Raw genomic sequence first — 72,089 nt, forward strand, 5'->3', positions numbered from 1 at the left:
ACCTTCAAGATTGCAGAAAATTATTTAGTCTTTAAATATTATTTCAAAATGTCCAAATACACGTTCTGTAATATTAGTGCAAAAAGAATACTATTGTTTAAAATGTAATACAATATAAGAAAAAAATTGAAGAAATATAACAAACTTTACCATAGAAGAAACAATTATAAATTCTTGCATATACTTTCTGCATAAAAATTTTAAAGTCTTCTAGACATAAAATTTCTGTTTATCATTCTATAATTTGTGTACAGTAAAAGGCAATGTTCTCAGCTGAACCAATACATATTAAAATATAAATGAATAGTTTTTATGTAAAGTTGTATATAAAATTTCTTAATCATTTCCTAAATGAACAAATTGATCACTTTTTCTGATAATTTGTTCTACATGAAATTGTAGGATTTTAAACTATAGAACCAAGATCAGGTTCTTGTAGTTTAATTATAAAAATAACCCCAGGTTAATAGTTCTAGAAATCCTGAGTGTTGATTTCATGAAAACTGTGGTAATTATTCCATTTGTGGTAAAATTACTGTTCTTTGGTTGGCTTCATGATAACTGCTGCAGGTACAATATAGTAATGATGATGAAAAGAAAATAAAAGTAATGACAATAATATACATTCAGTTACTGTAGCAGTGGTAGCTATAATTTTAGTTTTGGGGAAAGTCAAGGTGGATTATAGTTGTCAGTTTATTTGCAGTGGTGAATTAACTACTGGTTAATTTGATATAGAAGAGATCACTGCAATGATCGGGGTTAGTTCTGTTAAGGAAAAATGATAAGGGTAGACTTTGTGATTGCAGGTGGAAATGAATAGGTGAAGACTGTAAGTTATTGAAGGAGAGGGGTGAGCACTGTTAGGTAGAAGTCACATGGGCCAGGGATTTAGCTCAGTGATTCCGCCACCTGCCTTGCAAGCACAAGGTCCCGAGTTCGATCCCCAGTACCAAAAAAAGAGAAGTCACAGTATTTGTAGGGCAGATGGAAGTAGTATTTGTTATAGATTTAGTTGAAGTGAACATAGTTGAGGGTACCATTGAAAAGATGGTGCAAATGGTGATTGTTTCAGCTGTCAGCTAAGCTCACTGAAGTTACAACAGTGTTAGAGTCTGTTAAAGAGGTGGTAGCTGTGGTTCAACTTCAAGTGATAAAATAGCTGTTATGGCTGTAAACTAAATTGAGGGATAGAGATTGCAGAGTCAATTGGAATGATGGCTGTAGTGATTTAATTGTACACTGAGAGCCAACTGCAACAGCTGTGGATCCTGTGGCAGAGGTAGCAGCTGTGGCTTCACTCAAAGTTGTGGCTGTTGCGGTAAGAGGTTATGTTGTTGAAGCTGTAGTTCCACTGGATGTTGCAGTAGTTGTAGATCCTGTGGCAGCTGTGGTGACTGTGCTTTCACCTGATGTTGTAGCTGATGTGGTTGCAGGTGGAGCTAAAGTGATGGTTGAGGCCATTGCTGTTGTAGTTCCAGTGGAGACTGCAGTGCTTGTAGATCCTGTTGAAGTGGTTGCTGTTGCAGGTTGAGTTGAAGTGGTGGTCAGTGTAGACTGAGAATTAGTAGAGGCTGTTGCAGGCCCTCCGTTGTTTGTGGGTGGCTGGATAACAATGGTGGAATTATTTCCTTTATTGTTTACCAGGGATAGTATAAGGACTCCAATTGCTGTTGTTATCATACTTGCCAAAAGACAAGCCAGGAAAACCTTCCACAGAGAGCACAGAGACTTTTCTTTTATCTAGAAGTGTAAATAAAAATATGCATAATAAAGTAAAAGATTGTGATTTTTATCTCATTTGTATTAATTATAACTTATTGCATTAATATTGTTTGAATCATTAGGTGTCTATGAATTTTAGGCTTAAAAAATTCTAAGTTTTCATCCAAATGGAAATAATTTCATGCTTTCCCTAGCATTAGAAAAAAGACAAAATTCCCAATATCTGTACATTATTTTCTTTCATTTTTTTCCTTTTTCATAGACTTTATATTTTAGAGCAATTTTAAATTCACTATAAGACAGAGTGGAAGATAGATATCCTACATACACCCTGCTCCCACATACACACAACTTAAATATTATCGTCCCCACTGCAATAGTGCATTTGCTATAATTAATAACATGTAGTTATCACCCAGAATCTCTACTTTATATTAGAGCTCACGTGGTGCAATATATTTTATAGGTTTGGGAAAATATACATTTGTAATGTACAATAAAATATATTCACCATCATGGTATTATACAGAGTAGTTTCACGGCCTTAAAATTTTTCTCTGTTCCAGTCAATCCTTCCACCCTCATCCCTACACCCTATGTGTTGTTATGTAAGCAGAAAAATATGGGTAAATTATAAATTCTCTTTCACACGCTTGATCCTTCACAAGATATTGTCATTACCCTAAACTGCTTCACTTCCAATATTGATACCAGTCACTCAGGTCCATATGTTCATATTAATTTGCTCATCACTAACCAAGTCAAAGGCCATTTATTTTGGTTTTAAAAAACAAAGGAAAAAGGATTTATTCACAGCTATCTCTGAGGAGATGGAGGGACCTGCTTGCCTCAAATGCATCTCACCATGTACAGGTGGGTAAGGTTCTTTTAGAGTAGGGAACATAGGGGAGGGAGACAGAGAGATACTGAAGATCCCCACACTTGCTTTATTTCTGACAGCCATCATCAGCATTGTCCCCTATTTTGTATAAATAGGAAACTGGACTCCAGCCATATGGGGCCTGTATCTGCATATTCTGTAACCGCTTTGGGGCTAAGGAGTGAAGCAGGTGTTGGTCATGTGCTCATCAGCAGGAGAAAGTTTAGAGGAGTTGTTTATCTCCAAAAGAAAAAAGCCTAAATTTCAAAGATCTATTTTGCACTGCCAGTTACAGCTCTCCACTGGCTTTAGTCCAGCCCTCAAGTTTGAGGGCCTAGTGATGCCCAATCATCTGACTGGCTGTCTCATGTTGGATTGATCCATAGATTCCATCAAGGAGAACTGGGACACAAGCAAAGGGTGACCAGATGCTTGAGCCTGAAAAAGTATCACTAAAAATGGTGAAGTCAAATACAAAATGAAGCCAAAGTCAGGAGATATCTAATCATTAGCCCTGCTAGAAGGACTTTTTGATTTTAGGCAATCATGCATCAAAACCTTTCATAACCTCTGCAGCTCTACTTATTTTTGTAGGGTTGACACATAGGTGACTCTGATGCTCACAACTTCCCTGCTCAAACTAATGCATTTTGCCACCACGTCCAACAGTCAGGGACTTAAAACCCATTTCTGCTATGAACCTAACACTGTTAACAAATGTCTAGTAAAATACTGCCTCTTAAACCCTCTTCCACTCAGATTAGAAGCAGGCTTCACTTTACTATTGCTATATAATATCTTTAGAAGCTAAACAATTTAAACAATTTAACAGAAGTACACCTATCCAGTGCTATATTAATGTATGCCACATTATCTCAATGTTCAACCAACTCTGATTCCTAAGAGATCATAAGACACCACAAACTCAAAAATCTTAATTACATTTCCTTTATGTTCTTCAATCTTTCTTATAACTTTTGTGAAACTAAAAATTCTCTTTTGAATGATAAACACCTAAAATGTAATCCTGATTGACTAACATGGCAATATAATACACACAATAACATAAACATAACCTTTGTGTTATCTTTTAAACGTTTGTTTAAGTCCTGTAGTCTAAAAAGCATTTGGGTTTAGGCTTTCTTAATTACTAAGCATTCTTATTTTTAAATTAATCTGGTACCATCTAAGCAACACAAATATAGGTACACACATAGACATAACATATAATACATATATGCACACCAACATAGACAAAACACAGATTTAGATTCATCATTTACCAGCTTTTTAAAAGTTATATTATTGGCATAATATACCTTTATAACCCTAAACAATATTTAAACCTAAATTAGATGTTTGAAGGTAAGATTCCTGGTTCTAGCAATGTGAGGAATAAGCAACTCAAAGGAGATTACTTGCCCATTAATATGAGTTTAAATTTCCTGAGGCTCTGTGTGTGTGTGTGTGTGTGTGTGTGTGTGTGTGTGTGTGTGTGTGTACTACATCATGGGTCTTAGTCAATTCAAAAAGTTGTTGATCTGGATTTTAAATCATTTCCCATGCTAAAATTTAGACATAGCTAGTCAGAAATTTATACATGTTATTATGGCTCCCTTGCTCAAGGACTCTGTTGCTTAAAAAAAGAAAAGAAAAAGTTTAGGAACAATACTCCCCACCTAGAAAACACAGAGGAAAGCCACTGAGGTCAAATCCCTCCATTTTTTTGAGTTGAGGAATGAAGGTAGCAGGAAACAAAAATTAATTTCCAGTAAACAGACATTTATGACAAATAGTTGAAACACAACCAATTAAAAATAAACGAAGGACTGTTAGCCAAGATGATCCTGAAGAAGTATCCCTAAAAATTGTGAAGTCAAATACAAAAGAAAGCCAAAGCTGAGAGATATCTAATCACTGCACTTGTAGAAGGGCTTTTTGTTTTTAGACAATCATGCATCACAATCCTCTTTCCTAATCTCTACAGCTCTGCTTATTTTGGTAGCATTGACTCTTTGATGCTCACAACTCTCCCTCCTTGTCAAATGTGTTTTGTCCCTCTGGATATCCAGGGACTTAAAACCCCTTCTTGCTATAAACCATAACATTTTTTTTTGGTACCGGGGAATAAACAGTAACTTTTAACCAATGTCTAGCAAAATACTGCCTCTTAAGTCTCCTTCCAATAATACTGTACTAGAAGCAGCCTTCACACTGACTACTGCTACATTACATAAAGAATTTAAACTAAAATAGGAGACAGCCCAGACAATGCTCTATTGAAATGTATGTACATCATTGTTACCAGCCACCTAGTTTCATATGCTCAGGTTAATTTCCTTGGCACTAACTAAATCAAAGGAGTTTTTTTTTTAATTTGGTCAAAAGGAAGAGGATTTATTCAATGCTAGCTCAGAGGAGATGGAGGGGTCTATTTGACTCCCCATCTCACCATGCACAGGTGGGTAGGGGTCTTTTGTAGTAAGGAACAGGGGGATGAGGGGAGCACAGAGCGCCAGTGCAGATCTCCACAGTTGCTTTATCACTTCCAGCCCTCTTAAGCTCATTGTCCCCTTTCTCCTGGAAAGGAAACAACTCAGGAGCTCCAGGTTGTAACATCTGCATATTCTGTCCATTCATCTGGGCTGAGGAGAGGTGGGGTAGCCATTTATGCCCTATGCCTCAGGAATTTTGGAGAAGCGCTTGTCTCAAAACAAGAAAAAAACTCTAACTTTCAGAATTCCACTTTTCAATGCCAGTTACATTATCTCAATGTTCAAACAATTTTGATTCTCAAAAGACCTTAAGATCCTAACAAAGTAACAAATTTTAATTACATTTCCTTTATGCTCTTCAGTCTTTCTTATAACCTTCATGAAACTGAAGATTCTCTTCTGAAAGTCAAACACCTAAAGTATAATTCTGATTGACTAACATGGGAATACGCATTTTAGTAGTTCTAAGCACACCTTCATGTTATCTTTTAAACATTCACTTAAGTCATGTGAACAAAAAGGCATTTGGGTTTATGCTTTCTTAATTATTGGATGCTCTTATTTTTAAAATAATCTCCTACCACTTAAACAATATACAAACACAAGTACACACAGACACAACATATAGTACACACATATACACCAGTACACACAAAACAAAGACTTAGATTTATCATTTACCAGCTTTCAAAAGGTTATACTACTGGTGTAATACTCCTTTTTACAATCCTAAACAATAATTAATCCTAAATTGGATATTTGAAGGTAAGATTCCTGGTGGTAGAAATGTGAGAAATAGGGCCAGGGATTTAGCTCAGTGGCCCCGCTCCTGCCTCACAAGCACAAGGTCCTGAGTTCAAACCCTGGTTAAAAAAAAAAAAAAGGTGAGAAATAAACATCTCAAAAGAGATTGCTGACCCAATTAATCTGAACTGAAATTTCCTAAAGCTTTTTTTTGTGTGTGTACTTCACAATAGGTCTTAGTCAATTCAAAAAGTTCTTACTCCAGGTTTTAAGACATTTCCCCTTGTGCTAGACTTTAGACATAGCTGGCAGAAGTTTACACATCTTGTTCTGGCTCCATTGCTCAAGGCCTCTGTTGTGTAAAAAAGAAACAAGTTTAGGAACAATACCCCATTGAGAAAAACACAGGCCAGCCACTGTGGTCAAAATCTCCTTTTTTTCTAGTTGAGGAATGAAGGTGGCAGGAGACAAAAATTAATTTCCAGCAAACAGAAGTGTTGACTAGTAGTCCGAAACAACATGTTTAGAATAAACCAAGGACTGTTAGCCAAAATAAGAGGAAATTTAAACCCCAATAAGAAACTCACCATCGGCAGCCCAGCAGCAGCATCGTCTGTGGGCCCAGAGGGCTCCTGCACATACTTGTCACTGATCCAGAAAAGGGCAAGGACAGCAGCTATGGCTATTATGCTGGCCAAAGTTACTCCAGAGAATCTTGTTAAGGACAGTTGCATGAAACCAGAGTGCACTTTCAGTGATACAGGCCATGTTGTATCAAAATAAAATCACATTTTCCTAAGTCACAGGTCACTAAAACATCTTCAGGAAGTTATGATGTAGCATGTGCACTTTCCATTCCTGAGCAAATCACAACAGAGCTCTCCAATGTCTCTAGCTCCTTAAAGTCTCTTGATCCAAAGTTTCCTACCAAACAGTTCAAGAACTTTGAACTCATCACTGGCTCACAAAGAAAGCCTCAGAGTGCCTATGAGCTCCAGGTAGCTCACAAAAGCCCCAAACACAAGGAAAGGAAGGACTCTGTCTTGGAAGCATGGATTTGAACCTCTAATTGTCCTGCCCCAAAATGGGGAGCTCCCTAACCAAAGTGAGTGCTCCATGGAGTCTTAAATGAGGAGAGTCTTACTGCCTTGGATTTATATGTTGGAGAAGACACAGCCTGAGCAGTCCCTTACCATAGAATCCTGGCTGCAACCTGTCCAGTTACTATGCAGCTTCTAGATGGTACTGAAATTCTGCTGTCCATTCTAGAATACAAGTACTTGTGACAAGAGAAAAATAAAAGCAAAGCAAACCAATACAAATAAGTACTCCAAACCTACAAAAGAGAATTTTTTCTACCTCTGAATCTCTTCTTACACTTGCCAGTGTCCCAAAATGAACTACAATAGGTTAAACAACCACAAAAAAAGTGAAGGTGTTTATCTCACCCCAAATGGCACCGCAAAGCCTCTGAGCAGTAAGTGCTGCAAAATGACCTGTAATAATTCCCAAGGCGGTGAAGGTGCTTGCCTCACCCAAAAGTCCTAAGAAAATGTCCAAACGGTAGAGTGCACTTTCCAGCAGGAAACTGGCCAGAGCCTGTCAGCTCCCCCCAAAAAACCTTTTTCCTCTCACAACAAAAGCGTTTACAGGTAGCTTCTCCAATAAAGAGGAAAGGAAGGAGAATTCCTGGGAGGAACAGTGTCCCTGGCAGCTGCTGGAATATCCCTGGAGTCTGGGTCCTGTGTTCAGTTAAACGTGAGCAGTCAGTCCCGTTTCCCAAGGGCCCACTGGGGTTCATGCCTCCCAGGAGCCAGGACTTAATTCCTGGCTGGCTATGGCAAAACTGTTCCACGCCACTCAGGATCATATGTTCAGGTGAGTTTGCACACTGCTGGCCAAATCAAAGGAGGCCATTTATTCTGATTTTTTTTTAAAGAAAGGATTTATTGAAAGGTAGGTCTTAGAGAAGGAGGGATCCATTTGCCTCAAATTACTATCTCACGTTGTACAGGGAGAGAAGGGTCTTTTAGCATAGGGAACAGAAGGGAGAGGGAACACACAGAGACAATGAACATCTGCACACTTTATTGCTTCCAACCATCTTTAGTTCATTCACCCCTTTTTGTGAAAAGGAACCTGGGCTCCAGCCTCCTGGGGCCACTAACTACATATTGTCTCTGCTTTGTGGCTCAGGTCAGGAGAGCATGTTGGTTATGTGCTCAGCTGGAGGAAGTTTGGAGAAGCTATTTATCTCTAAAAGAAAAAAATCTAACTTTTAAAGTTGCCTTTAGCTCTGCCAGTTACAATATCACTTCCTCAAGAATTCTCTTTTCTAACCACCATATCCTCTTCTTCCAGATGTTTTTCTGTGATTGCATAATGATATTTCCTTCATTTGATCAAAATCTTATGCTCAGCAGTATGTACCTCACTCTCATCCATTCTTATCCATCTTTGTTCCATTACTTCACTTATACTCTTTTTGATACTCAGAATCTCTTGTCCTTCCCTCTTCTCATCTAGCTGAGTAATAAATGATGATATGTTTTTTCTGGACCTCCTCTGGAGCACCATCACAGGTGGGGAAAGCTAACTTCCTAGGCATACTAGAATCTGTAGAAATGTATGATCACTATTCTTGAGTGAATTTTCTGCAATGCTTCACCATCCTTTTCTATGTCTTGTATTAAGATACTTCATCAATTTTTAAATACTTTCCTAACTGTGCTCTCCCTCTTCAAACCTATAAGCTTCACCTACCTATCCTCATGCTCAAAATATTTCTCCTTATTCCTGTAAAATGACTTTACTTCCTACTTCACTAGGCAACTTGAGTCTATGGAATGAAAACCTCCTGCAAACTTGCAATCCTAACCAGTCCTGGACTCCACTTCTCCATGTCTTCTGATTGACAGGAGAGGAGCTGTCCCTCCTCTGTGCAACAGATGCTCCAACCTTACCTTTCGATGCCTTCCCCCCTACCCTTCCCAGCATCTTTTCCCTTTGCTGTCCCTTCTTTCCTTCTTTGGTGGAATATTTCCCTTTCCTCATTTAATCACATTCAAATCTCTGCCACTTTACACACCCCACACACACACACACACACACACACCTATGATTTAAAATCCCTCTCTACTTTTCAACACAACATTTTTTAGAAGTTCCCCAAATGCAATGACTCCATTTGTACACTCATCCACCCAGTCCACTCTGCCTTCCATTCCAATCATACATCTGATAAATTCAATGAAATATTATTGAATACACTCATTAAATCTAATTCACATATGTAAGCCCTCTTCTTAAGCCCTTGGCAACATTTGTTGCTAGAGATTATTCCTTCTGCTCTCTTTTGAGCCACATCTTTATTTTGCTTCTGTGATAATCTATTCTCATTGATTTTCTCCTAATTTCCCAAAATTTTTTGTTTCTTTTGAAGGCTCATTATCAACTTTCAGCCTTTATTGTTGACATTTCCAGACCTTTGTCTCTTTTCATTCTTGGTTTAAGGTCAGCAATTCTTTTCTGTAAATATTTTTAGCTTTGAGAGTCATTTGGCTCTGTCACAATTACTCCAATCCACCACTAGTGTGCAGCAGTTACTATCTAGGCAGTGAGTGAAGAAGTGGGCATGTGTCTCACTAATATCCAGTGTGTTCTGCATCGAGATCAGCATTATTGTGTTACCTATTTGATTCTTCTAGCAACCTATTTTAGTTACTGCATTCATAATTTTATTTGCTTTGCAGAAATACTGCTTTGAATTACCAAAAGATTAAGGATGAGAAGGATCAGGATCAGGAAGAATAGGAGGAGAAGGGAGAGGGGAAAGAGAAAGAGAAGTAGGATGAGGAGAAATAATGGAGGAAAAGAACATGACTATATTTTGATACACAACTTTATTTCCAAAAACAGGTAGTGGGCTAGATATGGCCACTCTCTGTGTTATGAGGCTGTTTCTTCATTCCAATGATTTTAATTATCATCCATAACTAAATGACTCTCAAAATTTCCCCCAGTCCACCCTCCCCTTAATGTTCAAATGCTCACAGACAGCACATCTTAGATGTCTAAGACACCCGAAACTCTCTGTTTACAAAGTCATGATCTTCCTAGTGAAACTTAACCAGTTTTTACATCTCACTTAATGGCACCCTAACCATTCATCCAGTACCCTAAGCTAGAACAAAAAGATCATCTTTGAAATCTCCCAATTCATTAACAAGTCCTATTAACTCTATTTGCTATGTATCTCCCAATATTATTGATATTTTCTCCACCTCTGCTGATATCACCCTAGTTCAAGATGCTTTTATTCCTGCCTTGTGCTTGGAGTGGCCTCTGACCACTCTGGTCTCGCATGCAGTGCACCGTGCTTACTTCTACAATAGGACTTTGGCACAGTTTGGTCCACCAAAAATGCCTTTTCCATCCTCTACTCACCTCCCACAATGTGATTAAAGCCAAGTCAGCTCAATGACTAGCAGCATTTTCTTTACCTTAACTGATGGCATGAAGAGGTTTAAGAAAAGGAAGGGGCAAAAGGATTATGCGTATCTGGCAGGAGTCTATCATATTTCTTTAAACAAAACTTCAAAATAGAATCTTAGTGAAATAAATTACACATAGTCAGACAATAGGAAACCCAGGTTCTCTTCCTGTTTTGGCCCATTCTGCCAAAACATATGTGACTTCTGGCAATTCTCTTAGCTCTCCTTAGCCATATTTCTCCTGAGTTTTCAATATTCAGTCATTATCGTTGCTAGCTGCATATCAGATTCACCTGAACATCTTTTTTTAAAACTATCATTGCATGGAGTTTATCCTGAGTTTCTGATTTAATTGCTTAAGGTGGTGCTCAGTCACAGTGCACATGAAACAGTTCCCAGGTAATTCTAATATGTAGTAAGGGTTAAGAAGCAGCAGAGTAGATGCTATCTACTATTACCACCTCTCTCAATTATGTGAACAATATGTCTTTACTTAACTTCTGCAAACAATAAAAAAGTATAACTCCACCTTATTGAACTCATTCATTCACGTTGCCCTAGAAACAATATAAATAATTGATATTTTTATCCAAAATTAAGAAACAAGGCTCAACACCTTTCCTCTGAACTTCTGTAGCAAGATTAAATAGAGAAGGGTAGGAATTTTGGAGTCTGGGGAACTCAACCAAACTGCCAAGCCAAATCCATAATTTATAGTCAAGGTCAAGTTTCTACATAATTGGGGAAGACATAGAGATGCAGTTATGAGGTAGATAATTCAGCCAACCAGATGTGACATCAGGAACCAAGAAGAGCTGAGTCTAACTTTCAAAGCTGGTGGAGAAGCTCAAGAGAAAAGTGAAGTTTCTAATTCAAGATCACACACACACTAGAGGTCTGAAGTCAGAGAGATAAATAAAATGTCACACACAGGTTCAGAAACTGCAACAGTATTAGAAAGTACAGTTATCACTAATGCAATGGGATTCATGAAGCTTCACATGTGACAAGCTTCCCTATGAGGGTCTAAATAGCAAATTAAATCCTATGTAGCCAACAGTTTGTTTCCCTGCTCAGTCTCCTACCATGCATTTGCACCTTACATTAATTTCTTTGATTCTCATATGTATTCCCTATGTACTGTGACTATTTGGATTCCAGACTAGGACATTACCACTTTGAAAGTAGAGAATACCAAATATTCTTCCATAAATTGCCTTACAATGACTTGTAATTGCACTGAGAATTCAACAAATGCCTAACATGAATATAAATGAGCAATGAACCACATTTCCTAGGAAAGAACAGACCAAGTGCACCCCTATATACAGCACATCTCCACCTGGGAAAAAGCTACTGTAATACCAGACATTACCTGCATGTTGGATAATTCTGCCTGTGGGCATCTTGACTGTGCAAGGATTCCTGGGTTCACCCAGACCCCAGATAAGTTGGAGGAGATATCACTGGTTATGTCATTTGGAGGCGGACACCAGTGTGTGGAACTGTGAGCCTCTTGGTCATGTGAACATATGCTTGGCTATAGAGATAAAGCATTGGTGAATGAGAAGTCATGATGTTGAATTTCTAAAATCAAACACTTCTGTGAAAAGTAACAGCATGACTTTGAAAACAAATAAATGGTTTTTTTATCCATTGAGAGCAAATATCTGAACAGATTTTTAAATAATATATTTTACTAATTTTTGCAAATTGCCAGTGTTCCAGCTGAGGAATGTATAGCATACTGTCTTCATCAGATCACATGAACATATTAAGTATCTTCATGTTGCAAACCGCTGTAGGTATTGTCTACCTACAGAGATATATGTATCACATAGGAGAGCTAAAGAAGCCCTGGCAGCTTATGAAGTACAACTTATTCAGGTCATTTTGAAAAAGAGAAGTTTGAAGCGAAGAGTTAAAGTGATTGGTCATCATGACACAATAGCAAGCACTGAAATCCAGATCTTCCAGTGTTAAAGCCACTGTATTTTTTTTTTTTTTTTTTTTTTTTTGTACTGGGGATCAAACTCGGGCCCTTGCGCTTTTGAGGCAGGTGCTGGAACCACTGAGCTAAATCCCTGGCAAACCACTGTATTTTTTAATATACTACATTATAGATGTATATTATGCTAATACAATACATTAGTGTGCATTAGTAAGTATAGTCTACCCAATGGACTCATAATAGGGACAGATCATGTGTCCAATTTATGATGTGTCTTTGTTGGGTATACAGCAATGCAAAAATATTTCATAACAACAAAATCTCTATCCACAAGGAACTTACTCACTAACAGGAAAGAAAGAGAATTTGTGTATAACTAACAAATAAATCCAATGATTTTTAAATATTGTTGAAAGGAAGTAATAAGTAAGGATTGAAAATGAATTATTTTAGTGGGAAAGACTTTGAGAAAGAGATGTGTTAAAAGAGGAGAAAGAATGGGATACATTAAAAGGAGAAAAGAGTAGATCCATGGTTATCGGGCAAAAGTTTTGTTACATTCCAAATACAGTGTAGAATTATATGGGGCCTTTTATTTCATAAGTTAATGATGTTTACTTTTTTACTTTGAATCAAAGCCATTTTGCCACTCCTTACTCCTCTTAAAAGATTACCCACTTGTGGATTTACAGGGATTTTTAATGAGTAAACAACTGCAAAACACTTAACACATCTGGCTCATAGTATCCACTCAATAAGTGTTAACTATTATTATTATTATTAGCATTAGTATTTAAGATCATTCCTATTTGTCTTTGATCATGTGGATTTAATAACTCATTACTGAGTAGCTCTAGAAACAACAAAAAAGTGAGTTAAACTGCTTAAAACTAAAGAGTCAAACTAGCAACAAAAAAAAAAACCTATCAAACTTCAATTGTACAAAAAATACACGCACACAAAAACCAAAACCTAGAATTGTATGTATCCATTTGGGGTGATCATTAAAAATACAAAAATTATAACTGTCATTAAATATAAATAAAATAGAATATTCTTGGCAGAAAACAATTAACAAAGTTAAATTTTTCTCTAAGTATAATATCAAAGAAATAAAGATTACAGCTCTATATTTTAGTGAGAACAATTAAACAAAATCCCACCTGTTATTCGCCAGGTACATTTGAGGACAGTTGGACTTTATATTACCCCTCTTGCTTATTTTCGCAAGTACTGATTCTGTTGTGTTGGTTATATTTAGTTTGCCTGTTGTTGATGAACTCAAACATTCTAATACTCTTTATAACTCACCAGGGTTGTTTTCCAGAATTTTCTGCCCTCTTTGGAATACCAGTCCTTTCAAAGAAGACAGATAACGGGTGAGTCTACGCTCATGGTGGAGAACCTGTGATCCGGGTCCAGACGGAGTACAATGCAGCCCAAGTGGTCATTTTATTGTCAGGTTGCTCTCATTAAACAGAGGTAGCTTCTCTAGACAAAACTGCACTAAGTGGAGAGCTGTGGATAATGTTCAGTCAGATAATCAGCCTTAGCTCATGGTGGCTGGAGGCCACTGAAGTGCATTAACTGCATTTACCACAGAAAATCTGTAGGTATATTTTTTCCTTCCCTTTATAAGGATTAAGTTAAGATCTCATGTATCCTTAACAGAAAAACAAAAACATCAAAATTCATTTTCTATACTTTCTAATTTTCAAATTATTTTTAAATTCCATTATTGAATTTGGTTTTAAGAGAAAAATATTTTTATAAGTATGCCTAAATATCCATAATAAAGTAAAATATGCAGTCATCTACACAGGTAAACTATATAAACAACTTGAGATGATACATGAAAAACATCTTCAAGTTGATTGTTATCTCGAAAAACTATGAAGATAATGAATATCTGTCTAAGGGGGATTTTTTCCCCATCTATTTAGGCATCACGAAGATCAAAATATAAAGTGTCCGATTCAGAAGTGAAAAAGAGAACAGCCTCAGAAGGGTCGTTTGTTTAATGACCCAAAAGGACAAACACGTTTTTTTTCTTTTGGTCAACCAGGTGTCCTTCTTGGGATTCTTTTATCCAACCGTCATCCGCTGAGAAACAGGACTTTCTTCTCCAGTGTACTTGGTAAGTCATTAATGCAGACTGATTGCCACAGCTCCACATGGCAAGGGCAAAAAGTTTTCTTCACACACTTTTCATCTATTCTTCTGGCATTCTTTCTATTTTATCTTTCAGGACATGTGCTTCCTTTGTTCTGACACCAAAAATTACTTAGTAAGGTATACTCAGGTACATACAAGCACTTTTGAAGTCTATACAGTGAAAGCTTTGTTCTTGATGTACAACTGTTTTTTAAAGTAATAGGTAAAATTGAAGGTTTTTTATTTTAGACATGGTGACAGAATCTAGGATTACCATCTGGTTTTCTAGCACATTTAAAAATTGTATGTAAAATGCAGGTGTCACATTTTAAAAATATATCTTAATAACTAAGCCAATGATATTATTGGAACTTTATATTCACATAATAGTGAATATGGGAAATTAAATGTATTTATTTGCTTATCATATAGTCATAGAACCATTCCTACCACTTCTGTAAATATTTAAAATAATCTAAAATATATCAAAAATTGGGGCAGAAAATCTAATACAGGGCCACTTTTCCTTTTAGAAAGGAATGCAAAACTCTGACCTTGGCCACATACTGGTAAAGAGATTAGATGGCTTTTAAATGCTAAAAATTAGACTATAATTAGGCAAAATCAAAGTGGAGCAGCAATACTCACTAGCTGATTTCCAGAGCATTCAACATTCACTGTGTAGTTTCCATGCTTTCTGTCCATTCTTCCTCTATCAATATCACAAGCTTAACTCCAGGAATATTTTTCAGTCTGCCCATTGCCCTTTATAACTGCAACCATGAGAAATAATTAAATCAACTTGTGCAAAATCACTGTGATGCATCTGTGCAGTGTGGATTAAATTAAATAATATGTAATTATTTATTAAAACAGGATCCACCTCAGAGGAGGAAATGAGACATTAATTACGGAAAGACTCAAGATCAGTACTTCTTCTGTGAGTTGTTGTGACTACCATCAAAACCCTCCAGACAGAAACTGAAAATCTTGCATAATTCTAACTTTTCTGCTTGCTGACCATGTCTTGCTGACCCAAGAAAAAAATTCTGAGGTAGAAGTTTGCCATTGCTTTCCGTCATGCTTGAGTAGCATGAATGCCTTCCAACTCCTTGTTGGCACCCTCTCTTAGGAGCCTGTGGTCCTAAGGTCACTTCATCTTTTCAGTTCCACTGTAGGTGACTGAGAATCTACTTGGTCCATTTCTTCAATAATTCACATGCTCAAAAAAGAATTAGAATTTTAAAAATGATTAGAATCAATTTTCTGAGACATAATGCCAAAGAACTAATGGGATACTGAAACATGTTGGGAAGAGATTTTTTTTTGGTCAATAAATCTACTTTATCTTAAATTTAAAAAAAATTAACTCTTCTATTGGTTTATTCATTCATCAAGTGAGAATATTAAGCTTCTAAAATACCGAGTTTCAAAAATTTCAATAACTAACGAAACAAACCACACCCTTAACCTTTTTATATGACACATTTGGATTCTAACTCTTTTTCAAAACTGTAAACTGTTGAAATGTCTTTTGTGAATCTAGGTTTTTTATTGAATCAACAGAAGAAATACAGCCTCAAGCCTTAGAACATAAAGAACATGTGAAACTGGCCAAGGATTGAGATGCTAGGAAGGGATTTATTCTAAAGGACAATTAAAAACATGCTAACTTGTTACTATGGGTGAACCTGGAAGACATTAACACTAAGTGAAAAAAACCAGCCACAGAAAGACAAACACTGCAGGATTCCACTTACATGAAGTGGCTAGCGTAGTCAAATTCTGAGATACAAAAAGTAGAAGAGTGGTTCCCAAGAGCTGGGAAAAGTGGGAAAGGAAGAGTTCTTTAATGTGTATAGAGGATGAAGAAGTACTGATGCTGGATGGGAATGGTAGCTGTACAACATTATGAATGTACTTCACACCACTGAACTGTACACTTAAAATGGTTAAGATGGTAACTTTATGAGTATTTTGCTACCATAAAAAATTGAAAAGCAAAAACAAAGCCACAATGATCTACTAATGTTGAAACAAAGCCAAGGGTGCCATTGTATGGCCGTAGGATGCAAGGGATCAATGGTATCAGTAATATAAAACATAACTTTTGAATAAAGTGATTTATTTAAAAACCAACATGATATAATTATGAAAAATTATAAATACTGATTTCTTTAAAATATTTCTATAATTCTATTCTACAGAGACATTTATTTTCAAGTGGCACTGGAGCAATACAGCCACGATGTAAACTTTCCCCCCTTTTCATGGCATCTACTTATTTTACCAATGCCATAAAGAGTGGAACGTTACTTTTTCTGCTTGATTCTTTTGCCCACAACCTCCAATTGACCAAGAAATTATGAGTTACAAAATTTGAGAGATTTAATCTTTCAATTTTTAAAAATAATCACAAAAATAAAACAACATATTATGGCTAAACTTACCATGTAAAAAATAGATTTTTCTTTATCTTGTAAAGAAAATGTCTTTAACATATAAAGTAATAATTCTGTAGCTGCCTCAATCTGACCAACAGATAAACAGAACACATCTGTGTTGTTACACTGAGCAAGAGTTTGGGTACTTCTCATGTCATGTCAGAATCTCCTATAAAAGATCTCTGCTCTGAGCAGGATTTCTAGTCAAAAAGAAACCTGAAAATCTTGACTACACATGGTTGAGAGAATTCTTGCATATCAGGCCATTTTGGGGGGGAGTGCAGTGAAAGGTGGGGAGTCTGTTTCTCAGTCGTCTAATAGGGAGATGAATTCCACTGTTGTCTCAAAGCCTAGTTCCAAACTTTTTGTCTTTATTTATATTACTCAAAATTTTCTTTCCTGGCATTTCAATATACCTTGATTATTATTCTTTGGCTTATTGATAATCCAAAAGCTGACGTAACAGTTGCAGCCCTGTAACCTTAGACATGTTAGGGGAAAGGATTGTTGAACTTTGTTTTTGGTAATATTATTAACATTACTACCAAATATTCAGGCACAAAGACAGAATATCAAAGCCTAAGTAAGATACTGACATGAGATCCAGTTAATTCAAAAGCATGAACAATTCTTGTCAAAAAAAAATAGATGCTGAAAAATATACTTCTGGGCCAGAGATTTAGCTCAGTGGTTCCACCGCCTGCTTTGCAAGCTCAAGGTCCTGAGTTTGATCCCCGGTACAAAAAAAAAATATATATATATATATACACACACACACACACACACATACATATATATATACACACATACATATATATATACACATGCATATAAATATATATATTTCCAAAGTGCCCTATCAAAATTATTCAAATAGTTACAAGCAATCTTAAGTCAAATTAAAAATAAAACTGAAACATTCTACATATATAATGGTGTGTGTATATATATATATATATATATTACTATATGTATATGGTTAGCATATCATTACTGGGTACTCTTTATTATAGTTTTACAAGATGAGCCAATACCTATTGCAAGTATTCCTCCACTAAATCAAAAGCAATGAAAAGGTATTTATGCAATAAAATAAGATTATAATAATTAGCCTTTCTCAAAATAGAAACCTTAGGTGGAAAAGCACATTGATGTTTTAATGCATCCCACTGAATTTCTTAATTCCAAATTTAAAGTCTACTTATAAATTTTAAATACAGTTATATTGACAGAGCATAGACTTTCATTTAACTATTCCCAACTACTTACGGAGCACCTCACACATCCCAGGCATATCTACAACCTGGATATCAAACTAGGAGAGACCGAGGCAGACAAGGCCCCTGAGTACACTCTACCTTTATTTAATGAACGCTTGGATTTTTATTTTAATTTTTGTATTTATTGAAGATGTTGTAAATTTGTTTAATCATAGAAAACATTCATTTTGTTTAATTTAAGGCAAGTTTTTTGGTTATTTTGTTTTTGTTTTTGTTTTGCATATTGGGGAAATTGGAGGACGGACCTAATGGCAAACATGTATCAACTTCAATGAAATAAAGGGCTCCTACATAATTCGTCTCTAAACTGGGTCACTGAATCTATGACTTTTTTCTAGGGGATAAGGTTCAATTGTAGGGTGATCATTGCTGTGTGAATGTTCTTTCCCCTACTAAGCTAAATTTTTTCTTGTTCATTAGACTAAATTACCCCATGGTCTTGTTTCTGGCGATATCCAAAATAAACTATTTTTTCTTACAACACAGGTTATAATCCCAGATGCACAATTCCAAAATCCAAAAGGCTTTAAAAACAGAAATGTTTAAATGTTGGAACAATTATATTTGACATAAAAGTTAACCTAGATATTTAATGCTATTTTAATCTTTATTAAATTTAATGTGATTATTCATATGTTCAACTGTAAAAATATAAATGTTTAGTGAGGCCATTGCCACATGAACTGAGTAATATACAGGATATATACCACAATACCTTTGAAAGTTTTTTAAAAATCTGAATTATGAAACATATCATACCCAACATTTTCATATGAAAGATTATAGGTTTACATAACTGTTACAACTTTTTAAAGATAAGTATGTCTCTTTTTATTCTCACTGTTCTCAACAGCTATTTCGTGAAAGATTTCAGCTGATTCTTACAACTGGGATTTTAAAAATGTGAATGAGAAAAAGAATGAAATAAAATATAGGTTCATCAATTTAAGAAATGTACCCTCTGGTGGGGAACATTAACACTGGGGGAGGCCTTGCCTGTCTGGGGGCATCAAAACATACTTTTCCTTTCCATGCCTTTTACTAAATTTTGCTATGGATAGAAAACTACTCTAAAAATAAAATCTATTTTAAAAATAACATAAAACTGGTTTTTTCACTTCTTATTTTTTTATTAGTACGTGTTTGCATTACATAATGATTACATTCCTCATGAGGAGTAGGTACATGGACAGAGCACATCTCGATTCTTTTTTGATGGCCTTTCCCATCCGCCCTCTCTTCTCCCTCCTTCTCTAGATTCCTTTCCCATTTGAAAAAGGTCTCTTTCCCTACTTTGCATTATCTTTTATTTTGCTCTTTAGTTATATTTTGGCTGATATAAATAAATATCATGTGATATCTAAGCTTGTTTGTCTGATTTATTTTACTTAATATTGTGGCTTAATTGTAACAAATGGTGCTGACATTGGGCGACCTCTGACACAGACTATTAAAATAATACTATTGACATCATAAGATGTTCATGCCTCTTCCAGTAGGTATACCACACTGCCCATAGCTAATCCTTGTAATATCTACAGGCATTCAGTATTGTTATTCCCTCTCTTCTGATGAGACATGCAGGGTTTCAGTGACCTCTTACAAACTTTAATATGATATAGTGAGTGGCCCTCAGCTTCCCCATTCATTTATTGTTTACAGCCACTTATTAATTGTCTAATGTGCACCACACTGTGGCCTAAGAAGAGTGGAGAGAAAAAGTCAAGGACAACTCAGAGTTTGAGTTTATTATAAAGACCATAAAACTTTCAAAACTTGATAAACTCTCATCAAGATTCATCGGGGAAGTACGGATGTTTACTAGAAGCGAGAATGGTACTGTTGTCTGAAATGAGATCTGCTCACAAGAACCAAGCTGGCTGGAATTCAGGCTGTAGCTAACAGTAAGGACCACGCAACTCGCAAGGCAGAGATGCATCTCGTCCTCCACACTGAGCCTGCCATTTCTGTCCAAGCATCTGGCACATGTCAGGATGCTCACAGAGAATGGGGGCCAGCAGTCAGCCATGCACAACAGATCTTTCTCAGGACGCCAGAATCTTAGATCTGTGAGCCAAAGTTCAACTATGAAAGAAACTGTATTTTGCAGGGATGGGAACAAAAAGAATATGACAGAGCTCCAGATCTCATTTTTACAAAGTTTAGCAAATATACTGGTTAGTTATTAGGATAGGAATCCAGAATGTAAATGCAAGAAAATCTTAGATCTACAGGTATTGTATTAGGGAGAAGTTGGGGCTTACAAGGTCTGCAACCATAACTGGATCATCAGATCCAGGGCCCAGATTGGGGTCAATTCTAAAATTAAGATTGGAGTGGGACCCATGAGCTTCGTGGTAAAAGATCACAGCCCTGTCCAGGACTGGAGTACCCTGGCTCAGGGTACAATGAACAATCAGATCCAGTCCTCCCAGAGTTGAAAGTTAGGACTTTATTTCTTCAACTCACTCATGGTAGAGGATGGAGTGGTAACAGGTGAGAGCTATATGGAACTGAAGCTGGAGCTGGAGCGGCCCATAGAATTCCTGACTGACGCAGGTTTGGACCTCACAAAATTATGTTAGATGAGGCAAGACAAAAAGAGATTGCTATGGATTCAGCTTTGAGTTTGCTGGTAAGGTAGGGTAATGAAGTATAATGAGAATAAACCTACTGCAATGGTGATCAAGATATTAGGAAAGCAAAAGAAATGATCTTTGAGGGATAAAGCTAGCCATGATTTGGACAAGTCAAGTTCAGATCCAGATCTTGGAGATTCTCAGTGCACATGGATGACTGGAGAGGAGGAAGAGGAAATTGTGGACAAGAGCAGCTGAGGAAAACAGGGAGTGGTAGAGAGAAGATTGGCATGGGAGACATAGGAAGAGCAACTTGAATGGAGAATAAGGATACAAGAAAAATGAGGAGATTAATTAGATTATGTACACAAGGTTGGAAGATAAGTATCAAGAGGCAAACTTCAAATTTGAGAAATGATCAAAAAAGTCCTAGAAAATAAACAAAAATTATAACTGGAATAACTAATTTTGTAACGACTACTATCAATATAAAAGATTTGACTATTTCTAAATCAGTTCCAATTATAATACTATGATTCATATTGTTGACTGCTTTTTGTATACCCTCCTCTATATTCTATGTGGAAATGTGCATAATGATCTCACCACCACCCCTAAGGAATACCACACATGACAGGTTTCCAAGCCTCCACATTTGCACCTTAGATTCTTACCCATCAGTAGCCAGAAAGTTGCTTCCAAACTGTTGACCTATTTATAGACTCTCCTGTCAAAACCCCTAAATGTCAAGATTCCCATTCCCAGTAGGATAAAAATCTCAAACTTTTTTCATGACCTACAAATCTGGATTTTCTGGCATCTGCCAACATCTTAATCCACATCCTCTACCACATAGGACACTCCATTCACACTGTTTAAGAACGTGTGTTTTTAAAAGTTCAAATATACAAGTAGCTGTCTATCCTTAAAAGAATAACCTGGAAAATAGTCAAATTCCCATTACCCAGTTTAAGAGAGAATTGTTTTTAAGTACAATTACACCCAACTCATTTCCTCTTTCTGAACATATACCCTTCCGCCCTTCTTGCCTCTCTTGCTAGGTATAATCATTCTCCTAATAGGATGTTCTATTACCCATGTTCTCACCTTTTAAAATTTGTATGTGTCCTATTACACTGTATTTTTCTCAATATAGAAGGGTTTTGTACAGAGTACATGTACAAAACAACTACATGGAAACTTGTGACTATTTCATTTTCTTCATTTTATATTTCATTGATTGATTACATCACAATAATAATCTGTCCTGTTAATAAAAATTCAATTTTGTTCCATTGCTATTATTATAAACTATGCTACTATGAATATTTTGATATATGCATTCTTTCAAACAATAATTAACATATTTCTAGATGTATAATTAATAGTAAAATTCCTGCATCATTAGGAACGTGTTTTTCAACTTTATAATACATTTCTAAAACTGTTTCCAAGGTTGTATGACTATTCACACCAATAAAATGGAATCCTTTATTATAAGCCAGCTGATGCAGAGTGGACTCAGGCCTCCAAAACTCTGGACAAAGGAAAGGCAGTTTGCAGGGTGCACTTAGGGCTCTTCTATTTGGGGAGGGCTCAGGGAGAGGGGGAGCACAAGCCGAGTTTCACAGGGGCAGAACTTGGCTAAACTAGTGGGGGTTGGGGAAGTTTCACACAGTTTAGTTAAAACAAAGTATCACACAGGTGTGGGGTCTTCTGTTTACAAGGTAGTAAAGGTAACATAGTTGTAAATTGCTCTACCAAAAGGTCACAAAGATAACATATAGTTGCAGACTCACACAGGATGCAGTGTCTGTTTTGCATTAACTGAGGGGACTCCCAAGGGGGAAGGGGAAGGCTTCCACCCAGAATCACTCCACTTTACACAAATGGAGTCAGGTTGGCCATCACAGTATGACTACTGCCCCCGTTCACAACATGAATCGCTTCATAAAAGGCAGCTCAAGTCATAAAGTCATTCAGTGTCCCACAGTTGGGCACATAATCTCTATCAAGGCCCCCTAACAGTCCTGACACCATACACAACTCACTGACACAAGGCTGATTTAAAGAAGTCAGATATAAAAGTTTGCATACCATAGGGCTTCATTTATTTGAAGTTAACAACTAGGCAGTAGGAGTTAGTATTTATCTGAATGGGATACTGACTTAGGAAAGGCACAAAGCCGCCTATCAGGTCTTCATCTGATTGATGTTTAATAAAAATACAAAGTCACTGGGTCTGAGATTTAGCTCAGTGGTTCTGTCGCCTGCCTCGAAAGCTCAAGGTCCTGAGCTCAATCCCCGGTACCAAAAAAAACCAAAAAAACAAAGTCATGACAAACAAGTTTAATCACGTGCTTAAGTTAGATTTGTGCACTTCATTGGATATGTTATATATATTCAGTTTTTTAAACAATAAAATAATAATTCAATTTTGTTAGAGGTAATCATATGATTTTTCGTTATACAAGAAAATATCCTTTTAAAATTTTGAGATGCATACTGAAGTATTTAAAGGTTAAATGAGAATATTTGGAATTTGCTTTAAAAGTCTCAAGCAATAGGGTGGTTTTAAAAATGATTTAAAAAGTGTTGACAGTTATTAAAGCTGCATAAGTGCTTATATGAATTGCAAATTTTGATGAAAATGTTAAAAAATATATAGATCACTTTCAAAAATATTATTTTGTTGAAAATGTAAGACATACGAAAATGTGAATAATGAAAGCTTAAGTGTAAAAATGAATGAGGTGGAAAATGAAAGACATATTAGATCTAAGAAGAAATACATCAAAACAGAGATAAATAGAGTATGGTAGAGAAGGTGGAATTGGTTTGAGTCTTGGAGCATGAATAGAATTCTAAGAAAGGAAGGGGAAGGAAATCAGCATTTTTGAGAAAAGTACATGTGCCAGTACATGTGCTCTCATAAGAGAGACTTAAAGCTTGTCTTTGTTTTTGTTTTATTTTTACATTTTAAATTTTTATTTTATGAGCACATGTTCGGAATTTATGCAGTTTAAAATCATCTTGGGGAGTGGTTCCAGGTACTTGTTACAGCTTGTTTTTTTCTAGTCCTCTTAACTTCCTTCCGCCTCTCCTCTCCTACTCTGGTTCTCCTATCACCTTTTGCATACTTGTTGATATTATTTGTCTTGGCACATATTATGGCATATAATGTTTACATTGATAGGAGTCAGTAGGTTCCTGTACATGGCACATCTTTATTCCTCTCATTTCCCCTTTCCCTCCCTCTTGTTCTCTTCACCCACTTCCCTGTTAGATAATATCTGTCCTCTTGTCCTTTTCTGTCCATCCTTATTGTGTTCTTTATTTGTACTTTGCCTTGCTCAAATGAGAGATACTATTTGGTATTTAAACTTGTGTATCTGATTTATTTCACTCAACATTATATTTTCCAGATGCATCCATTTTCCTATAAATGCCTCTAATTTGTCATTTTTTATAGCTGAGTAGTATTCCATTGTATATGGATACCACATTCTGTTTATCCAGTCATCTTTTGATGGATATACAGGCTGTTTCCAGGATTTAGCTATTACGAATTGTGCTGTTACAAACATTGTTATGAATGTATTGCTGTAGTATGATGACTTAAGCTCTTTAGGGAAGATACTTAGCTGGAGGATATCTGGGTTGCATGGAATTTCTAATTTCAATTCTTTGAAAAAGCTCCATACTGATTTCCAAAATGGTTGTACTAGTTGCATGCCTACCAACAATCCCAGAGGGTTCCTTTTTGCCACAGGCATACCAGTATTTCTTATTGTTTGATTTCCTAATGATTCCCATTGTTTTCAGAGTAAGATGAAATATTAGTGCTGTTTTAATTTGCATTTTTCTAATGGCTGGAGATGTTAAACATTTTTCATATATTTGTTGATCATTTGTATACCTTCCTCTGTGAAGTGTCTGTTCATTTCTCTAGCCCATTTCTTGACTGGGTCTGTAATTTTAGGTGGTTTAATAAACAATTGATGATTGATCTCTAGGCTGATTATTTTATTGATTGAATGTTCCAGAGAGTCTATAATATTTCTTCAACTGTTTTTCAAACAAGTATCTTTTGAACATTGACTACATGTAAGTTTGAGAGAAAATTACTTGTTATTATAAAAGGCAAAATTAAATTCATTTCCAATGTATTTTTCTTCCTCACTAGTAACAAAGATTAAAACTTAGAAAATATATTTCTTTTGTGACAGAAAAAGAAAAGTACAGTCAATACATGTAAAGATATTATTAACATCACCGACTGGGTCATTTAAATCACATTTGTATTAGTAGGAATAAAACAACAATTTATACCAATAAAAATAAATTAAGGAATGTCAGTAAAACTTTAATATTTATTTACATATTAGTAAATTTACTGACACATTTTTAAAAACAGTAGTTTTATGGACCCAAATGGAATAAGTATTAAAAATTAGTCCTGGGCCAGGGACTTAGCTCAGTGGTTCTGCCACCTGCCTCGCAAGCACAAGGTCCTGAGTTTGATCCCCGGTACCAAAAAGAAAAATTAGTCCTCATAGGGCCAGGGATTTAGCTCAGTGACACCATGCCTGCCTAGCAAGCGCAAGGTCCTGAGTTTGATCCCCAATACAAAAAAACAAAAAAATTAGTCCTTATCTTGGTAGCTATTCGATGTATCTTTTAAACTTTCACTTGAAAGTGATTTTTTTCTTTTCCAAAGATTATATACCCCACAGCAATCCATTTTTTCATAGATTGGATTAAGTTTGAATTTAGCTGTTTTCATGATTTTCTGCCTGTTTTAAAAGTTGATTTTTCTTTTTATGATTTAAAACTATGTTATACTTTGTACCAACTTCACCAAATCCACCAATAAGATGTAACCTTTCAAAATAGTTTTCTTACTTTATTGATTGGACTCATGACTCTTAACCTTGACTATGCATTGGAACCACTGAGGAAGTGTTTATAAATATACATTATTCCTAGTCTACTATTGTTGGTTCTGATACAATAAACCTGGATGAAACCCAAACAATATAAAATAATTTAAACCTCTAATATTCCATAATTCCAAACAAAAAATGTGTGATAAAATTAATTATTATAGCAATTTTTCTGTATTGTTATTCTTCTGCATGTCCTCCCATATCATTCAAGATTGGCACTTAGTAAATGTCTGAAGTCTAGTTCTAAGTCTGTATATCTGTAAAGTATCTATAAGCACATAGTTAGTTCTTCGAGTTAATTGTGATTGCCAAACAGCAAAATTATCTGAAGAAAAATTATGAAAATAAAGTAATTTTACACATAAAGACAAGAAAATATGGTACCTAAATTTTTCTGTGTATGTTTATTTAAAATACATAGTATGTGGATTCAATGTTTTTGTTAAAGAATGAAACATTCTGAACAGCAAGACTGCATCCTCATGGATGGATGGGCCATATAATTTCAGCAAACCAAAATGATGTTGGTAACAAATATCAACAAATATTGATAAGAATTTGCCAGTGAGGTTTCATCAAATTACTTGGAAGATAGTCCTTAAATTTTAATTATTTTGCTAGGAAAGTAGGTGGCCTAAAATTTTAGAGAAATCATCAAACTTTTACAAATTATCAGTCCTAATGAAAAAAAATTGACATAGAAGACAATGAGGAAGATTTGAGTTGTCATCACTGTAGCACTGATACATTGGTGATGGAGTATATTAATGTTGGTAGAGTTTTTGTTGTCAATGAAACCTTTCTATGTAGCCAAAGAATCCCCAGTGATAGCATTTGCAGATTCAAGTTCAGAACAGAAGCAGCTGTGAGAGTGGTTAAAGTGGGCTACAGTGGGGTAACAGTCTGTCAGCTCACTGTCAGTGTCATTGTTGTGGTCATAGTAGTAAGTTTTGTTGTAGCTGTAGTCACTCTAGGTTCAGAGGTGATCATTCTGGGCTTGACATCACTTGAAGGTATGCAGATAATGACGGCCGGAGTTATATCACGCTTTATATACAAGGCAAACTATGGGTGCTCTATTTATTGTTGTAATCATATAGGCTAAGAGGCAAGCTAGAAATACTTTCTACAGAGGGCAGGTGCTTAAGAAATTGTGCAAGAGATGTAAAGGAAAATATTCATGTACTTATGAATTCAAACATTTCAAACAATAAAAATTGTTTATCTTTTCCTACGTTACTAAAAGTGCAATTTATCAGAAAAAATATATAGACATCATGACTTAAATAATTATCTAATAATATATATTAGGCTCAATATCTATGCTTCCATCTGAGAAAAAGGTTGGTCATATGTTTTGCCTAATATTAAAAGGAAATCCCCACTAACTTCTCGGATGTTTTTATGTCTGGACCTCCAAATTAAAAGTTAAAGAAAAGAATTGATAGAAATTTGTTAAACATTTACATCCACTGGAAGTGAAATCATGCCATGGGAAGGGCACTGCCTATACGTGGGATAACCATAGAAGATTGATCAAAATCTCTTCCTTTCTAATCCAGACAGTACCTGAAAGTCCCATTAATAGGTTCCTTCAGAGCCTAACAACAACATTCATTTTAGCAAGGTTGGGTATCAATCCTGACACACTCTCTTGTTAATATTTTAACTCAGTTAACTATCTAACAGCATGAAATTTGCTTTGAGATTTCCCATGCTGTAGTCTAGTTCCTGTGTGCTGTTTTCATTTGGAGGATTATTTCCTCTGAATATATGTTTTCTTACATATAAGATGCTGACTTACAGGATTAATCCGAAGATTAGTGTAAATAAGATAGCTTTGCAATTTATGATGTATTGCCCAAGTATAAGGGTGAAATTACTTGATGGATACTGAAATTAGACTGACTACTGGGTGAGTTTTAATTAAAGTCCCTGACTCTGGAAATTCTCATCTGTACATTATGGAATGATTGCAGAACTTACCTCACCAGATTTTTGTGAGATTTAAAGAGAAAATGTGTGGACAGTGGTTAGAACAGAACCTACCACGTAGTAAGTTCTAGATAAAGAGATGATGATGGTATAAATAATGGCTATTAACATTATTGGGTAAGCAGCAAGAAATAGAAAAAGAGTGTGGCCTTGAAGTCAGACAAATCTGAGTCTAAATCCCAAGCCTTTGAGATGTAAAGCAAGTTTCCTAACTCCTCTGATTCTTGAGTTTCCTCACCTTTAAGTTAAAATATTTTAGCCCTTAGGGAAATTAAAAAGAGACAGAAATTTTATTTCATTTTTGCCTTCATCTAAGAAGTAACACATAATAATCAGGAGCTTTGGATTCCAAAGATTCAAGGTTGCATATTTTGACTTAAAAACAGACTAATAGCTGGCAGTTTTCTTAACATGTGAAGCCTTGATTCATTCATTAGAAAAACATATACCACATCAAAGGATTAAGTAAGAATAACGTGCATCAGGTACTTGGTGCAATGCTCGACTCACAGTTTTCCAAACTGGCTATTGACACTGATCACAAAGGCCAGGGAAACGTGGGCACCGAGTGCCGCAGCTTCTGTGTCTTGACAAGAGGAAGTGTGTAGCGAGAGCAAATTGATGGCTGCCACCAGAACTCAAAATAAGCATAATTTTCACTTGGAAATACCAGCAATGGGATGAAGCGCAGGCAGATTGGAAACTTACAACAAAACTGTACTCTCTGGCTGAGTCTACCACTAACTAACCATGTGAATTCTTGGAAAAATATGGACCTGCCAGAAGCATATTTTCTCTTTTTGTTAAATACTGTAAGATCAGAGGGAAACTACAATCTCCTGCTCCACAGTAAATAAGATTTACAGACAAGAAGAACCACTTTAACTCTGCCAGACGAAGATCATTCTCCATTTCTCAGACCTGAAAAGTAAGAGTCTCTTATGTTTGATCAAGAGCTGAGCTCAGATCCCTCTTAGTGAGCCTCTAACCAAGGGTGGATGAGAAGGTGAGGTAAATGCTGGAGCCCACACTGATAGTAGCCAATCACTATCAGTAATCAGCCAAAATAATATCTCTCCCTGCGCAGTGAGGTCAAAACCTCACTGAGAAAGTTTTCTTGGATTTGTCAAAATATTCAGATGAAAGTAAAACTTTATATAAACATAAGTATATATATATATATATATATATGTATATGTGTGTATATGTATATCATATACCACATTGTTTATGGAATTTGAAACATTTCTAAATTCATCACTAACTAAAGAAAAGATTCACGTGATCACTAATGATTTGCAACCTCTTGTTTTAATCTGTGTATTCTGACATCATAAAATCCCATGAGGAAACGGAGGACTCAGAACATAGGGGCATCAGCTGAATTAGAACCAAAAAAGAGGGAAAAATCTCTCTTGCTTCGAGATAGAGATGTCATTCTTAACAACAAATATTCATATCTTAACAAATATTCATTGAGCAATATGACTCTTTTGTGTGGTCTATTGTTTGAGTGGAGAAAAATATTTCTCCACTTTTAAATTATTCTTTAAATTCCTTATTTCAAATAAATTTCCACATTTGTTTTTGCTGTCAAAGCAACTATAAGAACTAAATAAACAAGAGCTTAGATCTGTAAAACACAGTTACCAAAATGATGCCCATATATGAATCAGGATTTCTTGATTTATCAGACCTGTACTGCACATTTAAGATTAGTTTCTGATTTTCAAATAATTAGAATTGAGTACTGAAAGTTCTAAGATTAATCTCAAAAATCTAGGGATTATATACCAAAATCTAGACCTCAAAAAAATACTTTTGAAGGTGCTAAAACCAGCATTGCGTGGTTATAACTGCATACTGTTCTCAACTGTTCACAGGAAAATATTAACATTTTAGTTCAATAAACTTTAGCTATGCCTTTTAGTATCACAGAGCTACTGAACTGAAAAGCTACCCCACAGAACAAATAAATAGAGGCAAGGAGACTCTACATTAAAATAGCGCAAGAAGGTTTTTAATGAAGAATGACATTGGAATATTTTAAATTTTTCAAACAAATTCATCTAGGTAATCAAAAATCAAAACTAACACTGTGCAAATGAAGCAATCAAAGCAAAATAGTTTTGCTCTTTTTGGAAAATGCTTATGTCAGTATCATTTTTTGTCTAGATATCCATCAAACTTGTCAGATCAAAATCACCTGCTGACAAACTAAAATTAAAAGATTGACATTGCAAGCATTGGTGGTCAAATGGAACTCTCATGTTTTACTGGGGGAATGGAAAATGATACAACTGTTTGGCAGTTTTTGCTAACAACACATATACACCTACCCTAGCTGGGGATTTAGCTCAGTGGTTCTGCCACCTGCCTTGAAAGTGCAAGGTCTCGAGTTGGATCCCCGGTACCAAAAAAAGAAAAAGTAACACTTACCATGTGACCTAGCATATATGTACATGTCAGATTACTTTATTTTATGAATGTTGGGCCTCTATGAAATAAAAAAGAAGGAAAACTGTAAACAGTTGAGAATCTCAGAAACAAAAGTAAGGACTAACTATGTGCTGTGGATTCCTGTGTATCTCCTGTCCTTGTCTAACATCCTTCCCATATCACTTAGTTCATGAAAGATCATGGAGAAAGGTAGATAGATAACACATATATAACAAAAACAGGGCCTTTCATATACAAAGAAAAGCAAAGACTGAAGTCTCAACATTGGAAAAGATACCACCTGAAAATTGCTCTTAATAAAGGCTTTTGCTTTCATCCCAAACTCAAGGAAGCTGGATAAAGTTGTGTCCAGGTTGAGGTCTTTGGACAGAAACTTAGATGATTCTTATCAAGATTTGAGACAATCTCAAATGAAAATGTTTGTGATACATGAGATAGACCCTCTAAAAATTCTTTAAAAAGAAATGTTTTAATAATTTTTCATAAACTTGAAATGGTTAACTTTTAAAAATTTATTAAAAATCATGCTCTATACATTACGCTAATTTCTAAGTGTTCATTGGTAAACAAACCAAAGATATCCCTATCCTGCCAGAACACTGTATTTCATGTTTCAAAAATTTTCCAAATACATTTATTCACTGCCTTTAAAGAATTTTATGGGAATAAATGGCAGCAAAATGACAGTCTGAAACTCTAAAAGAGTAAATGGTTCCCACACGAGGGACATTTGACAATAAATATTTTTAATTGCCACAACTGTGGGGAGAAGATGGCTCTGGTATCTGGTGAAGAATGCTGTTAAACATGCCCCAACAACAAAACTCAAACCGTTAATTGTGCCCAGGTTGATGAATCCTGCTCTTGAATATAATGAGTATAAAAAATATGTGGAAATAGAAGAAGGTGGGAAAAAGATTTCATCCAAAGAACAGTGAAAATATGATGCCAGCTCAGCAATAAATAAAGCTAATGTGTAAATAAAGCTAATTTTTCCTGAATGAAAAGAGACTATAAGGGATTCAACTGATAGGAAAGTTTCAGTAGTAATGAGTAGAAACATTGAATTTAACCAATTCAACTCAAAATCCACATATTATTCTTCACCAACAAAACTTACGGATTTTAAAGAGAACAGAAATCCAACTGAATTGTCTTTCAAATCTGGCTACAGTGCAAGTTATCCTGAATAACCATTTCCTTTACTCTCATTGCAAAAGAACCCCCCCCATGGACACCCAAAAATCAAGATTGCATTTGCTACCTCTTTTGATTTTAAGTATGACTATATAGCTAAGATCTCGATCATGTTCTATTAGCTTAAATTATGTTGGCAAAGCAAAGTTAATTACTACAAATGAGGACCTATCCCCTTTCTTTTCTAGCTTCTTGACTGCTGGAATTTTAGGTAGTAACCTAACAATAATGGAGCAATAGCAGACAAGATGAGGAGACTGGACTAATTCCACATAGCAACACTCAAGAGTAGCCTAAAATACTATCTTACTGAAATACACATATTAATTTGGCAGTGAGAGACCATAACTGCAGAGTAAATACAATTCCATCATCACGTAATCCCACCTATGTGTAATTCATTAACCTGGAAAATAGTACATCATTTTATCACTTGCATACAAATTGTCACTTATCTTGTTCAGAATCCATTTATAAGGCACTAAAGAAAATATAAAAGTGAATATTTTAAAATCATGGCAATTACATAAAACTATGCATTGTGATATGCACCATTTTCTTATACATTTCTTATTTCATACATCAATTCCAGAATATGTTTTTTTAAAGTATATGGGTTTATCTTACTGTTCATCACATTCTCCTATGAAAATCCTTTAATATTTGCAGACCTTTTAGCCAAAATATTAGTTGAATATTTTTCCTGCTTGATAGAATGATTGAGAGTGATTTGATATTTGTTCTTCATGTGGTAAGTTTTGTTAGCAGTGCACTACTTTAGAGTCATTTATTAAAGGTGAGTGAGCACTACCACTATCTCAAATGCTTGGTCAACACTTTATTTATGCTTGGTCAACATTTTATTTATGTCACATACTTCTGTAGAAAAAATTTGACCGTGATCATCAAGGTGATAATTAAAACATCTATTTGTCCATTTTTTTTCTCTACTTCTAGACTGAGAACCAGTAGGACAGCTCACAATCTCTGATTTACGGCATTTTCCTAAACAAAGGGATTATTATATTCATGATACTTTCTTGTGTAGTCAGTATAGAAATTAATCAGTTATCCTATTGCAAAATCTTAGTGCAGCTGCTCTTTGAATTTCCTATACAGTGCTAGCATACCAGAACATTGTTGTGAAAATGATGTTGTGAAAAAACTTTTTGAAAATACTACTGGAATCATCATCAGTGCATTCTGGCCTTGAATAAAATATAATTACCTTAAGTCACATACTAAGACTCTATTTTATAATAATATACATGATTATCATAAAATAAATTTACTTTAATATTATTTTTCATAGCACTGGTCCTAGAGTCTACAAGACAGAATTCTTTCACCAATATAGAACCAATGAAAAATTATTTAAGGAACATTGTTATTGCAATTATTAGCATTAATCAAAACATAAATAACCAACTGAAAAGAATAATATTAAATGGAATCTAACTGTGTAAATAGGGAAGGGTGGAGGGGGTGAAGGGTGCACAGGTAATGGGAGAAAAAATAAGAACTAAGATACATCATGTTCTGGTACAAACACCCAATGATAAATGTAAATGTATTTTATACCTAAAATGTACCAATAAATATATATTTTTTTAAAGAGAAAAGAATAATGTTCAGTTGAAGTTCACATTTCAAATTATTTGACATTTTCAATCCACATTGCCTTAAAAATGGGAAATATGTTTTTTATTTAGAGAATTTTAGTTTTTATTTGCACAAAAGATCCTCATTTCACTCAACAGGGATTTATTGAGCAAATACTTTCTGCCACTCATTGTCAGGGCCAGTAGGTAAGACCCTTGATATAAAAAAGCTTACAAACAAAGGCTAGTTTTATATAAATTGAGTGAGTATATATTTTACTATTCAAGCCAAAACACTTTTTGTCCATTAAGTTTATTGGTACATCTTAGGTATAAAATACAGTTACATTCATCACTGGGATCTTGTACTTTTATATGATGTATCTTGGTTCTGGTTTTTTTTCCCCTTACCCTGCCCTCCCTTCACCCCCTCCACCCTTCCCTATTTGCAAAACCTTTGTTTCCATTTTTTTTCTTTTCTCATATTTTTTCTTTTCCCTTCTTTCCTTTCCCCTATCCCTCCCACTTCCCCTACTCCTTTAGATCTCTTCTTCCTATTATACAATATCAATTATACATTTTTTATATTACAATATCAAAATTTAGAGGACATTACCACAGGTTTTACAGAGTTTAAAAGGACATAGAAAGAATATTACAAAAATCTTTCTTGAAATAAATTTGACAACTTCTAAGAAGTATTTTGGAAGACAAATTAATGAAACTGACTCTGGAGGAAATATAAAATTTGAATAGCACATATTAAAGAAAGTATATTCCTAGCTTAAAAACCTACCCATATGACAACAACAGGCTCATATACATATTAACTGACAAATTATATCAAACATTTAAAGCATTTGAAGGAAGGAACAATTCTCCCCTCATTTTAGGAAATCAACATTGTGCTAATATTAATACTGGATAAAGATAATAGAAGAAAAAAGTATGAACATAGATAAAAATTTGTTTAACAAAACAAACTATTAGAAGTCAGATCTGGCAGTAGGTAGAAAGTGGTTTTATTATAGGGATATTATTATAGGGATTGCAGTGTTGGTTCAGCATTGGAAGATCCACCCCTATAAGTAACATTTTAACAGAGGAAAGGAAAAAGCCATATGATCCTGTCAGTAGTTGCAGGAAAAGTATTGGACTAAGTTCTACAGCTGTTCATGGCAAAAGCTATCAGGAGACTAGCAGTAGAACAGAACCTTCTCAACAGATAAGCCATGTACTCCATACTTCCAGCAAAAACACCTTATATGAATGGAGAAGATACAATGCTTTCTCCCTAAGATGGGGAACAAGGGCAGATATGCCTATTCTTCATCTGTCTGTTAAACTTTGAAACATAGGCCCAAACCAAAATAGCCTGGCAATAAAAAGAAACAATTAGCATAGGATTGGAAAGGTAGAAGTAGAATCTTTATAGGTAGATGAAATGATCACGAACATAGAAAATACTAAGAAATCTCTAGGAGCCTCTAGAACTTCGATTTGAATTTAGCAGGATTAGAAAACACAAGGTATATATAAAAATTCAGGTCTGTGTATACTTGCTATAAATGAAGAATTGGATATTGAAATTTAAAAAGTATGTAGGAGTACAAAGGACCTAGAAAAAGAACAAAAACCAAACAGTGTTGGAAGACATTTGTTACCTAATTTTAAGACTTCCTCTAAAGCTAAACTAATCAAGGCAATGTTGGCATAAGGAAAGACATAGAGATTAATGGAATAAAATAGAAAATCTAAAAATAGAACCACACATATATGGTCCACTGAGTTTTGAAAGATTATTTAACATTAACATTTTATAGAATGTAAACTAAATTCAAGAGCAGAGGAAAAGATAGTATTTTCAGCAAATGGTACTAGAACACCTGGTATCCGTATGTAAAAAATTAATCTCAATTCTTCATTTACATACATAAAAATAACTTGCAAGGGTCTATGAACCTAAATATGAAAAACTAAAAACTATAAGACTTTAAGAAGAAATTATAAGGGAAAAATATTCATGAATTTAAGATAGGCAAGAATTTCCTAGGATACACAAAACATGATATATAAAAGAAAGAAATTGATAAATGAGATTTCATCAAAATTTACAACTTTAAATGACATCGTTAAGAAAATGAAAAGTAGTCCTTAAACAGACCATATTTATAATACATATAACCTAAGATCAGAATATACATAGAACACTTACAGCTCATTAATGGACAACCCAATTAAAAAGTAAACCTAAGAAGATGATAAATAGCCAGTACAGATACGTATTGAGTTATCATAATCATGACTTTTTCTTTTGGTTGGATTCTCCCCTTTTGCATTTAATTTCTTGTTGTGCCCAACGGATTAATTCTGCTGGGCTTCCTGGGGTTGTGATCCTCATTGCCTTTTCCTAGGATATTGTCTAAATTTTTTGGAGTGCTGGTTTGGTATTCATGAAGTTCCTAAGGTGCTCTTTGTCATGAAAGCATCTGCTTTCACCACCAATATTGAAAGATTGTTTTGCAGGGTACATCAATCTGGGTTGGAGGCTGTTTTCCTTTAGTGCTTGAAATACATCTCTCCAAGCTCTCCTAGCCTTGAAGGTTTGCATTGAGAAGTCTGCTGTGATTCTGATGGGCTTTCCTTTGTATGTGATTTATTTCTTTTCTCTCACTGCTTGTAGAACTTTGTTCTTCTGTTGGGCTTCTGGAATCTTAACAATTATATGCCTATGTGTATTTTTTTTTGATCAAGGCTATTTGGAGTCCTGTATGCCTCCCTTATCTGAATGTCAAGTTCTTTTCCCCTCCTTGGGAAGTTTTCTGCCATTAATTCTGTGAACAGTTTTTTTATGTCATCTGCACTCTCTCCTCTTTCTTTATTGACTCAGTCTTAAATTATTCTTCTTTTCATCGTTTAGTAGCTTCTGGATTGATTTCTTGTGGTCCCTTACTATTTTAAAGCAATTTTTCTTTTCCTGGTCACTAATTGCAATCTTATCTTCTATGTCTGAAATTCTGTCCTCTCATTGGCTCATTCTGCTGCATAAGCTTTCAGTGGAGCTTTAAATCTCCTGGAAATCTGTTTGCATCTGTTTTATGGATTCCATTTGTTTCCTATGTTGGGATTCCATCATGTTTCTCAGATCCTCTATTTTTTTATCTGTGTCTTCTCTAGATTTATTAATCATGTCTTTCACTATGGGCGCAATCTCTGCTGTTATCTGAGAAATTATTTCTGATTTTATTTTTTCCAGATCCTCTATTGTTGCCAGTTGAAGGAGTCCAGGTAGTTGAGTATCAGAATGTTCCATCTCCTTTCCCTTTGGGGTTGCTTTAGGTGATCTGGAAGTCTGGTTTTGAGACTTGTTTACATGTCTTCTCATTTTGATGGGGGTGGTACATGGCTCACCTGCTGTGTGCTGGGGGAGGGGCTGGTACTTCAGCCTGGAAGCCTCCTCCTGGGTACTGGGAGCAGCACACTTCCTGTGGTCTTGGGCAGGGGGTGGTAATTCAGTCTGGAAGCCTCCTTCTGGGCACTGGGAGCAGCTCCCAAAATACTTTTGAGAGTGAAGGAACTCACCATTAATAATGATTCTCTCACATTTAGTGGTATCACCCTAGGAAAACTTGGCTATTAGTAAGTAATATAATAGGATTTAGATTTCAACTTTCAAAAATTATTTAAATCATAACATTTGATACATTAAGAATAATGTTCTTGGGCCAGGGATTTAGCTCAGTGGTTCCACCACCTGCCTTGCAGGCCCAAGTTCCATCCCCAGTACCAAAAAAAAAGAATAACATTCTTAGGGCAGGGGAATAGGGAAAAAAATGAGAACCAAGATATATCATGTAATCCTACAAATACTCAATGACAAATGTCATCATATTGTACACTTAAAATGTACCAATAAACTTAATTTTTAAAAAGAATGATATTCTTTTGTTATTTATAAATTTTAAAGACATATTTAACATATTTAATTCCATCTTCAATTGAAGAAAAGTCAACTGAGTCACTCAATGTCTTTTGATCAGTTTTGGTGACTAGGTTTATGTTTTTGTAGAGTTTTGTCATTCTATTTTTCAATGACACTCATCATAAAAAAAAAATGCCCTTATATTACATCCTTATATTCCTCCTTGTAACATTATCTTCTTTCCCCTATTTCTTTTTTTAGAGACAAATAACTTTTTGTCTAAATAATAGTTTTCAAGCATTTAAGCACAAGTACTATGGTTCTTATTTTTATCATTTTAATAATAATAAAGGCCCAAACCAGTCATTTAACTCTTAAATTTGATAATCAAACTTTTAAAAAGTGTGAGTCTTGGAAATGGCCTATATGTGCATCAACACATAAATGGATAAAGAAATACGGTACTTATATACAATGGAGTACTAATCTTCCACAAAGAAAGATAAACGACATTTGTTGGAAGATGGATGCACCTTGAGACCATAATATTAGCTGAAGTAAATTAGACACACAAGCTTAAATATTACAAGGTTTCTCTTATATGAGAAACCCAAAATCTAAATAAAAAGCAAAATAAAAGATAGATGATAACAAATAGCAAGATAGATCTTCTGCTTGAGCGGCTCCCAGCACCCAGAAGGGAGCTCCCCCGCCACCATCCCACGTTCCTAGGGCAGAGAAGGTGAGCTGGTCCCAGCACCTGGAAGGGAGCTCCCCTGCCACCATCCCATGTTCCTAGGGCAGAGAAGGTGAGCCGTGCAGGTGCCAGAAGCACACACCCCCCCTCAGTGAAATGAGAAGACACAAAAACAAGCCTCATAAACAGGACTTCTGGATCACCTAAAGCAACCCCAAAGGGAAACGAGATGTAACAATCTGATACTCAACCACCTGGACTCTCTGAACTGGCAACAAAAGAGGATCTGGGAAAAATGAAATCAGAAATACTCACTCAGATAACAGCAAAGATTGTGCTCATAGTGCAAGACATTATTAATAAATCTAGAGAGGACACAGATAATAAAATAGAGGATCTGAGGAACATGATGGAATCCCAACATAGGAAACAAATGGAACCCATAAAACAGATGCAAACAGATTTCCAAGAGATTTAAAACTCCATCGAAAGTCTGCCCAGCAGAATGAACCAATGTGAGGATAGAATTTCACATGTAGAAGATAAGATTGCAATTAGTGAGGAGGAAAAGAAAAATTGCTTTAAAATTGTAAGGGAACACGAGAAATCAATCCAGCAGCTGCTAGACGATGCAAAGAAGAATAACATAAGACTGATCAGAGTCAATGTAGAAAGAGGAGAGAGTGCAGATGACATAAAAAAAACTGTTCACAGAAGTGATGGCAGAAAACTTCCCAAGGAGGGGAAAAGAACTTGACATTCAGATAAGGGAGGCATACAGGACTCCAGCTAGCCTTGATCAAAAAAAAAATCTACACATAGGCATATAATATAGTTACGATTCCAGAAACTCAACAGAAGAACAAAATTCTACAAGCAGTGAGAGAAAAGAAACAAATCACATATAAAGGAAAGCCCATCAGAATCACAGCAGACTTCTCAATGCAAACCTCCAAGGCTAGAAGAGCTTGGAGAGATGTATTTCAAGCACTAAAGGAAAACAGCCTCCAACCCAGATTGATGTACCCTGCAAAACTATCTTTCAAAATTGATGGAGAAATAAGATACTTTCATGATAAAGAGCACCTCAGGAACTTCTTGAATACCAAACCAGCACTCCAAAAAATTTTAGACAATATCCTAGGAAAAGACAATGAGGATCACAACCATAGGAAACCCAGCAGAATGAATCCATTGGGCATGACAAATTAAACACAAAAGGGGAGAATCCAACAAAAAGAAAAAGTCATGACAAGGCTTTTAAAACTTTTAACTTCATCTCCCTAATGTATAGTTCAATCTTATTATTGTACTGATTAGTATTTTTCTGATTCTAGAGTTGCACAACGTTGCTTGTGCTATACTGGCTATTTATCATCTTCTTATGTCTACTTTTTAATTGGGTTGTCTATTAATGAGCTGTAAGAGTTCTAAATATATTCTGGTCATAGGTTATATGCATTGTAAATATGGTCTGTTTAAGGACTACTTTTCATTTTAATGATATCATTTAAAGTTCTAAATTTTGATGGAATCTCATTTATCAATTTTTTTCTTTTATACATCATGTTTTTTGTATCCTAGGTAGCTCTTGCCTACCCTGAATTCATAAGCATTTTCCCTTATAATTTCTTCTTAAAGTTTTATAGCTTTAGGCTTTCATATTTAGGTTCATAGATCCCTTCAAGTTATTTTCTTGTATGGAAATAAAGGGTTGAGGTTAATTTTTTATATATGGATACCAGGTGTTCTAGTACCATTTGCTGAAAACACTGTCTCTTCCTCGGCTCTTGAATTGAGTTTATATTCTATAAAAAGCTAATATTAAATAATCTTTCAAAACTCAGTGGACCATATATGTGTGGTTCTATTTCTAGATTCCCTGTTGTATTCAAATGATCTATGTCTTTCCTTACACCAACACTGCCTTGATTACTGTAACTTTAGAAGGAATCTTAAAATTAGGTACTAAATGTCTTCCAACACTGTTTGCTTTTTTTTAAACTCTTCTAGGTCCTTCGTACTCCTACATAACTTTTAAATTTCAATATCCAATTCTTCATTTATAGCAAGTATACACAGACCTGAATTTTTATATATACCTTGTGTTTTCTAATCCTGCTAAATTCCAATACAAGTTCTAGGAGCTCCTAGAGATTTCTTAGTATTTTCTCTGTAGATAATCATTTCATCTACATATAAAGATTTTGCTTCTACCTTGCCAATCCTATCTTAATTGTGTCATTTTATAGCCAGACTATTTTGGTTGGTCCTAGGTTTCAAAGTTTAATGGAACGATAAAGAGTAAGCATATCTGCCCTTGTTCCCCACCTGAAGGAGAAAGCATTGTATCTTCTCCATTCATATAAGGCATTCTCACTGGAAGTATGGAGTACATGTCTTTAATCTGTTGAGAAGGTTTTCTATTCTACTTCTAGTCTCACGATAGCTTTTACCATGTACAGCTGTAGAACTTTGTCCAATGCTTTTTCTCCAACTAGTGACAGGATCATATGGCTTTTTCCTTTCCTCTGTTAAAATGATGACTTTTGGGGGTGGATCTTCCAATGCTGAACCAACACTGCCATCCCTATAAAAAGCTACTTTCTACATCCTGCCAGATCTGACTTCTCATAGCTTGTTTTGTTAAACAAATTTCTATGTTCATACTTTTTTCTTCTATTATCTTTATCCAGTGTTAGGATTAGCACAATGTTGAGTTCCTAAAATGAGGGGAGAAGTGTTCCTTCTTTTTTCTGCTTTGTTTGATATAATTTAACAGTTAAAATGTATATGAGCCTGCTGTTGTCATATAGGTAGGTTTTCAAGCTAGGAATATACTTTCTTTAACAGATGCTATTCAAATTTTATATTTCCTCCAGAGTTAGTTTCATTAGTCTTTCAGGTTACTTCTTAGAAGTTGTCAAATTTATTTCAAAAAAGATTTTTGTAATATGCTTTTTATATCCTTTTAAATTCTGTAAAATCTGTGGTACTGTCTCCTAGATCTTGATATTGTAATATAAAAAATGTATAATTGATATTAGGTAATAGGAAGAAAAGGTCTAAAGGAGCAGAGGAGGTGGGAGGGTTAGGGGAAAGGAAAAAGGGAAAAGAAAAAGTATGAGAAAAGGAAAAAAATGGAAACAAAGTCTTTGCAAATATGGAAGGGTGGAGGGGGTGAAGGGAGGGCAAGGGAAGGGGAAAAAAATAAGAACCAAGATACTCATGTAGTGGTACAAGATCCCAATGATGAATATAACTGTATTTTATACCTAAAATGCACCAATAAACTTAATGGGAAAAAAAAGATAGATCTTCTGCAAAAGGGAAGGGAGTCAAGATATGCAAGGAGGGGGAAGGACGAGAGAGAAAGGGAAGGAAAAAGAATTGAGATGTATTATTTATATTTACCAACTCTCCAAAGAAATGTAATCATTATGTACTTCAAACATGTACTAATGAAAAATAAAAACTTATGTGTGAGTCATAGGAAAAAGGATCACTCTACTCATCATCAAATACCACTGGATAATCCTTAATGGGTGGTATACCCTGGTAAGTTCTTGACTCAGATGCAGTTCGTCATTAACATTACTGACATTTACTACAGAAAGATGTTTACACTTTTATCATGTGATCATCATCTCTCATTCTCATTGCACATACATGTACAAAGGGTTGTCACTTCCAATTACTTGGTGGGATGTCAAAATTTTCAGAAACACTTTTTGAATTCCAAGATATTCTTGGAGTGCCAATTCCATTGACTGTTGCATCAGTATATGCTAAAAAGGAAAATGATGGATGAGAAGGAAGGGAGAGACAGATATCTGGTGAATAAAATCCACTAGTATGATGGAGACCAAACAGTAATGAATGGCAGCAAGAGTCTAGTGACATACTATAAGATTTCTCATAGTGGCATGATGAGTATAACTCCTATCTCATGGCTAGGTCTAGAACTGAGACAGAAAAAGTGGGCCTCTATGTTAGGTACAGGTTGAGTGGATGGCATGTGGAAGAGTTGAAAAAAAAGGCTCAAACAGGGAGAGTGGAGTGGGATTGAGAATAAATTGAATTCATGTTCTCAAAAAAGTTAAGAAAAGGGCCGGGGATTTAGCTCAGTGATTCCAGTGCCTGCCTTGCAAGCGCAAGGTCCCAAGTTTGATCCCCGGTACAAAAAAGAAAAAGAAAAGTTAAGAAAGCAAGGAATGGTTTTAAGCTAGCCTTAGCACGTAGGAGGCAAGTTTTGATCTAGAGTTTAAAGTTCATGATAGACAAGGGCAGAAGTAGAGAAAAAGAAGAACATTGAAGACAAAACACCAAAGGAAGATCAGTAGAGATAGGTCTATGCGTACAGCAGGCTATTTTGTGACCAGAGACATGATAATAGGAAAATAGAAATTAAATGACAGTATGAAAGCTTTGCTGTTTTATTAAGAACTGCAAAGTTAAGCAACATTTTGAGCAGGAAAATGAAGTGAAAATTATATTTAGATAATTAAAATAAAATGCTTACACAGATACATGTCATGAACATTTTGCAGAGCAAAAGAAGCCATGTTAAAAGCACAAGAACTATGTGACTCACTAATGTGAAAATAAAGGCAGGCAAAACTAACCCATGGAGACAGAACTCATGATAATGGCTACCCCTGTTGACACAGGAGTCTAGAAGAAGAATGAGGCAAATTTCTGCGATGATGGAAATATTTTCTATCTTAATCTAAGTGGTGGTTAAATGTGGAAAAATTGATTGAGTCACTTGAACTCTGTGTATTGTCTTTAAGTTATATTTCAATAGAAAGAATAGACATTAAAAGAAAAATTATTATGGAGGTTTGTCTTTTTATGTGTGTTTTGTTTGTTATTTCAAGCTTTTAAAAAATTTGCTTGCTTTTGTTTTTTGCAGTACTGGGAATAAAACCCAGAGCCTTCTCACAGAGATACATCCCCAGGTCATTTTTATTTTTTTATTTTCAGACAAGTCTCACTAACTTGCTCAGGCTGAGCTTGAACTTGAAGTCTTGCTGCTTTAGCCACCCAAGCAACTAAGATTGCAGGTATGCACCACCATGTCCAACTTGTATTTTGCATTTTTTATCCTTTTAAAATAATACTTAACTGGGCCAGGGATTTAGCTCAATGGTGCCTCCACCTGCCTTGCAAGTGCAATGTCCTGAGTTCTATCCCTGGTACCAAAAAAGAACCCCAAACAAAACAAAACCAAAAAAAACCATAACTCATTAACATATACCATTTTCAACATAAAGTTAAAAGTAATAAGTTTTTCTCCTAATTAATTTGCATCTGAAAATTTTACTGTGATAATAATACAGTGGTACCTCAGTTCATGAACTAAATTATTTCCATGATTCTGGTCTCAAACCTAATTGGAAAAGAGTCAAATCAAATTTCCCTGTAAGATCAATATCGAACCTAACCATTGAACTTGATTTGGTTCTCATCCAATTTGATTTCTGACCAAAATCATGGAAACAAGTAAGTTTGTGAAGTGAGGTACTATTATAATTTTCTAATATGTTATTTGACCTATAAATAATTTGGAAGCTGTTTTTTATTCTCAAATGTTTCAGCTCTTCTAATTATCTTTTTAAAATGTTTTCTAACTTGTTCATTCTTAGAGAAAATAATCTAAATAATACAAATTTTGTATTATTAAAATCTCAAATTTTGTGACATTAATTCACGTACATGGTCAGTTTTTGCATATGTATGTTCCCTGTAAACTTGAGAATATGTATTGACTTATACAGAACAAGGAAATTACAAATTTTTTACCCATCAAGGACTTCTAATCTTCTGAGTTGTAATTCAATAAAGTTTTGTTTTTGTAGTAGTGATAGTAACAATAGGAAACTATTATAGACTTTAAGAACTAGAAATGTGGCAGTGCTCAATAAATACCTAAAGGAGAAGAGAGTAGAAAAAATTGAGAAACAAGACAGATAAAGGGTACTTTCCTTGAATATACCATTTGTAGAAAAAGAGATGTTAATAAACGCTATTAAAATTTCAGAGGGAAGTGTGTAGCTTGGTATAAGAAGCTTATAATGCCTCAAAGTTAAAGGTGCTTTGAGGAATGATACAGAAGAAAATCAAGAAGATGCTATTGGAAACTGGAGGAAGTATGATCCTTGTTCCACAGTGGCATATCCTTAGCTGAACTGTGTCCTTCAAAGTTCAGTTATGGAAAAAGCAGACTGGTAAGCAATGAACCTGGACATAGAGCTGGAGAGATTTTCAAGCAAAATGCAGCAGGTAGAAACTAGTTTGTTCTTGCTCTTTAAAGTAAAACTGCAAGTAAAATAGCAAAGCAGAGAAATAAATTTGGGGAAGAGCTGTTAAGCCTAAAGAAATGAGGACTTAAAGTTTTGAGAAACTCTCAGCCTATCCAGACTACAAAAGATGAGCAGATTTACTGTCAGGAAAGCATAGTCTAGAGAGGAAGTCAAACACGTGATTGGGTCACCTTTTCCTAGTGCCATGGAAGAATTAAAAAGTCACAGTCACAATCACACATAAAGCTCCTTACAGAGATTATGTCATTCGAGGACTCCTTCAGCCATCTCAGGGAAAGCTAGGAATAGAGGTAGGATTTTTCTAGAGGTGTCTATGCAGGAACCTCTTGATTAATGGAGTGGCATGCACAGGGGACTCATAAGATTCTTTAGAATTTTATCCAGCAGAAATTATTATTAGAATACTTTAATTTAGATTACACATAAATTTCCCTCTCTTTCAAAGTCATTTCAGTGAATCACACAAATACATGTGCACACACAAGCTTACTTTCAAAAATAGTAATGAGATTTTCTCAATTTGACATCTAGTAGATGCTTAATAAAAATCTGTCTTATGACTATCTAAATAGACAAACATTAATGGATTTGTATATTAGTTTACTATTGCTGCTGAAACTATTCAAAACTTAAGGCCTTAAAATAACACAAATTTATTATGTTGAACATAAAATAGTGGTAATAAATATGATTATTTCTGGGAAGAGTACATTTCCTTGCCTTGTTCAGATTCTTGAGGATTTCTGCATTTTGTGGCCCATGAATACTTTACTTCAACCTCTGCTTTTGTAATCACATCTCTTTCTCTTATTATGACTTTTGTGCCTAGTTCTTACAATTGATTATTTTTGTGATTACATTTCATCCAGTTTTATTATCCAGGAAAATCATCCCATTTAAAAATCTTTAAACCATATACACAAAGTCCCCTTTGCTATATAAAGTGGCATAGAAGATTAGAATGTGTACAATCTGGGGGGATTATTGAAGTTAACGCACCATTGTACCAAGTTTTATTTCATCCATTAACAGGAATTTAAGTAATAAGTGTCCAAATTCATAATTTGATTTCTTTTCCTGCAGTTACTTTATACTCTTTGGTACCTTCGCCAGTATTTAATGTTTCCATTTGAAATATCAAAAACACATTTATAGTAATGTTAGTAGCAGTAAATATGCTAAAAAACAAAACAATCTGAGAAGAAAATAACCATATTTTTATATTACATACATAAGAAACAAACCATTATAATTAAGTCTTCTTTATAAGCTTGTTTAACTTACTTCTTAAATAAGTCTTTTCAGATAGCAAACTAGATTCACTTCTTATGAAAATTACATAATTTGAAACTTTAGAAAACCTGAAAAATACTTGAGATTACAATTTTAGTTTTAGTCTTTGTTACCTGGATAGTAATTGTCATTTCAATTAACTAGGGGTAATAGCAGGTATGAGGCAGTGCATACATGATGTTGACGGGGCTGTATTGTGAGAATTAAGTTTAGCTGATAAGAAGAGGCAGCAAGTGAGAGGACTGTAAACTGTCAAAGTTGGGAAAACAGCATGTTTGCTACAACCATTGAGTGACATAGGCTCAGACAGGCGGCCGTGGTTGTGGCTGTGGGAGCAGCAGGAGAACTCAGCTGAAGTGCTGGTCCACATTCGTTTGAAAGGGCCAGAATCATGGGTGTTTGTAGACTTATTTGAAGTGATACTAGTTCTGAATGCTATTGTTTCTTTTGATAGCAGCTTCTGAACAAATAACAAGTGATTATACATGCATCTGAAGCTTTGGTCCTCGTTTTGTGCCTTTCCAGAGAGCGGTAGCTGTAGATGTAATGTGAGTGGGAATAGCTGCCTTGGTTTTCGGCTCAGAAGAATTGGGGGTTAAGGTGCAGTTCGGTGACAGCTGGTGCTGTGGTTGAGGGCTCAGCAGAAGACGGAGTTGGAGTTGTTTTGCTTGTAGTTTCTCCGGAAGTGGTTCTGCTATCTCTAACCGGAATATGCCTACTACAAATTATTGTGCTTTTAGTTTCAGTGGATAAGGTGGCCCTGATGCCATTTGTGGTCATTTCAAATGAATGAGGTGGGTGTAGTTATAACAGTTCAGTAGAAAGTGTTTTCAGAGTCAGTGGGAGTGTTTGTTTCTGTTGTAGTCATAAGTTCAGTAGCCATAGTTAAATGGATTCCAGCATCTACCCATTATGGTAGAGAAAAAGTTATGATGTGGGTTCCGAAGTTACGTTCCACAGAGGTGGTTATTGTTGAAGGTCTGCAGTAATGCTAGGTGTAACTTTTGTCAGAGTTTTAGATACTGGGTGGTATTGTGCTCAATTGAAGTGTATGTTTGGTTGGAGAGGTGTCACTATGCATTGTCATAGAAGGTTCATTTGAAAGGCTGGTCGAATATTTTTGTTGTTTGTTTTGGTTGTGGTTTTTTTTCTCATTATGGTAGTAATTTCAGTTTAAGTGGAGATTGCTGTGGTGATGGTTGTAGATTAAGATATTGTGTTGTTGACTCCAGGCCTCGCAGGGTGGGCTGGCTTCAGGCTCCCCTCACTTTTCCCATCTGCCCCACCCCCACCCCATGACGCCTTCCAGAACGGCGTCCTCCCCTCCCGCATTTGTGATGCTTGGGAAACCTGGAGACTGCGCGTCCCTGGAACCCATTTGTTCTTCGACGCTGGAGAAGCAGATTGATCGGGGGATAGTCCCTGCTCAAATAATTCCTAGAAAATTGACTAACTAGTATTAAGAGTGGAATAGATTGGAACTCAGCGAAGACCCAGATGTTCCTGTTGAGAGCAGCCGCTAATGATTACGTTTAAAAACGATTTCTGTGCTTGTCATTTGAAAGATCAGGAGATCAAGCCCATTTTAGGAGGACTTGGAGCTGGTCCTCCCCTCGAGGAAGCAGTGGCTTATTTCAGGCAGCCATCTCACCTTTGATCTGAGAATTTATTCAGCATGTCTAATCGAGGAGAAGACTGCTATTTTTTTTTCTACTCTACCTGTACCAAAGGTAACATGTGTCCTTTCCGTCACTGTAAAGCCGCGCTGGGAAATGAAACCGTTTGCCCATTATGGGAAGAAGGACGCTGTTTTCAGCCCCTGTGCAGGTATCGGCACATGAGGATTGATAAAAAAAGCAGTGAAATTTCGCACTACTGGGAAAATCAGCCAAGGGGGAATCAAAAACTAAGCTGTGCTTTCCACCGCGACAGAGGTCCCTCTGTCGGTGACCTGTTCCTGCCTCCAAGCAAAACCATGGTGCCCTCTGCGCTCCCGTCACCGGAAGAAGGAATAGTAGACCAGCTAGCAGCTCAACTGAGCAAACTCTCTGTCCAGTCTGGCCCCTCCCCTCCGCTGCGGAGTGTTCCGGGTGTGAAAGGAGGAAGTTACCAACATTTTCCTTGCCCCAAACATCCACAGGTTACAATCAATGCCGCAGATAATGATGATGATGATGATAACGATAATGATAATGATGATGACGATGAAGATGATTATGATGAAGAAGATAATGGTGACCAGTCTTCTAAGGAGGGTAATGAAATCAAAACATCTTCTCTACCATCAACTCCTGAAGTCCAGACTGCATTACAGGTGGCTTCTCCACAGAAACCAACGGTCAGTTCACAACAAGAAGTTTCTTCAGGAGTTTCCAGGCTTCTACGCCAACCTCAGCTCACTCCAGGTCCTGAAAAAGAGTGTGTCCAGACTGTGGTGAGGACGGTAGTTTTGTCAAGCAAAGGAGAACCTTCGGTTAAACTGAGTCTTTCTGACAGATTGGGGAAACGAAAATTTTCAGCTGATGGTGACCGTGATCCCCCGTTAAAGCGGAGCCTGGCAGAGCGGCTGGGAAAGAAAATCGAAGTTCCAGAAACAAAGATTAACAAAGCACCAAAGAAAGCTCAGATTTCCAAGTCTCTGAAGGAGCGATTAGGCATACCAACTAGGCCAAGCAATGATGAAGCAACAAAGAGAGGGAGTAAAGTTGGTAAGATCCATGTGAAAACATTAGAAGAAATTCTTCTTGAAAGAGCCAGTCAAAAACGTGGAGAGTTGCAAACTAAACTCAAGAGAGCCTGTCCTTCAAAAGCTGACGATTCTACATCAAAAATCAGACGCTCCTCCACCATGCAAATCAAAACCTTCACGGAAATCCCGGCTGAAAAAACCAATCAGCAGCGGGAAACACAGAGACAAAAAAGTGAAAAGGACCTTACTTCCATCAAAATAAAGACGGATAGGGCCAGGGATTTAGCTCAGTGGTTCCGCCACCTGCCCTGCAACGCCAAGGTCCCGAGTCCAATCCCTGGTCCCCCCAAAATAGAAAATAAAATAAAGACTGATAATGACATTAAAAAACCAGTCATTTTGGCACCTGTCACTGTTAGCAAAGGACAATCGGAGGGGTCTGCAGGTATGAGAAAATCTCTGCAGGAGGTGCACATTAAGACACTGGAAGAAATCAAGCTGGAAAAGGCACTGAGAATGAAGCAGAACACTGAGAGGAGCACCAGCTCCCAGCCCCAACCCGAGGCCACCCCAGGAAAAAGGGTGCTGCTCCAGGTCCTCAAAAGACCAGGTATGAAAGAAGAGAAGCTTCAGGAAGGAAGTGCGATTGCTTCTCAGAGCAGAGTTACTCCAACAAAGGCTAATGAGAGTTCAGATGAGACCATAGGAGTTGATACCTCACTTCCAGTCCAGAGATGTGAGACTGTGAGAGAAAATCATATGCAGAAACAGCGGGAGAGGGAAGCCTCCCAGAAGGAAAAATCAGCCTTAAAACCCCTTCAGGGAGATGCGGCCTCTCGCAAAACCCATGTGGTGGAGAAACCTGCAGTCACCACTGTGGCAGGTGTCACAGGACTCCTTACCAGTCAGTTTCCAACCAAGTCATGCCAGAAGATGAAGGTCGAAACCTCAGAGACCGGAAACTCAGTATTGAATGTGAATGTGAATTGTGCAGCACAGTCTTCGGCAAAAAAGACGAAAGCTAAACCCGCAGTAAATATGAAGCCATCTGGGGTTAAAGCTGTTTCATCTCCCCAGTTGGCCCAAAAGCGCAAGGCCGTGGAGATGGATCCTGATACTGGATCTGTGAAGCTGCTGAGCTCCACCAGTGCCCTGCAGGCAAGCCCGGCCAAAAAAGCAGCTGTGGCTGTTGGTCCGCTCCTCTCTGAGGACACCAAATCAGGCACTGTGCCTGAGACAGAAAAACCTAGAGACAGTTTTGTGCTGCCTCCAAGCCAGTCTTCTCCAGACCTGTCATCCTTAGAAGGCCCTTCCTCGTCCCAAATGGCTACAGAAACTTGCCAAGCCAGCTCTGCCTCGACACGAGAACCTCCACTCCCCGCAGAGGATGATTTTGAGAAAATAATATGGGAGATTTTAGGAGACAACTTAGAAGCTCAGATAGATCCAGATGCCGAAAAAAGTGAAGATGAACTTCTGCGTGAACTCTCAGAACTGATTGATAGCTAAAGATAGCAGTAAATAGCAGTAAGAACACTTAAAAAAAAACCTCACCATACTAAATGTATAATAGGTCATGTGAAATAGGAAGAAAAAGGGCAAAGGGGAAGGAAGTGTGAGGGCTAGGGGAAAGGATAGAAGGGAATGGGATTACTATGAAAAAATGGAAAAATAGGAACAAAATCTTGGTAAATAGGGAAGGGTGGAGGGCGTGAAGGGAGGGCTAGGAATGGGGAAAAAATAAGAACCAAGATGCATTATGTAAAGGTGCACTTCCCAATGAGAAATGTAATTGTGTTGACCTATAATATATCAATAAAACACTTCCATTAAAAAAACACCTCACCATAAAAAGACTTAATTTCACCTATTATAACATGTACCTGAGAGAATTATTTCTTTATTCTTGAATTTGCTCCAGATCAGAAGTATACTTCTGAATTATCTCCATGGATTCCTTGAGGTTAGATTTTTCAAGTCCCTTGCTAACCATTTTGTCCATTTGATGCCATAGTTAAGCATATTTGAGGGAAAAAAAAGTTCTATAATGTCCTTCTCTCCAGAAAGAAAGAGACTGAGAGGGAGATCTGAGATGAAAGGATGAAAGAAATTTACTGATTCCTTGAGATGTTTAAATGAACAAAGACAGTTAAATAGACTAAAATTCATGCTACCACTAAACAAAAAACTCCACATAGTATATGTTAAGTCATATGTCTTTTTAATGTTATTTGGAGATTTCAACTAAGCTTTAAAAATGGCTCAAGAAACCTGAAATATGAAGATAATTCCTTGGGCCTAATTTGGATGCTTCAGCTCCTCTGAAAAGCAGTAACTATTATTATTGTACTCTTTAAAAAGGTTTCTCAAGTTGCCTCAGAGGTCCCCAGAACCTAATATTCTACTTCTGGGATTCCGTGGATTAGAGGAAGTCTTCTCTTCTCCAGTATTTACCTCCTACTGCCACTGAGTTATCATCAGGAGAAAAAATGGTCAAGTTATAAAATTTCTAACTCTCCCAGCAAGTTCCTCTTGCTCGGTATTTATTTGGTGCCCTTTAACCACCTGAATAGGAAAAAAAAATGACCTTATTCAAGCTGCAGTTATTTATCTATGGACCATAGCAGTACACTGAATTGTGCTGTAGCATGGACTTTGAGATGTTCTGGGGTGTATTGTGTTCCTTCCGGGTTTCTTCATTTCTTGTTTTTTTGATGATGGTCTCCCTATCCCCTCAAGGTTTAGACTTCTAAAGAAAGGAGCATGATAGGAATGGAGACATTGTGCATAATCAGAAGGAGGAGGGGGGAGGAACTTTTCCATTTTGATATTGTATTGTAGGTGGCCAGTTTTTTTTCTCATAGGAAAATTGAACCATCTGCCATATTGTCTCTTAAGGAACTGGTCTTGTAAGCGGCTCATCAGGAGTGGAACTTCCGTAGCCTTGTTGGGAATATAGAAAAGGAAGCAAGCCATGGGACTGCCCATTCCATCTTGAGCAGATCTGGATGATTCTGCACAAGCAAAACTGACTTGAAATTTATGTATAGACATCTCCACCAATCTATCTTCAGCTGAGTGTTGTACAATAACTCCTCTCCAGAACAGAGGTGGAATGTTCTGGTTTCACTGTAGATTTTATAAACTCATTTCATTTCTGGAATCAACTTACAGATTCCAGGTCCCTTTTATATATAGCCATTATTCTTTTGCTTTTTTTAAAGTAATTTATTTCATATGTAAAACACATATTAGTCAGTGATTTATATTCAGCATTATTTGAATCATTTGTCATTATAGAAAGAGAAATACTTATTTGTGTATCAAACAAAACTGCAGTAGGAAAGTAAAAAGAAAAGTGTGATGGTTGTAAGTGCAGGAGACCAGGTATTGGTTGGCTTTACAATAATAGGTTCAGTTGAAGCATTAAAGTTACCTACTGTGACATTTGTGGATACATTTGTTATGGTCCTAGTAGTTGGTTCCATTATGTTGAAGACTACAGGATTACAAAGTTGTTCCAGGATGAATTATTATATGCTCCCCATCATTTGGGGGTATATGGAAAATAATGGGCCAATGTTATATCCTTTATTGACCAGGTACGTGATGAATATTTTAATTAGTCTTGTTATTGCAAAGGCTAAAAGACAAATAAGGAAAATTTTCCACAAAGACCAATCGCTGGATACATTTTGTGTCACCTGAAAGAATTTGAAAATGGTAAGAATGAAATCAAACATTGTGAGGAAAATGAAAGTCACTGTCTTCTCTTTGTACTGTTTGTTTGCTTTTTGTTGTTTTTTTTGGTACCGGGGATCGAACTCGGGTCCTTGCGCTTACATAGCAGGCAGCGAAACCACTGAGCTAAATCCCCAGCTTCTCTTTGTACTTTTAATTGTATATTATTTGTAGTTAACTGTTATTTGTATTAATTTTTAATTTGCTTTATCAAATAAGTACATAAATTTATTTTGTGTTATCTCTTCATAAGAAATACTAAATTAAATTTCTACATTTTCATTCTGGGAAAGGATTGATCCTGTGCATTCCAAACCCTGGAGTAGAGAATGACATTCCCAATGATCACATTTCTCATTCTTATGTCTGGCTCTCTTAAATAACGTTAAAGAAACTTGTTAAAAACTCCAAATCCCAAGAAAAGATTAGCACACAGGTAGTTTATTGACTGCATATTACAAAGATGGAATCCCTCAAATTCACCAAATGGAAATTTCTTCCCTTGGGGCCTGCTAGTACCAAATTTTCTCCACTACACTGGCTTCTTGGGTACCTACCATGATGTACATTCCAATTATTAGCCTGAACTAACTAGCTAATTGAAAATCAGCCTTTTGCTAATCTTCAACTCAGATTAGAATTTGTCAGCATGAAATTTTTTAGATCTTATAAAAGCTCGCCTTCTATAAGCTATCAGTTATTTTCACTTGGAAAATTGCTTCTTTGAACCCTGTTCTCATCTCTAAAATACCAGTAATGAGGATGCTTGACTTAGAGTAGTGACATGAAGATTAATGTTGGTGAAATTCCTTTGAATCTACAAAGTGTTAAGCAGGTGGGAATTTGAAGAGATGATGGTTGGGTGACATCGCAACTGAAACCATAAACAAGTTGGGTTTCAGCTTAGCTTTGCCATTTAGAGTATGGCCTTGGGCAAATTACTTCAATTTATAATCTGTCTCATGGGATTATTGTGGACCTTAAATGAGGTGGTATGTATAAGTTCTTATTTCCCTGCCTGGGTCTTAGTAAGTGGTGAAAAATGCTTATGCTTATTTTGATATTGATCCTTATTATAATATTGCAACAAAATTGTTATTATTTAATAATCAGGTAACATCAAAGCAGGAAAATAATAGAATTTCATATCAAGAATTCTTTGGTTTCTCTCAAAACTGAGATCTAGTATGTTTCTTAATTTGCCTCATACTAGTCCTACCTCAGCTATTAATATGTTAATGATCCCTTATCTGAAGTGCTTAGAACCAGAAATGTTTCAGATATTGGATATTTTTCAGATTTTGGAAACCTTATATATATATGTGCGATGAGATATTTGGGGACGGGGCCCATGTCTAAACATTAAATTCTTTTTTGTATATATTACACACATAGCCTGAAGATGATTTCATACCATTTTTTAGTTTACCTGCTTTTTTAACTGTAGGCCATTACACAAGAAAAGGTGTCAGGTTCTTTACTTGTGGTGTCATGCGGCCCTCACAGATGATGGTTTCGGAGAATTTCTGATTAAATAGTATTCAGAATCACTACCAGTACAAAGGCTGATGTTTTAGTTAACCTCTGTAAACAATGGAGACTTTATTTTCCCTTTAAGCTCATTCCTTCCAAATTGCGTAAGCCAGCATTAAAATGTTTTGAATTATAATTACAATATAAATAGTACTTTTAAAAATTGATAGTTACGTTGCTGAAAATTGTACCTGTTTCAGATTAATAAAAGAAACAATTTTTAAACTCTGCATGTATTTGTATACTACCCAAAGAAAAGTATATGATTTGCAATTGACAATTCATAGATGAAAAGTTAATTAAATTGACTTTCCTTAATACTTATGTTTTCTTACAAGATTAAAATGAATCAAAATTTTCTAAGGACTGTTTATAAAATTCACATAAGGAAGCTATCAAAATGGAAAAATAAAGACTCACTGGTTATGTTCCAGAAGACTTAATAGTCACCGTACATTTTCCATGATCTTTCTTTATTCTTGAAAATAGACTATGGCACATTTAACTTCAGGACCAATTTTCAATTTTAAAATTGCCCTTTTGTGCTTGAACGCTTAAGAAACAATTGAGTGGATTGATGTTATCATGTTATCACTCTCAGGCATCAGCACAGGTATGAACTGAATTAAGTAATAAGCAATCATTCTCCCACATGGGATCCAGCTTAGAGAAAAAGAGGTAATTAATACACGAAACAAGAAAACCAATCTTTCCTGAGGGAGCTGTTATGACTTCCATTTCAGCCCTCCAATCAGAAAAACATCTGAAATTATATGTCATATTACATTTTCTTACCTGATAGCAACCTCCTGTACTCTTCTGACTTTGAGGCTGTCTTGACCTGTCATAAATGATTTTCGTAGTGTTTGCAGTATATAATATTTACACTGTTTGGGTGGAGTTGGTACATGTACATAGTACATCCTAATTCCTTTATTCATCATCTCCTTTCTCTTTCCTTCATCTGCTTCCCTCCATCTTTTCACCCTCTTCCCATTTGAGAAAGATCTCCCTACTTCCTATTATCTAACTTTTATTTAGCTCTTTAATTATAATTTGAGTTTCTCATGTATGAGTACTCTATTGTGTAAATACCACATTTTCTTTATCCGTTCATCTATTAAAGGACATGTAGGCTGCTTCCAGGGTTTAACTATTGTGAGTTGTGCTGCTATAAACATGAGTATGTATGTATCACTATAATATGATGTCTTTAACACTTTCAAGAAGATACCTAGAAGGGAATCGTTGGGTCAAATGGAATTTCTAGTGTTAGTTTTTTGAGGAATCTCCTTACTGATTTCCACAGTGGTTATACTAGTTTACATTCCACCAACAATGTAGAGGTGTTCCTGTTTCCCCTGCAGCCTCTCCGACATTTGTTGTTATCTGATTTCTTGATGTTGGCCATTGTCATTGCTTTCTTTCCCACTAAGCATGGCCATCTCCCTCCCACTGCCACACCTTCTCTTAGGTACCATAGCTCTCTTCTCATTGGGCCTTGACATTCATCCTCCCTCAGCCTCCAGAAACATATGTCTATCCTGAGTCTACTTCCTCAAGGTTCGAACTCTGAGATCTCTGACATACAAATGGCTGTTACTATATTCATCAAGATCTTGTATCTTCCAGAAGAACATCTGGAAATTTAGTAAAGGAAACATGATCAAGCAAGTGCTTTCCAACACGTTCAAATTTAATTGCTGAGACAGCCTCTGCTTTACATATGTAAAATGACAATAAGCCAGAATTAAGAAATTACTGTCAATTAAGAAGTCAACAGTATGCATCCAAAACATATATCCAGAAATATTTTCACAAAGTGGCCACAGGAAATTTTTAGTAAAGAATAACTTACAAGCTTTTTAAGAAATGATTTTCATAAATAGGACACACATGAATAAATACCAAATAGTTTCTCTGGTGTGAGAAACTGAAAGTGTAAATAAGGACTAAATGTATAATAGGTCATGTGAAATAGGAAGAAAAGGGGCAAAGGGGAAGGAAGTGGGAGGGCTAGGGGAAAGGATAGAAGGGAATGGGATTAATATGAGAAAATGGAAAAATAGGAACAAAATCTTTGCAAATAGGGAGGACTGGAGGGGTTGAAGGGAGGGCTGGGCAAGGATGAAAACTAAGAACCAAGAGAGACTATGTAAAGGTGCAAATTTCCAATGATGAATGTCATTATATTGTATCCCTAACATGTACCAATGATTAGAATGAATAATCGATAATGTAAAATAGGAAGAAAAGGCCCAAAGGGGTAGGGGTAGTGGGAGGGGCAGGGGAAAGGCAAGAAGGGAAAGGAAAAATGATGAGAAATGGAACAAATGGAAATAAAGTCTTTGTAAATAGGGAAGGGTGGAGGGGGAGAAGGGAGGGCTAGGAATGGGGAAAAAATAAGACCCAAGATGCATCATGTAAAGGTACAATTCCCAATGAGAAATGTAATTGTGTTGTATACCTACAATGTGCCAATAAAAGAACTTAATTTAAAAAAAAGAAAAGAAATGATTTTCACATGGTGAATAATCAAAGTCTCACTCAGAAATAATGGTACTTTATGATAGAAGTATGACTAGCGTTAATTAACTAGCTAGAGATCCATCCAACTTTATGTATTTCAATCTCCCAGTGATGGAGCTCAGCCATGTTGGACAGCATCTCTTGTAATCCTGCATTTTAAAACTTGAGGAAAGTGAAGCCCTTGTTTTTCAGGTTAGTAGCCACCAACATGTTTCAGCAAAGGACAAAGAAATGCAGTTTATTAACGTGTCCATTAAGTTTCCTCTTAAAATCAAAAAGCTGGGCATGGTGGTACACATCTATAATCCCAGCACGTGGGAGGCTGAGACAGGAGGATCACTGCCAGTTCAAGGCCAGCCTGGACTACATAGTGAGTTCAAGAAATATTTTGCAAATTTGTTCTGGGTTTTGAAAAAATTAATCTTAAAGCTTTTAAACTATGGGGCTAGTTTTTATGCATTCATTCAACGTGTGTCAGGCATTAAGCTAGAAACTAAGTATAAATCTCTATACTAAACAAGCAACTAAAGTAATTAAACAACCTGTCTGCACTTTTGAAGAGATAAAGAAGGATGTGTACATGTGTGAAGGTGTGTGTGCATGTGTGTGTGCACATGTGCTTACCCTTTTAAAAATCTTTTAAATGTATTCACTACTTTCAGCTTATGAGTTGAGGCTATATAACTAAATTCTAGCCCAGACATGAAAGAGGAAGGTATGTCATTTCCAGACTGTGTCCTTGAGAACAGGGGGGTAGGTCCTTTCTTTCCTTTTCTCCATCCTTTTTGTGTGAATATAGAAGAGCCAACCTGTGACACAGAGATGAAGCAATATCTTATGAATGCTAACAGCAGGAAGAATCTTGAACCTCTAAGACCTCCAGAACTACTGCAGCGCCCTAGACTTCTATAGCAGCCACACTACATTCTTAGTAATAGACTATCTTATTATGACACACAGATATCTTCATTTGGCCCCAGGGCACCGTAACGATAATGTGTATAAAATTTCTTAAGCACTCATTTGAATTATATATATTGTTTTTGGTTTTTTGAGACAGAGCCTCACTATGTAGCCTAGGCTGGCCTCAAACTCACAATGATCCTTGTGCCTCAGCCCCCTGAGTGCACCACCACGCCCACACATTATACCTTATTTTGATAGCCTACAAAGGAAAGAAAATTTCAGGTACCTGTGCAATAACTATAATGTCCCACTTTCAAAATGCCTAATTGATTGAATAGTTGCAAGACCTAATTACAAAGTACTGAAGAATATACTTTATTGCAAAATTCATATGATCTCCACTTTGTCAAAGAACATTTCTTATACAGGTATTACTTCATTGCTCAACAAAACAAAGTAAAGCACACCCACGTTAATAGAATATGCAAAGAGTTTGTAACTCCAAGACTATCACTTTGGCCAACACTAAGAGAAAATGGTGTAAAAATGGTGCCCCTTGAAGCTGTTTATTCAACTATTTTCACTCTTACATACTTCTCTTTTGATTGGCTTTTGGTGAAAAGAATTCAGAAACATTTGACCATTAACAAAGTGCCGAAAATACTTGGATTTAGCTACTCATACTCCAAAAGAAGTAGATTATCTTTTTAGATTATGTGTTAATGTTATATCACATTGCTTCATTTTTTAACACACACACAAAAGACATTCATTTGCTAAAATTTCACTATAGTCTAATAATAACTAGTGCATTTATGGTGGAACCATTATCACAACTCCAGTGTGCTAATTTTTGACAATCTTCAGGCAATGAGATTTTGTTTTATCCTTTGTATTCCTTTATTAGCATTGTAATTAACAATCTGCACAAGTAGCTTAAAATATAGTATGATTAAGGTTAATTATAGTTCCATATCATTCAATTAATTTCAATGAATAAAATCGTTATAAAAGTATACAGAAAATATGAAGAAATTTTCAAAATTCCCATTAGAATTGGTACTAATTCAGTTAGTACAATGTATAAAAGTGTGTAGAAATAAAAGAAAAATTTTGCGTTCTCTTATGTAATTATCGTAAAAGAATGGTTCCTTATTTTACTCACATAATTTCCAATATCTATGACAGAACTAATTTCAATAGATTAAAATTAATGAAGCATTAGTTAGGTGACATAATAATCAGTATTACTTGAAATAGAAATAAGCAGCTGCAAAATGTTTTGATACTTCTCAGGGGTTTTTCTTGTCTACGTTATACTATGACCCATTCTACATCTACTAAGAATGTCAAATATGTTATTGACAAAATATTGTCTGTTTTCTTTCATTAATTTCACAAACATCAGACATTTTCCTAGGCAATGAGAATCTACACAGCGATCAATAAAAGAGTTGAGTAGTTGTCCTATTGGAGTTTGCATTCTGGTTTCGTTGCAGGTGGTCATACATGTAATATCTGATTTTTGATTATAAATTTAAAAGTTAAAATACATAAAATAGTTATTTTATTATAGCCAATGCTCATTGCTCTTTTGTGCTTATAAATGTATGCCATTATGTTTGAGATGCAAGGATGCTCGACACAGTAGTCGCACTCCACAAAATGAAAGTGAGCTCTCCCTCGCAGCACCTGCCTGCAGCAGTGATGGTGAGCTCACCATTTTCCAAGGCTCGGCTTTTGAGTGGGCCCTTGCTGCTAAATCCCTCTTCCCTATGTCGAGACAAAACTTTCTTTCCGGTGAACTTGACCTGTTTATCCTGGTTCTGTTTCAAGAGAGACACAAAATAAATCAAGTTCTTTGAATGGGTAGTTCTTAGTTTGGCATTATAAACCTGCCCAGTGTTGTTCAAGACTTTTAATAAAAGAAAAGAAAACTCTCCTTAAAAGGTAAAAGTTAGTCATTTGATTTTTACATAAATCTGGCAATTCTTTTGAATGGGAGGGAGGAACGCAAACAAAAAGCCCCATGTTACTGCAAAGGTCACGCAGCTCTCTGGTGGCTGTTAGCCCCGGCCAGCCTCATTCCCACTTGTAGCTTGCGAGTACTATTACAAGCGTTTGCTTTGGAAAGCTGTGTGCTTTCTTGGTGGATGCGCTTCTCTGATCATGAGTTCGTCCTCAAGACCCCAAGAAGAAGTAAAAGTTACTATCTTTGTGTCTTGAGAAGACAGCAAATCTTAGAGAAGCAATGGGTCCCAAGGCAATTTTAATGTGTGAGCCTGAGTTTGGCCCAGTCACTAGTCCAATGATCATTTAATTATAGTCATCCTGTAATTATTATACACTTGTGTTCAAAGTCATGAGGAGAGAGGCACTGTGTACTTTGGATTAGTGACATTTGTGATATGTGGTTTATCTCCCAAAAAGCTATTCAAAAAGTATACATGAGGAGAGATGGACAAAGGAGAGTGAAAGGTACTTTTTCTTCTTGTTTTTTAATTTATTTGTGTGGTACATAGTAAATAAATTCACCTTGGGGGAACATATACCTAGTCATATTGCAGCTTGAGCCTTTCACTTCTCCTTCTCCTCCCCAACCCACCTATCTCTTCCAATCCTCAGATCCCCTTCACATCTTTTCAAGGAACCAAGTCTTGAATTCCTTGATTCTTTGTATTCTTTTTTCAGTCCCATTTTCACTAATTTCTACTTTGATCTTTGTAATTTCTTTCCTTCTATTAGTTTCAGATTTGGATTGTTCTTGTCTTCCTATGACCTTGAGATGCATCTCTAGGTTATATGTTTGGGATTGCTTTATTCTTTTTAGGTGTGCAGCTATAAACTTCCCTCTTAGATCTGCTTTAATTGTGTCTCATAGGTTTTGGTATGTTGTGTTTCCATTGTCATTTGATTCCAGGAATTTTATTATTTGTCTTCTGATTTCTTCTGAGACCCATTGATTATTCAATAACGTATTAGTTAATCTCAATGTTAGCATAGTTTCTCTGGTTTGTTTTGCTGCTGATTTCTAGCTTTGTATCACTGTGTTCCAATAAAATTCTATTATAATCTGAGAGGGGATTATTTCAATTATGTTGCATTTAATTAAGCGTGCTTTGTGGCATAAAATATGTCTATTTTGGAAATTTTTCATATACTCGAGAAAAACGTGTATTCTGGTTTTGCTAAATGAAAAACTCATAGATATATTTAAAGTCCATTTGTTCAATGATGTGATTTAACCCTGATGTTTCTTTGTTAATTCATTTTCTCTGGGTCACCTGTAGAATTGTGAGAGTGTGGTATTGAAGTGCCCCACTGATTGTGTTGTTTCCTATCTGTCTTTTGAAATCCAGTTTTGTTTTGTTTTGTTTTGTTTATGAATTGTAGTCATGGTAAACCTTGCAAGTATTGGGACAGAGAAAGACATCTGCCTATGGCAAAGATAAACTGGAAACATGTTGACACTCGTGTGGAGGAAAACTCCTGTTTGAGTCATCTTCATTCCTCAGTAAGTTAAAGATGATATATCCTAAGCCAGGTGCCTACCAGAAGCAGATATAAATTATTACTGAATAAAGATAATTCTTCCATGATTCTCAAATTATTTCTATAATTTTTCATGAAAAAAATGAGTATCGTAACAAAAATTATTGGGCATGTAAGAAGATCATATATATGAAAAATAAGATAAAGGATATATACACCAATACAGATCACATAAATAAATATTATAGAATTTTAAGACATGGACTTAAAAACTTACATGATTAATATGTTCAGAAAATTAAAGTTAAGAGGTGTATGTGGTAGAAACTTGAAACTCTATTTCTTATTCTAAACCTTAAAAATGAAATAATTGATATTACAAACTTAATGGATGGTTTCATTAGCAATACATACAGTTAATGCATCAGGAAAAAAAGACTGAACCACAAAATGACGAAAGGGTGAGGGAATAGTGTAATTCTCAACGAACTTGATTGAAATCTGTCTAAGAAAAGGAGAGAGAGAATAGGCAGAAACGATATTTGAAAATGCAATGTTTCTTTTTTTCTTCAAACTAATAATAGACATTAAGCCAAATATTCAGGAAGCATTTATATATAAAACAATGAAATCTAAGTATCAAATGTATTAGTCAGTTGCCATTACTACAAAAAATATTTGAGGTGAATTGACTTATAAAGAGAAAAATTCTATTTTGGCTTATGGTTTCAGAGGCTCCAGTCCCTAATCAGCTGGCCCTACTGTTTGGGGGCCTGTGGCAAGGCAGCACATCTTGGTAGGTGTGCATGGAGAAACAAAGTCACCATTTCATGGCCAGGACACAAAAAAGAAAGGCAGAAGTAGTACTGGGGGTCCCACTTTCCTCTTCAAAGCCATGTCCCCAATGACACCAACAAAGCCTACTGCATCCCAGCTCTTACAGTTTCCACCACCTTCAGCAGCACCAACTAGGGACCATGCCTTTAACACATGGGCCTTTGAGTACATTCCAGGCCCAACCCAGAACACAAATAAAACTCTACCACTTAGGCATTTCACACTTAAACTCCAAGAAACCAAAGACAAGATAAAAATCTTTAAAACAGCCAGAGTAAAAACTACATTTCCTTCAAGGCAAGAACAACAGATTGACAATTTTCTGGTCACAAGGAAAACTTTTCAGCTAACATTTTATGGACAGAATAAGATAACCTCCAAGTGTATGAAACATTCTTGCTCTTGTTCTTTTAGTTTCCTTTCTCTTTCCTTCTGTTTCTGAATAATTCAGTCCTATAATCCATTAGGTGGGACAGAACAAAGCATGAATTTTCTCTGAAAGTGAGAGAGGCTTTGAGAGGCAGAAGAGCACAAGGCAGGCCTGACGGGGGAGAGCGCCTCCCATTGGGTTTTGTACCTTGAATGAACGGGACATCTTTGTCGCTGGAGGAGTTCCACCAGAGATAGCACCATGGTTACACACAGGGAGAATTAGTCAAACAAATTAATTAAATAAACAAATAAGAGTCCGGTTTTTCTCCATTGAAAATGGGTATATGGACCGGGGATTTAGCTCAGTGGTTTCACTGCCTGCCTTGCAGCGCAAGATCCCGAGTTCGATCTCTGGTACCAAAAGAAAAAAGAAAGAAAAGCAAATGGGTATACATAATTTATGATATGGGACATGGAAGAAAAGTAGAAACAGAATAGCCTTTAAAATAAATGATATTGGATCTGTTGGATATCCACAAGGAAAGTAAATGAATGGTGATCAGTGCCTAACACTACACAAAACGCTATTCCATTTGGATTGACGATCTAAATGTAAAAAGCAAAATAATACATTTGTCATAACATTACTTAGTAAAAATATGCATAATTTTTGAGTCACAAATACAGGACACAAATAGCATTCATAGAATAGAAAGATATTTGCAACTCATCTAGTTGACCAAGGGCACATGCATAAGTATATAAGAAGAACTATAAATCAATAAGAAAAACACAGGCAACCAATTCAAAAATAGCCAAAAGATTTACATAAGCCCTTCAAAACAGAGGATAACCAAATCTATAGTAAATAGATTAAAACACATCAACCTCGAGTCACCCAATAAATGAAGTTGAAATCATCATGAAATACTATATCACATTCATCAGAACAGCTAAGGTTGAAAGAGCTGCAAAAGCTGTGCTGGTGAGAATATGCTGTAACCAGGAGTCTCAAAATGCTGATGGACATGTAGAGAGTTAACGATCCTCTTGCAAATTGTTTAGAAGTATCCCCTCACTTTGAGCATTCTCTTACCCTGTGATTCAGCAAGCAATTCTAGTCAAAGCCTAATATGTAACATGCATACCAAGAGATATGTACCATACTGCACAAAGGAGCAATTATTGTAATATCCCAAACTGAAAACCCAAATGTCTACCAACAAAATAATGGGTAAATAAATTACCATATGGTAATAAAATGAAAGTGAAGGATCCATTGATATAAGCAAAACCATACATGAATCTCACAAATAGAAGATCAAGACACAAAAGAGCATAGGACGTTTACTTTCATTCCTACTATGTTCACAATCAAACAAAATAATGGCATTAGAAATCACAATACTGTTTATTTGGGTAAAAAAAAACAGTTGGTGAGGGTGCACGGGAGATTTGTAAAGTACTGGTAATGCTCAGTTTCTTGATTTCAGTATGGATGTGTTCATTTTGTGATAATTCTAGGTGTTAAGTTATGGTTTGTATGTTTTCTGCACTCACGTTTTACATTAAATAAAAGTATATACTAAATGGAACAGATTAACATGAAAAAGTAAAAATGAATAGAGTATAGTTCAAGTTCTAAAACCTAAGTTTAGTAATAAAAGCTTGTAATTGTCACTATTTTTATTTATTGAACAAATATCTACAATTTATGAATGATCAAGCACAAACGGTGGCTAACAAGTCCCTAATTTCAAGAAGTTTGCCCAGCATAACTTTCCAATGGTGCATTTATGTAGTTATTTAATCAGTCTCTATTGTGTACTTGCAATATGTTAAACTATGATAATTTTCTCTCTCTTAAATAAACAACAAACTTGTATTTATTTATGCAATGGATTTACTTCAAAACATCGCTCACCCTTATTAGAAGCAGAGATACAGAAGAATAGAAAAGAGTAAAAGCTATGAGCTCTTTAACAGAAAAAGTGCATGAATAATATATTTAATGTATAATATAACTACACCCAATTGAAAACAAAATGCCAAAGGAAATAAATAGAATTAAACTGTTTAATACAGTTTTAGTACATTAACTGCACATAATATCAGGAAACTGAATAGCAAAATGGGGGAAAGTACTTCAGTAAGATTGTCTCAGAAAGACAGAAAAAACATTTCTAATTAGTATAGTGACTATGGAAATATTTGTCTTAAGTTGCTTGCAAATACATTTTTTCTTTTTAGAGAGATATATTAATTTAAGGAAGGGAAAAGGGAAAAAATGAGAAAAGAAGGAAAAAATAGAGACAAAGATTTTGTAAATAAGAGGGGTTGAAGGGAGGGGATTTGGGAGAAAAGGGGAATCAAGATATATCATGTACAGGTTCAAATTCCCTTTGATGAACGCGATCATTATGTATACTGCAATTGTACCATTAAAACTAATTTTTACAGAAGAAATACTAGTATATATTCATTGTATAAATTAATGGGTTTCACTGTGACCTTTCCATACATGCATAGATCAAGCTTTAATCATACCCATCTTCTTTCCCTCTCCATCTAACCTTTCCTCCTGGTCCCTTTCTCCTTTCCTAACAGACCCTATTCTATTTTTAAGGTGATTTTGTTGTTGTTTTATTGTTATTATTTTGTGTTGATGATGGTGCTTTTGTTTGTACTTAGGGTGTTTTGTTTGTTTGTTTGATTGGTTGCTTGGTTTTAGTTTCCCACATATGAAAGAAAACATGTGATACCTATCTTTCTGTGTCTGGTTTATTTCACTTTGGAATTAGCCAAGGTGTTCATCAACAGATAAATGGATAAAGAAAATATAGTACTATATAGACACGATAAAATATTATTCAGACATAAAAATGACACCATGACATTTTGCAGGAAAAATGGATGGAGCAGGAAGTCTTTTTTCCTTTTTGTTAAGGAAAGAACTTTTGCTCTTCCTCCCAACCATGTGCTTATCTACTTGCTGGGGATTTTTTGTTTGTTTGTTTGTTTTGTTTTTTGCTTATGTACTTGCCTATTTGTTACCCAGCCACTCTTTGTTTATGAGTAGAATTAACATCAAAAATGACAGTTATATTTCCTAACGCTTAAGAAAGTGTTAACTGATTTGTATCAATCTCATCACACTATTCAAAAAATATAAAATGTCACAATGGCCTTCTGATTTTAACACTTCAACAAGTGCTAATTAGACCTGGGTTCATGCTTTTTGAAAAGCTGGGGATTCTGACACATCCTTGATGACTCTGATTCAGTAGGTGAAGAGGGGAATGAACTAAATCAATATTATTTCAACTTGTCAACTACCAAGAATGCAGCAGTATCTATCATGAAATTTTAGCAGCATATGCTGTTGATACCTTTTGGTTGCTGTGGCTAATAGGCTCATTTGAATGGGCAGTGGAAGTGCTGCTGGTGTTTTGATAGTAAATTGTGCAGACGTGTTTGCATACTCTCTTAACAAATAAATGATGGTTTCTGGAGATTATAAGTTTAGCTGATGTTGTATTGTTGAGTCTCTTGAGCTAACATGTGCTGATTTTATTTTCAGTGGAGATGATGGCAAGAGTGAGTACAGATGATGTCCTAATCGTATCAGAGTACAGAACAGATTCAATCACTGGAGTAGTAGCAATTGGAGGGATGTGAATACAGTTGAGGACCAGGTATTAGTGTCTTATGATTCTGTTAAAGAGATAGTTTGTGGTTTCATTAGTAGTGGGAGTAATTCATGTTTCAGATAAAATTAGGTGATTTATTGGTAGCTTAAACTACAATGGGAGATATAGCCATTGTGTATACAAATGAATTGTTATTATAGTCTCATGACAGGAGCTTGAGTAAAAGTTGTGATGCTCATAGACTTGAGTAATATGATCCTAGTAGTTATGGCTATGAGCACAACTGAAGAGATAATTGTAGCTGTGGTAGTATTCTGTTGAAGGACCAAAGCTTGAAGTTACAGTGGTAGGTTCAGATTATAAGATGGTGTTCACAACTGGGCTGGCAGTTGTAGATGAAGATCTACCAGTAGTTATGGAAAGAGTATGGTCAGTTAAAGTAGCATGTGCTGTTGTGGTAGCTTATTTAAGGTGGTAAGTAGTGTTACATATAATGAACACACATTAAGAACAGATTCAGCAAGAGATGAGTCCATGTCGTGCTGAAGTTCAGCTAAAACACTGCAAGTATTTCTGTGGTTTTGGTTACCTAAAAGCATTGCCTGCTGCTGTGATAATTAGTTCTATAGAAGCAATAGACTGCTTATACCTGTAGCCTAAATGAAATACTGATTGTGCTTGTTATGATATAAACTACAGTTCCAAGTGCTACTGTTTTGATGGGTTTAAGTTAAACAAAGATAGTGGATGTAGGCTCAATAGAGCCGCTAGCATTGATTGTGCTGGAAAACAGTTCAGGTAGAATGGCAGTAGCCATTGAGTGTGGGTTCAGTTGAATCAGTAATGGTGCCTTTTGTAATGGGAGACTTAGTGAGAGTGCTGGCAGTCATTATGGTGATCAGTTTAGGTAAGTGGCGGGTGCTGTTGCAGTTGTAGTAGAAGACAATGTTCTCATGGCTTCAAAAGTCTACTGACAGTTGAAGCAGTGTGGAGCTCAGGGAGAGTGGTGAATGTTATTGTAAAGGTGGGTTAAATGGAGGCAGTACATGTGGACAATGTGGTTGTATGTTCAATAGAAATGGCAGGAGTACTAGTAGGTGCCTCAGTTAAAGTGACAGCCACTATCAAAGTAGTGAGTTGAGAAGACACACTAATTATAGCCGATGTGGTTATAAGGTCAGTGAGTTCCAGCAGTACTACTACATGCTTCAGTGGTAGTGGCAGCTGCTGCTGTACTGGGTATTTGAGTTGAGGCAGTAGTGGTAGCTGATGTGATTGTAGGTGCAATGGAAGTTCTGACAGGGGTAGTAGATGAGTTCAGTTGCAGTGGTAGTTGCTGTTGTGGATGGCTGAGTTGAGGCAATAGTGGGAGCTGATATGGTTGTAGGTTCAGTGCAAGTTATATCAGTAGTGAAAAGTGGTTAAGTTGAAGTGAGGGCTGCTGTTGTAGCAGAAATTTGAGTTGACACAGTAGAGGTGGTTGATGTGGTTCCAGGTACAGTGAATGTACCGGCAGTCATAGTAGTAGGTGGTTCAGTTCAGGTGGGGGCTGCTGTTGCAGTGGAAGTTTGAGTTCAGGCAGTAGTGGTGGCTGATGTGGTTGAAAGAACAGTGGAAGTTCTAGAAGTAGTAGTAGTAGGTGGTACAGTTGAACTGGAGGCTGCTGTTGTAATGGATGTTTGAGAAGATTCAGTGGTTGTAGCCAAGGTGGGTCCAGTGGAAGATCCAGAAATAGTAGTAGGTGGATAAGTAGTAGAAGGTAGTTCTGTGAAGTCAGGGCTGCAGTTGTAGTTGGTGTTTGAGTTGAGGCAGTAGTGGTGGCTGATGTGGTTGGAAGAACAGTGGAAATTCCAGCAGTAGTAGTAAGTGGTTCAGTTGAAGTGGGGGCTGATCTTGTAGTGGGTGTTTGAGTTGAGGCAGTAGTGGTGGCTGATGCTGTTGGAAGAACAGTGGAAGTTCCAGCAGCAGCAGCAGTAGTAGGTGTTTCAGTTGAAATGAGGGCTGTTGTTGCAGTAGATGTTTCAGTTGCAACAGTAGTTTTGTCTGATATGGTTAGAAAAATAGTGGAAGTTCCAACAGTAGTAGATGGTTCAGATGAAGTGGGGGCTGCTGTTGTAGTGGATGTTTGAGGTGAGGCAGTAGTGGTGGATGATGTGGTTGGAAAAACAGTGGAAGTTCCAGCAGCAGTAGTAGTAGTAGGTGGTTCAGTTGAAGTGAGTGCTGTTGTAGTGGCTGTTTGAGTAGGTGCTGTTGTTGTAGCCAATGTGCTTGTAAGCACAGTGGATGTGCTAGCAGAAGTAGCGAGTAGTTCTATTGAAGTGGATGCTGTTGTTGTAGTGTATGTTTGAACTGGGGTTGTACTTATTGCTGGTGTTGTTGTAAGGACAGTGGAATTTTCAACAGTATTAGTAGGTGGTTCTGTTGAAGTGGGGGCTGCTAGTGTAGTGAATGTTTCAGTTGAGGCAGCAGTGGTCACTGATATGATTGTGGCTTGAGTGGAAATACCAGTAGTAGTGGTAGCTGATTCAGTTGAAGTAGGGGTCGCTCTTGCAGTGGCTGTTTGAATGGAGACTGTACTGGTGCCAGATGTGGTTGCAGGTTCACTGGACATGCTAGTAGTAGTGTTTTTTTGATTCAGTTGTTGTAGCTGCTGTTGGAGCGGTAAGCTCAATGGGTTCCGGAGTGATAGAATATATGGTTGTAGGTTGAGTGGAAGTACTTGCAGTTGTAGTAGCTATTGCAGTTGAAGTGATGTCTGCTGTTGTAGTGGTCAGTTGAGTGGTGGTAGGTCTGGGAGACAGTGTGGCTATAGCTTCAGTGCCCATAGTAGTAGTAAGTTCAGTTAAGGTACTGGCTGCGGTTGTAGTGGTGGATACAATGAAAGCATTAGTCACGGCTAATGTGTTTGTATCCTCAGTGGAAGTGGTGGCAGTCATTGTGGTAGTTTGTTCAGTTGAAGTAACCATTGCTGTTGTAATAGTGAGTTCAGTAAAAGTGATAGTAGTGGCCATTGTGGATATACTCTCTGTGGAACTCCCTGAATTAGTGGCAGTTGTTGCTCCATTTGAAGTGATGGCAGATGCTTTTGCGATTTCAGTTGAAGCACTGGTGATTGTATTTGTGCTCCAACGTGCTGTTGAACTACTAGCAGTGGTTGTTGTGATTATAAGCGGAATTGAAGTGGAAGTTGTGGTAGAGTCTATTATAGTAGTGGTAAATGTAGGTTTAGAACTTGTAGATGAGGTTGTTTGAGTTGTAGATGGAATCCCTTGGCTTTGAGGAAGTTTTATAACAATAACATCATTATTTTTCACATTAGCCACCAAGGACACTATGAGTACTCCAATTGCTGCTGTTATCACACCAGCTGAGAGACAAACCAGAAACATTTTCCACACAGACCAGTCACTGATGAAATGTTGTGCTACCTGGAAAGGATTTTAACAAAATTACTGAGGATGAAAAGAAATTTCAAGGAAAATCAATCCTATTGTTCATCCTTTGTGCATTAGATTGCTTCTAGTTGTTTTACCCTTTTAAATATTATGTTTAAGTCTTTGATCTGTTTTATATTGATTTTATACAGTATAAGATAAGGCTTGAGTTTCATTTTTTGGCATGTAGATATCCAGTTTTGCCAGAACTTTTTGTTTTATTTTGGTTTTGTTTTGCTTTTTGCAAAAGGGTTTCATTATGTAGTTCAGGCTGCCCTTGAACTCACTATGTAACCTAGGCTGGCCCCAAGCTCCTGATGATCCTCCTGCCTCAACCTCCCAAGTGCTGAGATTACAGGTGTGCACCACCAAACTCAGCTTTCCCAGAACTATTAATTGAGACTATTTGTCCACATTGTGTATTCTTGGCATCTTTGTCAAAAATAAATTGACTATAAATGATGGATTTATTTCTGGGCTAACTGTTCTGTTCAATTTGCCTATGTGTCTTTTTTTAAGGCTAGTACCACCCTGTTTTGATTACTATAGCTTTGTAGTAAATCTTGAAATAGATTATTACATGAAAGAATATACAAATATAAAACTATCTTAATAGTCTTTAAATAACAAATTTACTTTTTATTAGAAAACACCTTGTCCTTTTATTTTCCTTAAAATTAAAACAAAGAAATTTCCACTGACATCACATGATTTCTCACTCATATATCTTTATCTTTCAAACTTAAAAACAATAAATGTCTTCCTAGAAACTTTATAACTCCCACTGTCAAAAGAAGTAGCTACATGTATGGGGATGACTGGTTCATACAGCGATGTATGGGACTCACAACGTCATCTAATTAAATGCTTCTGCCTTTCATGCCTGTCAACTATCAGAAAACCCACCCTTCAGTTAGCTGCTTGGCATCCTCCGTTTTCACTGCACTATTTACTGACTTACCAAATTTTCTAACTAGTCTTTTGTCTGGTTCAGTATCTGGCAGCATGAAATTTGGAGTCTGAAAGCATTTGTTGAAATCCAATCTCTGCCACCACCAGGTATCTTTGTTGAGTAAGATGCTTATTTTTTTGTTCTACTCTTTCACCTTTTATCATAAAAGTTTATAAGATTAGAAAAGTGATTAATGTAAAATTACCTTGTGAACTCTAAAAGTACTGTACCAATACGTATATTATTTGTTAGTGTTATAATTGAATATTGTATAATGTAGATTGTGTAAGTCTTGGAATCTGATTCTTGAGTTTAAATCCCACAGCAATGATATTACTCAACAAGTTTTTTAACTTGCAGATTTCTTGTCTAATTCTCCAATTTCTTTATATCAAAATTGAGTATATTAACATCTACCTCATAGTGTTGATAAAATTAGTAACAAGAAATGTTCTCTGTAAGTATTTTTTGTAAAATTAAGTGCATTGTGCTAAATAAGAGCATAGACTCTTGGAGTCTAACAGATTTAGGGTTTTTTGGGGTTTTTTTTAACTAAACAGATGATGTCATTTGGAAATTTACATTATTCTCCAAATCTTCAGTTCCCAGACATGGACAATATCACCTATGTCATACGGTTGTTGTAAGTAGTACATTTAAAAAGCAATATAGAATGTCCAGCATTTAACAACTATTCAAAAAATTTATTTTATAGATAAGCTCATTATTAACCCCTATATTACGGGTGAAAGCAAAGGAAATAAGCACATAGCAGATATCTTCAGAGCATGTCAAAGAGCTTTTAAATGTTTTAAAATAGGAGACACTGTCTCTGAAGACAAATTCCAGTTTGAGTTGAGAGCAACACTCACTAAGCCATCAGGAGCAATGAAGTGCATTAGGTGCCAAGGCCAAGGGAATTAGGTCCCCAACCAAGACAGCTCAGACCCAAAAGGCAGCTCCTGTCTCCTGCCATTTGTGCCTGAGAAAGGAAGCAGGAAGCAGAAGAGAGAGGGGGCCCTACATACAGATGCATGTTATGTTAATTGTTTTAGGAGGCAGTTAACCTAATTTTCAGTTTGAAATTTTAAAAAGAGGAGCATGATTAATAGAAATTCATCTTAACCTGATTGCAGACCTATATTCTATCTAGTACTATGACTGCCATTAACTAGTTTGTGTGCATTCTTACAAACACTCAAAATTTCCCAGACCTTGTTTTTTTAATCTGTGACTAAATAAAAATGAGGTATCTAAAATAGCTTTCAGCTCTCTAAAATGCCAAGCACCATCAACTTTGAGTCAAAATCAAATTGTTACTTAGGAAAAAAAGTCAGAGATCAGACTTTAAATAGAATAAAATTCAATAAGCAGCCAGGTATACAGAAAATAGGCTTCTGACACCAAATCAAAATGGAAAACACAGAGAACAAAGCGGTTTCAAAGTCAAGGTGGAAAACGTCTGAGGTCAGAACCAGAAGAGCTAAAGAAAACTGCCAATGTCAAGCTCAGAAGTAGACACTGTGCCAGAGTGAGACAGACCCATAACTTCTTCCATCTGAGCATGGTTATTAACAGTGTCATTTACTGGCAGTGTGTTTGCTCTGCTGTTACCTACTCAGTACTCTCAACATTTTTTTTTAATGATCCTCATATCTTTTCTCAAACTCTAGTTTAAGTTTTTATTTCTCTTCTGAGATCATTAGTTCCTTAAGCAAAGAGCCACATAAATTTTCTACCTCCCATACATTCAATTCTACAGCTCTCACAAGAAAGATGTCAGTGTCGATTGATTGAGTAGTGGACTTTCACATGGATTTTATCTTAACCCAGAGAAGCAGTGTTGTTCCCAAACATTACCTGTGGAAATTCTTGGTTTGGGAATTCTGAGTGACCGACGGGCCCTGAGTCGGTGCAGAGCTCAGTTAAGTTGGTGCCAGTAGGACCAGCTGATGTAGAAAACTGACATTCTGAGTTGTGAGCTTCACAATTTGTTGGGCTCAGGAATGGCTACAGACAAAAAATAATGAGGGTAAAAATAAAATAAGAAGTTATTGTATATCACATATAATACATGCAATTAAAGTAATATAATTCTGATAACTATAAGCCAGATTGTAATGCATCATGAAGTTGTTTTCATCAAATAAGAAGGTAAAGTGAAACAGGACTGAAGAAATAAATGATACGTTCATTGTAATTCTCGAAAGGAGAGAATCTAGTTAGATCATCATCAGTTGCACATATACCGGTAGTTATTGATATTAAAGTACAGGAATAGGCATTTTCTTTTATTGCCACCATATTTAATCCATTTGTAAATATAATGATATTGCATGTTGGTATAGAGAGAATTAATACATGAGTTAATAAGGCCACTGGATAAACAGGCAATATTTAAATTTTTTTAATCAATAGGATTTCTATATAATAGCAAGAAAACATTTGGAATTGAACTTAATATACTACTCAAAATAGCATCCAAAAAATCTAGGAATAAGTTGTATATATTTCCTATTAAAATCTCACCATTGCTAATAAAAGTTAAAGAAAACCACAATCAATTGGGAAATAATCCATGTTCTGTGAATTGCAAAAATTTAAACATTAAAGTGTCGATTCTTACAAATCGATATGCAGAGTCAACAGTCCCCTAATTAAAACTGTGGAAGTATTTTTATAGAAATCAGTAAGATAATTCTAAAAATTGGAAGAAAATCCAACAGGTCTTAAAGAGCTAGAATAATCAAGACAGTATAATATTGTTGC

The 72,089-nt window shown here is 36.0% G+C and overlaps 1 protein-coding gene and 1 pseudogene across 1 annotated transcript; one reads left to right on the plus strand and one right to left on the minus strand.

Annotated features, from left to right (window-relative positions):
• Positions 1-396: 396 nt before the first annotated feature.
• On the minus strand, positions 397-45,568 carry LOC101709567 (dynactin-associated protein). The gene is made up of 4 exons (XM_087192419.1): positions 45,299-45,568; positions 15,091-15,215; positions 11,713-11,877; positions 397-1,743 (listed from the first exon to the last, which is right to left on the minus strand). Exons 2-4 carry the CDS (start codon positions 15,145-15,147, stop codon positions 1,330-1,332), a joined length of 636 nt encoding a protein of 211 aa, XP_087048545.1. The 5' UTR covers positions 15,148-15,215; positions 45,299-45,568; the 3' UTR covers positions 397-1,329.
• An 898-nt stretch (positions 45,569-46,466) lies between these two features.
• On the plus strand, positions 46,467-50,297 carry LOC101719999 (zinc finger CCCH domain-containing protein 11A pseudogene; annotated as a pseudogene).
• Positions 50,298-72,089: the final 21,792 nt, after the last annotated feature.

The sequence above is a fragment of the Heterocephalus glaber genome, unplaced genomic scaffold (genome assembly GCF_053883595.1).
Source record: "Heterocephalus glaber isolate CG9 unplaced genomic scaffold, H.glaber_assembly_v1.0 deba00000331, whole genome shotgun sequence".
Taxonomy (NCBI): Eukaryota; Metazoa; Chordata; class Mammalia; order Rodentia; family Bathyergidae; genus Heterocephalus; species Heterocephalus glaber.

Coding starts and splice junctions, on each gene's coding strand:
- LOC101709567 (XM_087192419.1), bottom strand. CDS start 15,147: ATGGACAGAAAGCATGGAAACTACACAGTGAATGTTGAATGCTCTGGA. Junction 11,878..15,090: donor AATGCTCTGGAAATCAGCTA/GTGAGTATTGCT, acceptor TTATCTCTATAG/CCAAGCATATGTTCACATGA. Junction 1,744..11,712: donor CAGAATTATCCAACATGCAG/GTAATGTCTGGT, acceptor TTACACTTCTAG/ATAAAAGAAAAGTCTCTGTG.